This window comes from Rhipicephalus sanguineus, chromosome 1 (assembly GCF_013339695.2).
Source record: "Rhipicephalus sanguineus isolate Rsan-2018 chromosome 1, BIME_Rsan_1.4, whole genome shotgun sequence".
Lineage (NCBI taxonomy): Eukaryota > Metazoa > Arthropoda > Arachnida > Ixodida > Ixodidae > Rhipicephalus > Rhipicephalus sanguineus.
The window spans coordinates 154,311,288-154,383,376 of record NC_051176.1 but is presented as its reverse complement, the minus strand read 5'-3'; the positions used below and the strand labels follow the sequence as shown (position 1 = coordinate 154,383,376).

The 72,089-nt window shown below is 45.4% G+C and overlaps 1 protein-coding gene across 2 annotated transcripts; it reads right to left on the bottom strand.

The window, feature by feature from the left end:
* Nucleotides 1-14,500: 14,500 nt before the first annotated feature.
* On the bottom strand, nt 14,501-71,812 carry LOC119400504 (kynurenine aminotransferase). 2 transcript variants are annotated; one of them, XM_037667574.2, is made up of 13 exons: nt 71,709-71,812; nt 49,780-49,838; nt 45,590-45,734; nt 43,361-43,510; nt 41,615-41,701; nt 38,942-39,061; nt 37,223-37,343; nt 36,884-36,960; nt 25,384-25,473; nt 21,297-21,483; nt 19,535-19,605; nt 15,263-15,346; nt 14,501-14,625 (listed from the first exon to the last, which is right to left on the bottom strand). In XM_037667574.2, exons 2-13 carry the CDS (start codon nt 49,830-49,832, stop codon nt 14,557-14,559), a joined length of 1,254 nt encoding a protein of 417 aa, XP_037523502.1. In that variant the 5' UTR covers nt 49,833-49,838; nt 71,709-71,812; the 3' UTR covers nt 14,501-14,556. The 2 variants fall into 2 exon arrangements, with proteins under 2 accessions (XP_037523502.1, XP_037523495.1); XM_037667567.2 differs by having other exon boundaries at nt 15,263-15,349; nt 71,709-71,811.
* Between the last annotated feature and the right edge of the window lie 277 nt (nt 71,813-72,089).

Below are 72,089 nucleotides of genomic sequence, written 5' to 3'. Positions count from 1 at the left end.
AATATTGTGTCTAACAACGAAAAAACGAGCCCTTAAAGGCCACCTTCTTTCCTTCACTCCTACAGGCTGTAACAATGATGGACTATCGACGATGGAAAGCTTCTGGCACGGTCCTGCAGGCTTGGTGTGAAATTTAAAATCTGTCGTGTTTTATTTTGCTCTATACACGGAATAGCTCGCGTTATAAAGCATTTTACGAGGTAATGCCTGTCACATATTTTATTCCACAGCTGGATCCTCACAGTAGCAACCGTCTTACAAAAGAGCCTGTCCGAAATCTCCATGTTAAACCACCAAGTAACCCTATAGAGGAATGAAGAGCAATGACAAAATTTCCGACACATCGTTGCGCTGTATAATAAAATGATCACGCCCTCTAGATATATCTCAGGAAACATACTAAAGGATTACGAATATTGTAATTTACTGATATGTCATGTCCTACAAGTTGGTTTATGTTTAATGAATTATATCATGGATGCATCATGCACGTAATGACGCGGAAATTTACCAAGATGCACAACGTGATGTTTTTGTAGTCAGTTTGCCATCTGTTATGATAATGGTTTGTGCAGGCATGGCTCATTTTCTAGAGAAGTTCTAAAAACATTTTTCTTGGTTCATTTCCATTGGTTCATCTGACTTTATCATGAAACGACAGCTCCGATGCACCGATAATACTGATAGTGTCTGTATTGGTCAGTTGGACTATAATATAGAAATAATACACTGATATCCGGTGTTGACGCGTGACAGAACAGACACGGAGAACCTCGATGGGGGCCTACGGCCGAAACGTCAAATAAAGCTTCTTTTCACTTGTGCGTCAAACACCCCGTTTTTTCTATTACTCCCGGATCCGGCGGCACCCTGTCCTCGAATATATATATATATATATATATATATATATATATATATATATATATATATATATATATATATATATATATATATATATATATATATATATAATCCCTTCAGTTCCACTAGTATACCACTTAGAAGTCACAGTTATGTCTTCGTTCCCGAGTCTTCGCGCGTCTGGTCCGTCGGCTACATACACTAGTGATAAAAGTTTATATGATGAGCACTGTGCCCATTTAACCACAATCTGTACCTGTAAACACTTCTGTGGGATCACAAGGTTTTGGTATTAGAACTATAACGTTTGTATAGTACAAATTTGGGTTGGGTTATCAACCAATGGGAGCCTTCTTTATTGGTCATAGTAGTTCGTGCAGAATTAATATTGTGTAAAATATATAGGATAATTTATGGTTGGTTTATCGGGTTTAGCGTCCCAAAGCGACTCAGGTTATGAGAGACGCCGTAGCGGAGGGCTTCGGAAATTTCCAGCACCGGGGGTTCTCTTACGTGCACCTAAATCTAAGTACACGGGCCTCAAGCATTTCGCCTCCATCAAAATGCGGCCACCGCAGCCGCGATTCGATCCCGCGACCTTGAGGTCAGGTCAGCAGCCGAGCACCGTAACCACTGTAAGACATATGCAGCTGTTTCACGGAATTTTCTTTTCAGCAGTTACTTAGAAACAACCCAGATTTTCAGGTAAGCACCCTTGAAATAACCAGCAAGATTTGAGATGGAGAGCAGAACGGGAAAGTTTTTCTTTCAGTTGAATATTTTTATTCCGTGCGTATTTTAAAACTTTTTATTAAAAACTCCAGGCCGGCGCGGTACACACAGCCTAGCCGCTTCGTCCTCCCTGGGAAAGTAAAGTGGACGAAAAGATAACTTGCCGCCGGAAGGGAGCGAACCCGCCACGGCATCTTTCCGTCCACTTTACCTTCTTCACATTTATATCCTAATTACTACAAATAACATCCCCTATACTTTCCTTGGTATTATTGTCTGTTGGTTCTCACATTGTGTCTGACACAGGAGAACGAGCCCTTAAAAGTCTTCTTCTTTCCTACAATCACTAACAGTTATTTGTATCGGCCAGGGCACCTACTGTGATATCTGTGGTAACGCAAAGCAGCGGAAAACATATTGCTTAAATATTGTACGTATCGCAGCTAGATTTTTTTTTAGTGCCCAATGAACATGATGTGTTATGCTGCACTATACGTGTCAGATATAAACAGAAGCTGTCATATTGGGATAATCACCTGAATACAAAGACTGATGACTGAAAGGTAAATGTAAAGGTGTATGCTATTCCACTTTTTCCTGCACTGGTTGCACACCACTGTCACACATAATGAGGGAGTTGCTCTGGTTTACGCGGGACTTGCGCTATCTGACGACGTTAGAAAAAACTACGTTCTGTTTGGAGCTGTCTTTACTCAACAGATGGCGCAGCCAGTGCGCTCCGCGAAATGCGTCCCGCCACGTCTTGACGCCATGCTCGACGCAGACTCTGACGCCGCTGACGCCGGTATGCAATACGTTGCGTCATTCACAAATCATCATCGTCGTCACCACCACCATCATCGTGTAGAATGAGTAGAAAATTTTCAGATTACCGCATTCGTTCTCCCCGCACCGCCGACGCCTTTGCCATATTTTGTACACAGTACTACACACCGCTCAAGTGATCCTTCGCATCAGAAAACATCTCAAGCCGCGGGTTCGATCCCGGCCGCGGTGGTCGCATTTCGGAGGTGGAGCGCTAGAGGCCCGTGTCCGGAGTTCTCTGCTACGGCGTCTTTGGTAGCCTGAGTCATTTTGAGACGTTAAACCCCACAAAGCAACCAACCAAAACATTTCAAGTGGAGCGCGGGCAGGCGGGGGGTGCTAGAAGGTATTTCACCTTGTTATGCTTTGCTCGATCAATGTAGCGACTAATCACCGCAATGGTGCGTCCCTTTCTCTACTTTTCTTGAAACCTAAAGAACAGCTAGTTTCCGGGTGATTCAACAGAATTAGGAGCACATAATGTCAGTAGCATAAACAGCTCTTCAGAATACCAATACTCGATACACGGAGTTGAGAACAGCTAAGCTGTGCATCGTAAATTCTTATTATGAGCATCAGGCGTGGACCCAGAAAATTTTTCGGGAGGGGGGGTGGGGGTGCTTGACCCGCCCCCCTTTCATGCATGTTAGTGCGTGTGTCTGTACGTGTGCTTGCATATATATATATATATATATATATATATATATATATATATATATATATATATATATATATATATATATATATATATATATATATATATATATATATATATACAAACAGAATGAACCTTTTTTTATCTTTTTCAGGGGTGGGGGGGGTGGGGAGTTGACCACTATAAACCCATCGCTGGCTACGCCAATGGCAAGCATTAAGGCCGATTGCCTTATTGAAATTGTGCCGTTAGTAAGCCGTACGTGATATGTCAGAGTAAAGGTTAATGCTGGAGAACGTCTAAAACGCCGATATTATGCACAAAAGCGTTTTAGTAATCGAGAAATTAGCGGGCATGTAATACACGATCTGCGCCACCAGTGGGACATTGCTACTTTAGCCCGATGACGTAGAAGGCCATGTACAATTAATCACTGGTACTTTAGCTATCCACGATAAAAAAAAAAAAAAACATTGCAGTGCATTACAAGCCGGAATATAATGCAACTTGTGCTTTCAGTCTGATTCATGGAATACGCAAGTTCTTTACGTTACTCTTGAGAACGCTGGCGTAGCCGGGGAGGGGTGGTGGGTGGGGGATTCAATTTCCGTCCTCCCCATAATTTTTTTTTTCGATTTCGCATGCGTGTATATACAGGCACACATACAAACGCACGCACGGACATATATAAAGCATGGTTCAAAGAAAGAGAAAACTCGTCTCAAAGAGAGAGAGAGAAAGTTACAGGGTCCCTTATGCATGCACATAAGACGGCTCGAAGGCGAACGCCGTCTTCTTTTACCTAACGTGGTTTTCCACTGCCTTCATGATAGGAAGCACTTCACCTGGTTTTGCATTGCTTCCGCGATCGGCCCACCTTTGACCAAGGTACGATGTCATGTGATAACGTGACGTTACGTCAGCGATGTCATGATGACGTCACAATTTTTATGATATGTGACGACATGATGACGTAAAATGGTGACGTCGTCACGTGATGATGATTTTTTGCATCACTCGTCCCCGACGCCGCTGGACGCCGACGCCGACGGCCAATTTTCGCGTTTGGTGAGGCATCTAAGACTTTCGCCTTAGATGTTTATTGTGGGCAAGCGGACTGTGCGTCCAAGGTGGGTGGCCTCCTTATTCCTGGTAGTCGAGGGCCTTCGCCATCTCTCGGGCCCGTTGAACCGGGCTGCGCTGATTCTACAGGTCTGGGTCCTATAGCATGGCCTCCCACTGCTATTCGGTTAGTGAAGCGGTGCTGGGGTTTCGCATGCACCCCCATACCATATGACACAGAGTGTTTGCAGATGTGCGAGTGCTCAGTCGGTGAGATGCGGGGAAGTAGTATACCGTGAAAACAAGTGTTCGTTTGCGATTTCCTGAGGGTGACTGCCTCTTCCCTAGTTAGGCTGGGGTGAGGTGGCGCATAAATTCTCTGCCCAGCCTGTAGTGCTGCCAGATGTCGCTGTACTTTTTGGGTACATCTTCCTTCCTCCTTAGTGCGTCCTGTGGGAAGGTGAACGTCAGGCGGAAGCGTCGGCTGCCTCATTTCTCATCAGGGGTTCGTGATCCGGAGTCCAAACGATGCACGTTCCTGGTAGGTTCTGCTTTGCTGTAGCCATGAGAACTTCCAAGGCTTGCCTGGAAATTCTTCCTTTTTGAAAATTTCGACAAGCTGCTTGAGAATCAGTTATTATTGCTTCCTCAGCACAGGTTGAGATGGCCAGGGCTATGGCTGCTTCTTCTGCTGTATCGATTTCTGTAGTTAAGATGCTAGTTGAGTCTCACAAGAAGTGAAAAATTAGGTCACGATAGAATTTCATTTGCAACAAACAACATATATACTATACTGACGTCAACTTAATTCTCTAAGCCAATGCAATTTTTCAGGCGTCGCTGGTGCATAACTGCGCGTGCAAGTTTCCTAGTTTGGGAAGTGAACATAAATGCGCGTGATTACTTTTCTGGTCGTGTTTCGTACCTGTCATTTCCTATTTTGCTTGGTTTTCTTACTTTTGTTATAACCGAGAACTGTTACCAGCTTGCGATGTCTACTGTTCTCGTTGACTTCGGCAGATGGGCAGTCGAACTGTTTTTAGAACGGTGGGCGGCATATAGGCATGTGAATGAGACGAAATTACAACACATGCAGAAACAAGATTACCAAATAAAGTGCTGGAAAAAGCGGACGCTCTGTTACGTCACAGAGAAATACCCCGTGACGAAAAAGTGGCGAAATTTGAATGAAAAAAGCTTGTCAGGGAAAACGGTATATGCATGGCAAGCCATCTGATGTTAACAATTAAGCTGACCGCTCAGCCTTTGCCTGTGGCGCCTGGTGCTTATTTTCTTCCTGAAGGGACATTGAAGAGAACAACGATCTTTCTCATATTAGTAAATTACAATTTCCCAATACCGAACACACCATTCTCACCGCGGGAAGACACTTGGTAAGCAAGAGCACGCGCAAAAAAAAAAAAAGAAATATATACATATAGGTGGCGACGCCACCTTGAAATTCCCGCACCAGCTCGCCGTGATGTCGTGGATTTTTGTATAGTCTGCTAGGGTGTAGGTAATTGTTTATCGGTAAGAATTGTTTGCTGCGTGGTCAGGGGGACCCAGTGTCATAACACAGTAAGTTTCAGAAAACTCCATTTAGCCAATGTGGCCAAAGTACGCGAGAAGGCGTCGGAGATTCGTGACGTCTCATTCACGTTCACGAACTTCATGCACTGAAGTTTCGCGCGAAATTTAAAAATCAACTTTGATCTTCATTTCCTCTTCTGATAATCATCTGATGATGGCGAAATTAGTGACACTAGAGTTCTGAAAGAATAATTTATTTGTCTAAATTGATGTAATGTTTATCTATAGCGTCTTTTTAAGAAGGCGCCATGCACTCTTTCGCCTTCACACTGCGTGCAAGGAAAAAAAAAAAAAAGCTGCAACTGCTACCCCCGGTATTTCACGCTACAATGAAGGAAAAGGTGGAAATGGCGTTTTTCTCGCACACAGCGTTAAAGAGTCCCGTGGGCCTTTTTTTACTTAAGAAGGAAACCGGTAAGCACCAGTCCTCATGCGCAAATGGTAAGCGGCACGCTCTTGCACGCGTTATGCGCGTTTGATAACTTGCTATTTTTCCTGACATGCTTCTGCCGCCACGCGCCTTCGTTCAGATTTGGTGTCTTCTTCGTACGGGGCATTTCCGTCTGACGTAACAGAGCGGCCGCCTTTTCTTTGCTCCAAAAAGATCTCGGTTCTCCGTCTGTTCTGCGCTCCGAAAAAGACTCCTGAACTGGGACCTCGAAATTCAGTTATGAAATTCTAACCTTGTGTGCGATTTTTTTTTCTCTAAAACGAAAAGAGATCCGATAAAGTGTCACCACCGAGTCCAAAGGTTTTCATATAAACAGCTGCTATATCTGCATAATAAAAGAGGTAATTACATTTGGTTAATTATGCTATGTAAAGTAACTTCAGCAGCGGCGAAGTATATCTCCACCTCGCCGTATAGTTTGTTTGCGAAGATGACAGGTGTCTAGAGGACGTAGCTTTGCTTATAGAATAGCGTAACTTATATATAGCCCCGCCACGGTGGTCTAGTGGTTATGGCGCTCGACTGCTGACCCGAAGGTCGCGGGATCGAATCCCGGCCGCGGCGGCTGCGTTTTCGATGGAGGCGAAAATGTTTGAGGCCCGTGTACTTAGATTTAGGTGCACGTTAAAGAACCCGAGGTGGTCGAAATTTCCGGAGCCCTCCACCACGGAGTCTCTCATAATCATATCGTGGTTTTGGGACGTTAAACCCCAGATATTATTAATTAACATATATATATATATATATATATATATATATATGTTAGACACATATTAATCAGAACTAACAGACAACAGCGCCAAGCAAAGTATGGGGATTGTTATCTGTAGTATTTTGAATATATTTGTGAAGAAAGTAAAGTGGACGAAAACATAACTTGCAGCCGACAGGGACCGTTCGGTCTTCTCATTAATATTGTGTCTAACAAAGATAAACGAGCCCTTAAGAATCATCTCATTTCACCCACACACACACACACACTATATATATATATATATATATATATATATATATATATATATATATATATATATATATCGTATGTTATCGCCGATTTTATGAGATCCCATGCGCGTCACGAAAAGTGCGGCACACTCTGAGTCAGCGGTCTCAAACACTCGGCACGCGGACCTTTCGTTAGCGGCCTGGCTCGCATATCACTGTCTTCGTCCCGTTTTTTTTTTTTTTTTCGTAATAACTGCGTTGATCAGCTACACAGACGGGACTGGACTCAAACATTTTTTTGTGTGTGAGGTACCCCATGCGCTCACCATGCATTGAAACGTAACCTTGGAAAAAAGAAAAAAACTCTATATTTCAGAATCGGCATCCAGATTTCAGTCATTGTCGAGATCAGTATCGATATGTTGCTCGAATCCTGACGTCATGACCCATATATGATATATGAGAAAGGCCTTCTTTGAAATTACGACGTTAGCTGACATTTTGTTTGCGTGCTACACTAACATCAGTTCGTGTGCTACACTAGTATCACCAACTATGACAAACGACATGTCTTGCTCGTGTTTATTCCACGCAAAGTGTCGTATAAAAGTTATCAATGTGTATTTTCGCTGTTCCGGGCTGATATACTGTGAATCACCAATGGCGCATACCCGCATTCAATGGGCCGTGGTATGCGGTAATGCACCACACGTGACTTTGGGGAAACGTTTCATGACGTACGCGACAGGCATATCAGGTTATTCATGTCGTGACCTGGCAGTCATGTTCGTCATACACTCATAACCCCCTATGCCGACTTTGGTATATACCAATTTAAGGAGGCGACCATAAGAGCACCCAGACTTAGGCGGCTAGAGAGACAGACAGGGAGACCGATAGAAACGGTCAGAGTGCCTGTTTGTTCACAAATAGATACTTTGCATTTAGGCGGGTTTTACTACACTGCAATTAAAAGCTACAAATAACGACAGCCCTTGCAGTTTCCTTGACTTCATTATCTGTTAACTTCATATGGCAGTGAGATCTTGCATAGAAGTTGCCATTGAATGCTTCGCATTACAATAATAAACTTTGGATGTCTTAAGGACTTTAAAGCTCAATATGTTAGAATGTGCAAGTTGCGGTGTCCCAACTTATTCAGAAATCATGTATTTCGTGTAAGAGTGTTCCCTTATCGACCATTGCTTTCCCGCCTACACTTCAAGACAACAACTGACCATACGTAACCTCTGTTTTGATGAGAAAAAAAAAATCACAAACAGTAAATTTACTCAGCGCCGTGGAGTGCCTTCATATAGCTCGTGACGATAATCTTTAGATTTACTATACTTCTACCGTTGAGAATACTGTACTGCAAGTTATTATACATGACGCGGTTTACTGTTGACGCATTACGCATTTACTGTGCAGTACCCAAAGGGCACAGTAAATTTCGGGATGTAAGCATTCGGCATGTGTCTTGTTACAACTCCACCCCCCCCCCCCCCGAAAGTAATGACATGAAAACAAAGACACAAGCCACACTCGCTATGAACGACGATGAAAGAGGAAAATCACCAGCTACAACATTATTTTTAAGTATCTGTGCCAGAAATTTTGTTTTAACACCACCGCTTGGCGCTTGTACCATGATTGGCGAGAGCTGCTTTGGGAACGTGCACATGTGTCTGACTGTGCCCAAGCCATATCAAGCGAAAAGCAAAGCGTCGCGTCTGGATATTATAGCGCTCTTCGCAGCTGCTCGCCTCGCTTTCGCTTACGACTACTCTGCACGTCGTCAAGTTGCCACTTGGGTAGGAAAAATTGTGAACACCGTAAAAGTGTCCATATATATGGCGACGTACCACACTGGACTTCTAAAGCCTACAACATGACAGTGACAAAACATTAGAAGTAAATTCCTGCGAGATGTTCAGAACACTAAAGCAATGCATATCCTCTATGCTTTCTGAGAGATGATTTGTCAGTTTCTCACTACGAGCGTGAAAATGCGCCAATCCTGCATCCCTATTCTTCGCAGAGCGTCTAGCTATTTCAGGGCGTAAGTCGGGAAATGCAATATTGCAGCTATGTGAAAACAGAGGCTCACTGCGCATCACATTCCGTAGGCGAGTCACGAATCCAAGCTAGGTCAAAGTGCACGCCATGGTTACTCCTTTATTACGACGACACTCGAGCCTTTGCGATTTCCAAATCGCACCCTGTTACCACGAGCATTGTTCAAACGCTGCTCGAGGCACCATTTCCGGCATCGATTCGAGCGCGCCCGAGCCACTTGTCCTCTTTTGTAGGCTTGTTTTGACCACCGGTCAGGGGGAATGAGACTGCCAGGTCCAACGTTAGCCATTTCTAGCTCAGTCCTTTTCTTTTGTCTGTTTCTTCTAGACTCGGATGCAATCTCATCGCGACTTTACCTATTCGTGATGTTAATGGATCAGAAAGAAGGAGCGAAAGGTAAAGTAGGAGCGGGTGATAGGCGTAAGTGCTGAGGCGTTGTATGCGCTCACAAAGCAGGTCCGACTTCCGTCCCGAGCCGGGAGCTCACATTGCAGAGAGGGCCGCGATCGTGCCGACCACGCAATACATTGGTGGGCGCAGTGGCCGCAGGCGAAGTTCCCAGGACCTTTGACGCTTGCGCTACTTCACGCCACCGCGCAGGGCGGGTTTCGGTGCGAGGGCGAAGGAAGGAAGTTGTGGCGATGGCCCGCCACTTGTTTTCCGAGCGAACCGTCATTAAGGCGAGGTTCAACTCGCCGACGTGCATTAACAAACCCGCCTCACCTTTTCTCTCGTCTACAGCGAGGAATGATCGACTCTCGCCGGTCAGAGGCGCCCACGTCATCGTGGCTTTGGTTGTACAAAGTGGGCGTCGTATACGGTGCCCGCTTTTACCTTCCGCGTGGCCGGATGACGCGCGTAATAAGAGCGGCGTGTAGGAATGGGTATTTTCTTAATGGACCGCTCATATCGGTTTGGTAGCAGGTGGAACCTGACGCCCAGACACCAGAGAAAAGAGAGGACTCACATGTCCGTCCTCGCCGAAACCATTGAATTTCCGGCCGAGCCTTTTGTTTGCTGCCCTCGGATTTCTGCTATTATGTGTAAGAGTGCAGTAAGAGCAGTTTTGCAGGCATGCTGCGACCTTTGCAATAGTCTCATCTTCTTTCCATATTAACCCGATGTATAAATGCGATAAAGTGCAATCCGCGTTATATTATATACCTATATATATATATATATATATATATATATATATATATATATATATGCTGCATTATTAACTATCACGAGTGTTTTTTTATGGTGTTGTGACCAACAAAAACAGCGTATTTGGTCCAAACATAATAATAATTGTTCGGGTTTACCGTCCCAAAACCACGATATGATTATGAGAGACGGGCTCCGGAAATTTCGACCACCTCGGGTTCTTTAACGTGCACTTATATCTAAGTAGCGGGCCTCAAGCATTTTCGCCTCCACCGAAAACGCGACTGCCGCGGCCGGGATTCGATCCCGTGACCTTCGGTTGAGTAGTCGAGTACCTTGACCACTAGGCCACCGTGGCGGGTGTCCGAACATAATATTAATTGATTATATATGCATAAGAACCCAGGAATGAGCCAACACCTAATATAAAGGCGGCTTGCTTGCTCTGGGGTGATAGTCGTATAGGTATACGCTGCCTCTAAAGGGTCATCTTTAAACCTAATAGCTTAAATGGTTCGTTGACAGAGTTATTGTGCCAGTCTGACGAGAAAAAAATTCACTTAAGGATAACCTTTGAAAAGGAGCGTCATGTAGTACGCGTCTTCTAGCGACGTGGTAAAAAATTATGCTCGCGGTTTGTTCGCAGTGTCTTGAAGTATATAAGTAGGTCACTTGAAGACGTCTAACTACACCAAGCATGTAATATTCTTTTTGCAGTCTGAATACAAGCAAGAATGGTATATTTTCATTTTCATTTTTTATTTTATTTACCCTAAAGGCCCGTTGGGCATTACACATTTGGGGGTGGGTGGGGCTAATTTAGTACAATGAACACCAAAGTTTATGATACACAGAAAAAGAATATAGCGGTGCTAATAACACTAGTGTAATCACTCTTGCATAAGGAAGCGTATGTGTAATTGGTCACGAAGGCGAGAATATGCAAAAAACAAAGAAAAATATTTATTTACAGAAAGCACTCGCAGAAGAAGTATATACAATTGACTCACAAATGTGGGAAAAGCAAGCAAAAAAAAAAAAGTATTTCCAGAAAGCAATACAGCGATCCGGACATTATATACTGAAGCGTGATATGATTTCTGTGATGGACTTGAATAACACCGTAATAAAGTTAGAATGTGTCAGAATCTCTGAGAATGTTGTGGATATCCTAATGGTTTGTGCAAGGCAATAGGAATTGTTTTAGCGTTTCTGAAAATATATCAGCATTTACTTCTTCAGCTATTGCTCTCGGCAGTTGATGCCACTCCTGGATTGCAAAATGAAGAAAATAAAAACGAAGTAGATCAGTACGGGCGAACGGCTGACGAACTTTAAAAGAGTGGTCCAAGCGTGGAAACGTTGCATCTGGCGTCGTTATTAATTAGGTAGTATAAAGCGTAGGGTTGTGATTTTAACTTATGAAAGAATATTAAATGAGACGCCTTCCGTCTACTTTGTAGTGTTGCAAGGTCAAGGCTGCCTCTGATTTTAGATGCACTCGAATAGGAAGAGTAATTTGAGATGATGAACCTAGCAGCGTTATTTTGTAAAGATTCTAGCCTCCTGATGAGGTATGCTTGATGAGGACTCCAAATAACTGAACAATATTCAAGTTTGGATGGGACTACTGAGTTGTAGGCAAGAAGTTTTGTATCTATTTGCTTGACGAAGTGTGCGTCGGAGGAAACCAAGAGTCCGATTGGATTTACCCAATAACCGGTCAATATGTGTGTTCAGGGTCAGGTTAGAAGTTAAATAAACACCTAAGTATTTAAATGACTCCACTGGTTCAATTACCTCATTATTTATTGTATATGTGTGCGACACAAAAATATTAAAAGTAGTAAACCACATTAGTTTTGTTTTACTATTCTTAATATTCATCTGCCAGTCATGACACCACTGACCCAGTATCTGCAAGTCCTTGTCTAATTCTTCGCAATCATTATGGTCAGTAACAGCACGATAAATAACGCAATCGTCAACAAATAGATGAATTTTTGGAAGTTGCACCGATGTGAATATCGTGAATGAAAATGAAGAACAATGTTGGCACCAATACTGAACCCTGAGGTACACTGGACATGACAGGATTAAAGTCGGACACAACGTTTTCAATCAAAACCGCTGGACCCCTATCGCTTAAATATTCTTGAACCCACTCAAAGACTTGGTTGTCTATTTGGAGAATTCTCATTTTATATATCAAACGCATGGGGCCCACCCTGTCGGAGGCCTTTTCAAAGTCAATGAAGACTGCATCAGTTTGTGTTAGTTCATGCAAAGTTACTGTGAATTTCAGTAGTTAGTTCGAAAAGCTGTGTCTCACAAGAGCGTCCCCGTTGAAAGCCATGTTAGTTTAAAAATAGAATGTCGTTGTCAGCCATGTCGTTGTCAGCCATGTCTTTCATAATTTGAGAAGAAAAAATGTGTTCAAACAGCTTGCAAGTGATGTCAATCATATTGGACGATAATTTGCCATTTCATTCTTATCACCCCTTTTAACTATCGGCACTACGTGAGCAAGTTTCCAGTCGTCAGAAATTTGGGTCGTATCTAATGATTGTTGGATTGTTGGAAAATGAGTGCAAGTGTAAGTGCTGAGTAAACCTTAGTAAGTTTCAGCAATTTTGTGCTAATACCATCGGGCCAGATAAAAGCACGCAAGCGCTATCGGTAGCAGTGGAGCGACACCCATACGTCGGAATATTTGCATGCTATATATTTTTTTCCGCCACATAGCTTTTCTGAGGCAGCTATATTACCCACGTATTTTTTTTATTGATATGATATATAAAGAGATTCTGGCGCACAATTATGGCGCCGGCTACTCCTTAGCCCTTGAGTGAAACTTGAACATATATCTTAAAGTAAAACATAATATGAGTAATGTATAACGGTTACAAGAAAAACAAACACTTACAGAGTACCCCTCGCATTCGCCTAAGACGACTGGAAGGCGAGATCCGTCTCCATGTTTTTCTTCTAAGTCGATGTATTGATCCTCTCGCCCCCCCCCCCCCTCCGAAAGCTTTCTGTACCTCACAAGATTTTGCACAGCCTCCGTGATCGGCCCGCCTTTGACCAAGTGACGATGTCATGTGATGGCGTCATCATGTGACGTCGCAGTGACGTTATGACGACGTCATATGGTGACGTCATCACGTGATGATGACTTTTGCATCTTTCGTGTTGGCGCCGACGCCGTAGGACGCTGACGCCACCGACGCCGACGCCGATGGTCAATCTTCACGTTTGATGAGGCATCTAAGGCTTTCGTCTTAAAATGTGCAAGTGCAACTTTTAGCAGCGGAGCTGTTTAGGCTGACCGTTAGTTCGTGCAGTGAGAACAGAAAACTGCCATCATCATGAACCGGCACGGGCTCTCTTCGTCCTCTTCTTCATCTTCTGTTTCGCTCCCAGGACACGTGCGCCGACTTCTCCGGCGTGAGATGCAATAACTCTAATGGGCGAGACAACGAGTATGGGTAGAGAGAAAGAAAGAGAAAGATAAATTCATGGCGAAAAAAATTTCTTGGCGAAGCGGGATTCCAACCAGCGTACCCGCGATCCGAAGGCGAGCGTCGTAACCACTGGGATATACAGCCACGCGAGCAGAGCATAGCGTTGCCTTGTATAGTATAGTATAGTGTAGTATAGTATAGTATAGTATAGTATAGTATAGTATAGTATAGTATAGTATAGTACAGCAAGGGGGTTGGAAAGGGCAGTGAGGGTGAGGATGAGAGATATGATGGTGAGGAGGAGGGGAATGAGGAGGCCAGAGAGTAAATATAGCACACAAAGTGAGTAATAGAAAGAAAGAGAGGGAATCATAATAAGAGATGGACAGAAATAGAGAGAGAACGAAGGAGATAGAAAGAAAGAGGAAGCGAGGAATGGAGAGAGACATAGAAAGGCAAGAAAGAGGAAGAAATAGATAAAGAGAGAAAGAAAAAATATTAAAGCAAACAATCAAGAAGGACATAGAAAAACCAGAGAGATAAGAGAAAAAGAAAGAGAATAATGAAGAGAATCAAAGAAGGCGCCCAGCTCCGCACTTCCTTCAGGCTTGGCACCACTAGTGCGAAGCTGCCGTAATTTTTCGAAGAAAAAATCGTAAACGTAACAAGTCAAACAAGTGCTAATACCTTGTTGTTATTGACAGGACAAATTTTGCATTCGCACTCCATGTTGTGCTCTAACATATACTCAGACTTGTCTTCAATCCTTGCAGTATATCAGCAGCTTTTTGAAGATTTGACTTGTCCTTGCATATATGAAATACAAAAGAGAAAAAGCATCGTTAGACATGCACTACGCGCCTATACAGGGTGTTTGCAAGAATGAGTTGGCCAAGCGTGAAGCGAGAGCCTTTATCACGCAGTGAGCTCGGCCGCTTCATACTCATCCGATGGTGACGCTTCAACAGACATGCCTCTCATGAGTGTCTGCTAAGGACGTGGCTTGCTGGCACGTGGTGAAGTTGTCCGAAATTCATTACACTACAAAAATCAGCAGAATCAGCATTCTGCATGTCTAGGATAGCGTATGATCATCCCGGATGACGGGATTCAAGTCTTGTTTTCGGATTAATAGTAGTAATGCTTCGTTATAAACAGCCTAGTTTTCATGACCACTCGTATAATTACATGCTAAAGCATTTTAAAACGTGTACCGCTGTAATCGAATACATTCCAAGGAGACCGATAAGTTATTCAATATTGTCTAAATTCAAGGTACTCAGAAGGAATTTTTCTGGAAACCATGCCTTTGCATGAGCCAAATAAAACAACATGGACAAATTATGTAATGCCGTTATCATAAATTTATCTGTCTTGCCAGCCGTACCACATCTGTTGAAAACGTAAGGCGAATATCGTAAAGAAGTGCGCATTGATACCAACCTTGGCGAAACAAATCCGTATGAAATTCTTAGCAAGAGGCTTGGCACTTTCACTGTAGAAAACGCTACCAGCACTTGTCCTCAGCTTCTGAAATGTACATCCGTTCGTTACACTCACACCTACTTGAACTATACAACGGTGAAATGTGCAAGGATGAACGAGATCAAAGGCATAAAACGCCTATCATATACTTGTTCCGCATCTCTTCTAAACCTTCGTGCGGAAGTTTGAGAGGACATACAGGCGCGAATAAATAAAGAGATGCGCACTTTTCATGGCACTCTGTAAAAGTGCCACGAGTAAATAAATACTGACAACCTATTGCTACTCTACATATTAGGCGCCGACAGCCTCTACTCATGCTGGGTTTGGAGGACACACTATCGATCGCGCTTTATTTCCTTCCTGGAAAGGAAACATTGCCGAAAGGTCCTCGCGATGCAACGATAATTTATTTTACCGGATTGTTCATTGCAGAGGTTGATATCCAATTGTGTCATTCTGTTCCAAGTTTACGGAAGAAACACCTTTATGCTACATTAAGAACACCCTTATCACAATCAGGACTTCGTATTGCTCCATTAAAAAGAGATTTACACGACAACAGCGCGGAAAGCCGTGTAATAGTTTCGAAAACAAAACTAAACAAATAATACGAATTAGGGAACTAAGATGAATCACAATTCCCTCATCGTTCATAATATGATGCGGGAGATATGAGCCGGCTCACCCATTAAAGAAAACTCCACGCTTGAGCATATAAGACGGCACAAAACGTTACGCAGCACTTTTTAATGAACTCGCTGAATTTACTGAACCGCGGCCTGTGTATGACATCAAATGCATTATGAATAACGGCGTTCTGTAAACTTAACGAAAACCAACAGACAATAACGCCAAGAAAAGTTTAGGGGACGTCATTTGCAGTAATTATGATATAAACAGAAAAACATCAAAGCGGACGAAAAGGCAACTTGCCGCCGCTATTGGTCAGTTGCCAGTTCGTAAGTAGATCACGTGCTACGTGACGCCAGCAGGCAAGAAAAAGAGTGTTTGCACTCGCCGTCATGGCTACGAGCGGCGCTGACAAACACTTCCTGGTTTAAATGCACAGACATACCCGAGGAAGTGGATGGGAGGACGACCGCCGCCGTAAATTGGTAGAGCATCGGACACGTTATTTGAAGGTTGCAGGTTCGGTCCTTGCCGGCGTCACGTTGTCTTTTCGTCCACTTCAATTTCTTCCTATTTATATCATAATTACTACGAATAGCGTCCTCTATACTTTCTTTGGCGTGATTGTCTCTCGGTTTTCATTCAGTTTGTGCAGATCAAAACAAAAACGAACCCTTAAAGTTCCCCTTATGGAGTTGTATGAAAAATAACAAGCACATCTTGCTGAAAAAACTGCATTCTGGAAGGTGTCAAATGGGAAAGTGACGTTTCTCGCGGTCATTATAAGGCATGCCATAATGGCAGACTGCGGATTAATTTTGATGACCTTGAGTACCTTAACGCCTTTGTGACGACCTCTAGTAAGTACACGAGCTTTCCTTTTTTTTTCTTTTTTTTACCCCACAGGAAACAAGACATGCTACTAAAGATCCCAGATAGAAATGATAAAATGTGCAAAATTTTATTATCGTTAAAAGATAGAGGGGGGGGGGATTCATAAAGTTCCGTTTCTTTTTATAAATTGTGCGAACTTCCTTTTGTTTGGTTTTTTTTCTTGTGAATATAACATGAACGTACTTACGTACCTGCTATCGTAGTAGAGGATATCTCTGCTTAATAAGCCTGTTTACGTGCGTCTGAGGAAGGTGCATGTTTTCTGTATGCACACATTCTAATGCTTTGTCACTGTATTTCAATAAAACAAAACAAAAAAGCGCGGAAACTAGCTCACCCAGGTTAAGTTGCTGCTGTAGAACTACGGGGTAATACGTAAAATAGGAGCGCCGTAGGTGCATGCACCGACGAATTTTAGGCAATGCCTATCAAATGTCAAAGGAGCGTCAAAGCAATGCCCAAAATTAGTAGTATAGGTTAGTCGTTTGATCATCCAGCGAGCCGCCACTGTAGGGTGGTTACGTGTCACAAACAGTGGGCGAAGGAACCATTGCGTCAGAGTCAGAGATCTGAAACATGGCAGAGTCCGTCCCCCCAACAACACTGCACACATTAACCATTTCGCTACCGTTGCGAGTATAGCCTTCATGAGATTTTGTAACAAAATGACCGATGACGACTATATAGTCGTCACCGACAAAAAGTGGTCGCACACAGAACGAATGAGAGCTATACTCATCACACTTGCGTTTCTTGACGCTAGATGGCCACACTGGTCCATGTTGGGCCATTTGTGTCTCGGCTTTCATTTTATTGCCATCTTTCATTATACTGCGATGCGGTGAAACCACCTTCGAGTTACCTTTTTTTTTTACGCGATTAGTGAAATAAAGGAACCCCGTTGAATTACAAGAATGGTACCGTTTTATTCACAAAAAAAATAGTCTACAAATTGAGCGAAAAATATTTTCGGTAATTAGGCACGTTTTTCTTCCTTTCTTACGGTAGCGAAAGGGTTAACGCACACGCGCTCCCTCCCTGTCTCTCAAGACATAGAAATTTTGTAATGTATGCGGCAGCAAAAAAATATCGCACAACCACATCAGTGAGAACTCATTCGTTGGAATTTCGACATTTCATGCATTTTCAGAGCTTCAAGGGAACGAAGAAACCAACCATGGAGAACGGGTATGTCCAGCGTGTTACCAGTTTTTTCTTTTATTGCGATAGCAATTATATGGACAGTCTCGGCTGGAAAATGTCCGTCCCCGTCGCCGTCATTCACCGTATATGTATAAATATGTATATATATATATATATATATATATATATATATATATATATATATATATATAGAAAAGCCACAAAGAAAAATAATTCAGAAATTCTTTCCGACGCGCGGAATCGAACGGGCGACCTCTCGCTTTGCAGCCCGCCGCGTTAGACGTTAGGCCACGACAGCACCGTCTTTCAGCCTGCTAACGGCGAGCTATTTATATACACCATGTAATTCAGCATGCTTTCTTAGTGGCCACATAGATGGCGCGACGTGCGCGCGTGTGGCGCGCTTTAAAGATCGTCGCCCCGCTCCGGCGAACACCGTTGCTCTTCGCTCTGCAGGGCGTGGTCGCTTTCGTGCGCTTATCTCGAGCAAAGAAGGGGCGGCCGGTGGGGTGCTTCGCTTCGCTCGCTGCAGCGGCCGCGTTTGCGAAAGGAGCGCGCTGTTCAAGCAGAAATAAGTAACAACTGTGACAATTAGTTCGCGCTCGTCTTGTGTGTACCTGTTCGTTCGTTTCGTGCGTCCTGCTTTATGTTTGAGCAGTGCGCTTCAAGTGTCGAGCTGTGACGCATTAGTTCGCGCTCGTCCTGTGCGCGTTCTTTTCGTGCGTCCTTTGGGCTCGAGCGACGCGCTGTCAATTTTGAGCTGCTTTCCGTTCTTCGCGTTACATTACAATTTATTGCTATTGCATTCATTGCTTCGCCGTTGCGGTGAAACTGTGACTTTTTTTTTCTCTCTTCCATTTCCCGTTGTCCTTCAAGCGCTGGAAAACGCATGAAATGTAAAAAATTACACCATTTCCCGCTAAAGGGGACCATGAGGCGATGCGAAGCCGGAGCACTTGCACGATCGCGTTCCGTTGGCGTTCTTTGGGCATGCTACCGACCTCGCGTCGTGGAACGCGAAGAAGAACGCTACGCGCGTCTTGTTAATTCTCACAGGGCGAGCGGGGAACGCAGTCGGCAGGCATGCGAGAGGGGGGCAGCGTAGGAGAGGAGAGAGAGGGGGAGGGGACGCGCATGCGCTGGTGCTCATCGCGGCGTTGCGCAGGAGAGAATTTCGGCATGTCTAGTCCACGTTTCAGAGGAAGAGTGGAAAGGGGAGGGAGAGGGGGGAGTGGAGAGGGGAAAGGGGAGAGGGGAGGGAGAGTGGGGAAGAGGAGAGGGGGAAATGGGAGAGGGGGATGGGAGATGGTGAGTGGAGAGGGTATGCGCATGCGCAGTAAGGGTGGTCACGCCGCACACCACCACCACCGGATTGAACTCCGCCATAAGATACTTCGCATCTAAAACTGCCTACTGCAATGCAAGCTTTTAGTACAATGACAGACTGGTACCAACAATGCCAAATAAGCACACTGCTTCAGTAAACTTACGACATGTCGGTGGTCTTGAAAAAAAAAATCCAGAACATGACCTACACACCTTTTTTGTCCACAACCACTGCGTGAGCTGGTGATGTTCATCTTCATTGGCTTGTAATTCCAGTTTTGATGCTTATAGAAGAAAATGGCACATCATATCAAGACGCTTGAACGCCGTAATCGACAAAGCTACAGAATAAAAGCTTCAAAGGAGTTTTGTAAGATGGGGTTATGTACTAAGAAATCTTATGTCTGATAGGATGTTCCAGACAAATGCTCTATTCTTGCCACATTACAGCCCCCAAAAATAAATAGTTTTCTGCTATTGTCTCCTGTGATATGATGCTGCATTGAGAATATAAATTTTTTTACAGTGCCCGTATGCTCAGTCGTTCTTATTTGGTCTCAGTAAATTGAGAGCGGCACGTTTACGTATTTAGCTTATATGGAAATGCATTTACAATATTTAATTTGGTTCACTGGCGGCGTTAAATGTCCAGAAATACAAGGGGAGTCACAAAGTCACGAATTAAAAGATGCACATTTTTATAGTGCTTCTAGCAGACAAGAATGCCTCGACATGCGCACGTTTAAATGCTGGATGGTCTCCGATTTGGAAAGCAAACCACCCGGCATATTATGGTATTCTCGAAAACAGCTGACACACAGCAGACTAAAAAAAACTGTACTCCTGAATAGATGCAGCCGTGTGATTTTCCTAGGGCAATGGCGTATGCTCAAATCATATTGTCTTGAATTTCTGTCGTAAGGTAAAAAGACGGAAAATCGCATGCGTAGACAATGTGGCTGCTGCGGTATACGCAAGCGTGCTGGGCGCTGCAGTAACCAAAGTTTCACTCCGCTGATGTTGAGGTCAAATATGAGTTGCGTATTCAACTTAAGATTTACCATTTTCCCTCAGTATGGAGGGACCGCATTCACAGTCTTTTCGGCCTTCCATATCGTTCCTCATTACGTGGAAGCCGTCACTAATGCTGTATGAACTATTACTATTGCCTCACACTTGTTATTGAATACGCCAGTACGCGTACTGATCCGCTAAGTTGACAGAGATGTCATTCCTTTCGAGTAGCTGGTTTAAGCCTTGGTGCTGTTTTAAATGGGCACTGACACAAAATTTCGCGGCCGAGATAGCCTGCTGGAACGATTTCCGTGTACGTGCGTGTACCATCTGCAAAATATCGACAGCGAATAAAGCTTGGAAGGTATTTTATATGAATTTTGAAGTTCGCGCGCGCGATCGAGCATTATAGGCCGCACCTGTTGCATTGACACCCTCAGAGGTGACCCGAGGTGACCCCCCTACTTCCCCTACGTAACCGTTGTAGCCGGTACAACAAGTTATGATGACGTCGTAGCCGCCATTTCTGTTTTGACGCGCTCGCCGCTGCGCTGTTGGTGTCTCAAGAAAATTGTCGCCAAGGGACGACGATGAGGAGGACGACGACAACGAGGACGATGATGGCGACGACATCGCGCAGCACGTGCGGCAAGCGTGCGAATGCGAGGAGACGACGCGAACAGCGCGGAAGTGCGTCACACTTCTGTGTGCTGACGTGATCGAGCGCTGCAGCCGCTAGGTGGTGATGGTTGCACCCGGAGGCTTGTCGTTTTTGAAACCGAAACTGACACTGGTCGGTAATGAGGAGCCTGTAATTAATTATCTGTCGCGCGCTGCAGCAAACGATGTGCCGTGTTATGACTAACAGCCCCCCAGCAACACATTGCAGCAAAAAAACGCGAGGCCAAAATTTTTGTGTCAGTACCCCTTTAACACACCGTCTCCGAGCCTTAACTCTCACCTAGATTAGATAAGTCGCAGACAATGAAGTAAGCTCCTTGCGGTATGGTGGCAGCCACGCCAAGGGATTCGAGGAATTCCGAGATGAAATCCCGCTTCTTCTGTAGCGAATCTGACTGGCGGCTCCAGAATCCTTCGGGGTCTCCTATCCGGTCCATCTGCTTCTCAATACCTACAGCCACTGCTTCCTTACCCATGCGCAGTGTAAAATAAAGCGAGAAGTGAAACAAATGAGACCCGCGTATGATCTATTGACATGACGCAGTATAACCACGTGTGTGCGACGAATCCAAGCAAGGCAAACATTTACAGGCTTACCGCTTGGAATGGTCAACTGTGATCGGAGAATAAATGGATGGTGTTGGAAATTGCGCGCGGCGCGTTATGTCTTTTCTATAACGTTTTCATAAAGTATTTGTACGCCCTTATCGAAACGTTGGCAACAGAGACATCTCTTGTTCATTGTGTCTGTAATTCAAACGCGACACAGCTCTAAAGGGGGGGGGGGGGGCATTTTTTTTTCATAATGTATCACGCAACTTAAAACGCGGATAGTGCATTCGTGCCGCTTTCAGCTTCACATTTGTTTCGCAGGTTCAAAAATATTGAAAATTACCCAGTAAAAGTGCCAGCAGAAGAAAGCAGAACATGTATGATACCGCTCTATAAGTGCACCGCTTCGCGGGATGGGCCTAGGAACATGCTAACAGGATACTACAATATGCGTCTTCTCGTACGTTTTATCGTCTCCAGCAATCGGTAATTTCTTTGCAGCACTCACATCTTCGTTGTCAGAACTTAGAGTTTAAATAACTAATCACAAACCTAACTGCAATGTGAAGGGAACTCGAAGCTGTTCAAGCGAAGCACTTCCACTTTTGTTTCCTGCTTCCTTCTATTTCTTGAATGGAAAATATAATTCATCTTTTACTCCACCGTAGGCACTATGCATTCCCAGACGTGTTGTTCAAGTCATGCTTGGCGAAATCAGCCGCAAATTATTATTTTCTAGAAACTACATTGCTGATCCCTCGGGTTTTGTTGGCACTACGTGTAAGGTAAGTTAAGCTTCTGTACACATTCCGCTCAGCCTTTCTGTCACTATGCATGACACGCTACCACTGCGGTCGTCCTTTTGTCGGCTGCATTTTTCATAAGGATAGTCACTGCAAAAGCGATCGTTAACTGGGCCGTATTTCGTGCTTGCTTTCTCCTTAAAGTTGTTTTGAATGTTTTTTAACACGAAAGTGTTTTATGCCGGGGTTCACCATGGCTCCACTCACGTATTTCCGTCACGGATATGACGTTGTAAAATGTAAAGACTAACAGTGGGCAAAGAAAAAAACCAGAACAAAAAGTTCCGTCAGCGGGAATCGAACTTACGACCCCTCGCTCCGCAGCGCGAAACGATTCGGCCATCGACGGCACATTCTTCGCAATGCTAACGGCGAGCTATTTATATACACCATTTGCCGGTGGCTGTACTCGGAGATCTGTGTAACAGCGTGTTTTCGTTATCACTAACGAGATGGCGCGAAGGGCTCGAAGAGCGACTTTAGAAGAGCGCGCTTGAAAGGTCGTCGCCGTTGCGACGAGCGCCCGCGACTACAGGACGTGGTCGCTTGTGCGTGCGCTTATCTCGTGATTGCTGTGGTTTCTGCGTCTCGCGTTGAGAGCACGAAGGTCACTTGGCTCACTGCAGCGGCCGCTTTTGCGAAAGGAGCGCGGTGCTCACGCAGAAATAAGTTACAAATGTGGCAGTTAGTTCGCTCTCATCCTGTGTATGTTCGTTCCGTGCGTCCTTTCTGCTTGAGCAGCGCGTTGCAAGTTTAGAGCTGCTTGCCGTTCTTCGCGTGACGTTACAATTTGTTGCTGTAGCATTCATTCCTTCGCCCTTAGGGCGAAAGAATGCGCAACAAACGCAACACTACGTCTGTGAAGACACGTTTCACTTTCGTGTTATACCGATTCCTATGACAGAGGGATCAGCCATGTTTTTTTATGCAGGGCTTTAAACTTTCAGATTACTAACTTTAGTGCTCATTTCCATGTTGCGGAATTTAAATGTAGTCAAAAGTGGAGCCGTCAAGTGAGAAAAAAATCGCCTGAAATTTTAGGTACGGTCGAATAGCCACGGGTTAAGCACATTGAAATGCACTGGTTTTCATCTTCCGGACTATCATAATTTCTAAGAGGCCAGTATGTTGAGTGTCCCAAATGCTTTCTTAGGCAAATGTAGAACATTCTACACCCTAGGGAGCCCAAAAACCGATATGGCTGGCGGTACTCAACAAAAGCAACAGCGTCGGCGTCAGATGCACAAATTTGGCTTATGTTACGGAGAAACCTACTAGGACCTGTTAATCGCAGAAAAGAGGGAGCGAGCACTGCTTTTTTAGTGCCGTTTTGAGCCTTTGAAGAGCCTCTAAGCCCCGCTGAGGTCGAAATTCAGCTATGGTGTTGCAGTTGTGAAGGAGTCTACAACAAACACGTAGCCGTGAGAATTTTTCAAAATGGTGCCGTAATAGCGGAATTAGACGCGTTTGATGATCAAAATGCGGCCCTCACTTGTTTTGCTCTTTCCTTCTGTACGCTCCGATTGTTGGCTCGTCTCCTCTTGACCGAGTGCTCCTCCTCACCGTACGAGGAGGAACAGCAGCGGGCGCCCATACCCGCGAGCAGACAAACAAGCTCTTGTTGTTGCTGACATGACCAGATGAGCATGGCGATGCCATAACCAACGCTGGGGATGCTGAGAGACCGGGAGAGGAGCATGGGATTGCTTTTTTCTATTTTGTGGCTTGCAGGCGGCTTGTAGCGCTGCGGCGGTTGGCGCTGTTCATCGTGAAGGTATTCTAAACTTGATGCGCGTGTTTACTTGAAATACTGAAAAAAAAAAAACATGGTTCATCCCTCAGTCATAGGAATCGGTATAACACGAAAGTAAAGCGTGTCTTCACAACGTGTCTTCACAGACGTAGTGTAGCGTTTGTTGTGGATTGTTTCGCCCGGAGGGCGAAGGAATGAATGCTATAGCAACAAATTGTAACGTCACGTGAAGAACGGCAAGCAGCTAGAAACTTGCAACGCGCTGCTCAAGCAGAAAGGACTCACGGAACGAACATACACAGAATGAGCGCGAACTAACAACTGTCACAGCTCGACAGTTAAAGCGCGCTGGTCAAATACAAAGGAGGACGCACGAAACGAACGCACAAGTATACACAGGATGAGCGCGAACTGTCACAGTTGTAAATTATTTGTTTGTGAGCAGCGCGCTCCTTTCGCAAAAGCGGCCGCTGCAGTGAGCGAAGTGACATTCGTGCTCTCTGTAACTTCGGCGCAAACTTGCGACAGCGCAAGGCGTACAAGATAAGCTCGCGCGCAGGAGCGACCACGCCCTGTAGAGGCGCACGCTCATCTCAACGCGTGAGGCGACGCGCGCCGTTCGAGCCCTTCGCGCCATCTCGCTAGTGATAACGAAAACACGCTGATGTACCGCGATCTCTGAGTACAGCCACCGGCAAATGGGGTATATAAATAGCACGCCGTTAGTATGTCGAAGAACGTGCCGTCTGTGGCGGAGTCGTTTCGCGCTGGCGATCGAGGGGTCGTGACTCGCAAGTTCTACTCCCGGTGACGGAACGTTTTCTTCTAGTTTTTCCTTTGCCATATGTTAGTCTTTATATTTTAGAACGTCATTATCCGTAACGGAAATGCGTCAGTGAGCCGTGGTGGACCCCGGCATAAAGCACTTTCGTGTTAAAAAAAAAAAAAACTATCGGAGGTGGTTTAGGGGCCGCTCAAGTCGCACAGCAGGCTTATAGAAGTTTTGAATAAATTTATTTCCGTGGTTTTTCCAATCCTTGCTTTTCTCTAACAAAAGGAATATGCGAATTCTGCATGCCCCGCTTCTTTTCTACAAAACTATGGAGTTCTGCTTATAACTGTAGCAGTAGAGCGCTTGGTCTAGATGTTTGGGACTCATTACAAGCAGATGCCATATGATATCACAGTGAAAAGTAGTTCTGTCACAAATACCTGACAGGTATATTAAATATAAGGGAGAAGGTGTAGCTTTACCTCACCTGCATCAGAGTGCTGTTTGTGTAGATGCTTTGCTGGTGCACCAACTTCAGTCCTCTAAGAAGATTCTGAGGCCCATAAGCCCAACCTACCTGTATAAAAGTGGAAAGTTGCATGTCGTTGCACTCACGGCTATGAGGAACTTGTATTTACGCAGAATTTTGCGAAGTGCACTGCAGTCATCACAATCCATGATAACGTACCTAATTTCTTAAGCTCGCACTTAACGCTCGGGTTTAGACCTAGCTGCTCAGAATACATCGGGTCGACCGGATTGGCGTTGAGACACCTGGGACATATTTCTCAACCTCCAGGATACGAGAACCTTCACGCCTCGAGTAAAATGGCGACGTGGTATGACGTACGTTCATTCACAGCTAAACACAATTCCGGCAGAGGTAAAACTATCGCACACTATCATACAAAAGACATGCATTGATCACTGCATTTTGGGCACTTGAAGCGGCCTGAAAAGTTGGCAGTACTCGCGCCGCATGATCTCTATCGGTGATTCATCGATGATTTTGTCATTTCTTTTGGTGTGTAACGCTGTTTGTCAGAGCAGAGTTGGCGAACTTCTGCTTTCCAGATACAGCTACACTTGAGGAAAGGTTAGTGGTGTCGCTAAAGATGAGTACATCACATACGCGACAGGAGATTTGAAACGGCAACCTTCGATTGCGTGGGACAGCTTTCCTAAAGTCATTTTGTTATCTGCTCTGCAAACTACAGGATAGATCAGCGCAAGCTAAAGTATAGAAATATAGGTTTAAAATGAAGCGAAAAGTAGTATTTCGGTCGCTACAAAACAAAGATTTATGTGTCATGCAGCGACTACTAGGTACAATAGGATGAGAAGAGTCCGGCCATATTTTATATAATATATAGTAGACGCACAAGCTGCAATTCTGATGGCTATAACATTGCTGTATTTGAAGTTCCTCTTACTTTTATTGTTGTTCTTTTAGTAACTTTTTAAGAGTAGAAAAGTCAACATTCAAGCCTGGTTAAAAATTATGCAGAGTTAGAGAAGACTAAAACGCAGAAGCAAGACGAAACCTAGTTTTCTAGTGAATAAACTACACTTCATGAAGTTTCTAAAGTCAATTGTATAAAGTTGAACGCTTGCACCATCGTCAAGATACCATCGTGAGTGCACAAGACTTGAAAGGATGGGGACCACCGATATAGCAGAACGCCTGTGACAAGGCGTCACTCCAATAGGGGATATTCATAATGCCTGGTGCTCCGGCAACACTGGGCGCGTCCGCCATTTATCGCTGGGCACAGTCGCGGCATCGTCTGCTAGCGGCCCCATAAGGAGAGGCCACGTAGAGGCTGAGCAGCATTCGTTGGCAGATCTTTCGGACCAAGAAAATGCGGCTCTTTCTTTCGACATCCAGCGCCGAATGGTGAGCGGACCTCAGTGTGCTGCCTCAAATTGACGAAAGCATAATATCGGAGTTTTGCACGCTTAAAAGCCGATCAGGACGGCAGCTGTAAGAGGTGCACCGCTTCGCAAAGGTGAACTGTTGTTCTCTAGTGGCGTGCGCTTCCGATCTGAGGTAGGCGCCCAGAAAAAGTATTCGTTCCAGAGGAGGTGTGACTGTCAAACTTCTAAGATAACTTTATACTGAAATACATCTCCATTGTATTGCCCACTGTGATAATAAACACGCGTCATAAACACGCGTCACATACCGAAACCACGTTGTTTCTGCGCAACCTGTGCAACGCTGTGTTGCTTTCCTCGGCTCATTTCTTTAGCCACAGGTATCTCTACACCCTTTGCAATAGCCAGTTTCATAGTTTTTTCGAAAGAAACAAGGCGTGGACATGTGCTTGAACGTGGCGCCGCAAACTAAAGAAAAATACTGATCACGCGTTTCAACTGTTTACAAAGAGAGTGGCCTGAGTGCGTAATGCTCTTTTGCCGCACACTGGTTGTCTATAATGCGTGGTGGTGGTAATCTATCGCGCGGATTTAGTATAGTATTGTCGTTCTGGTTTTCTTGTACGCTATACATGGGCATTCCTTGACATATCTTTCTTTAAATATTACGCTGTTTGCTTTCGCATCACACGGCGGCGTGTCATTACCATGCGCTATTGCGTCAAGCTAAGAGGAAAGATGAGTGCGATGATGTACCGAACAAACAGCTCAACTACTGTATGGGCTCCGTAATTCTTTGCTCCAACGTGTTCGCAGCGCACGCTGACTGAAGAAAGCAAAAAAAGCTAAAGAGGGAGGGATAAGGGGGTGTAAAGCGAAGGGCAGACGCGGCGTCCAGACTATGTACGCGGCATGCGGACAATGTATACTTCTGCGCACACTGCCTTGCGAAGCTTGCATAGAGATGCTTGTTGGGGCCTTTGCGCTGATCGAGTCTCGTGTGGCGGCACCGATATTAACGCGGACGTGCGCAGCAGCGTCTGTGGTACTGCTTGCATGCGTTTATATATTGTCGCTGATGTTGACCGGGAAGAGGTCCGTCATGCTCTTTCTTCGTGTGCGTTTTATCGGTTGCTGAAATGACTGCAGCGTCTTCTTCGTCCCTGCGCCGGGCCAAGAGCACTCGCGCTGCTTCGGTGTCGTCGCCACAGGCACATACGCGCGGCAATACGCAAATCATCGCTTCTGCGAACACGCTTCCGTTTCTGTTTTATCGCGATAGCAATTATGTGGACACACTCGGTGGATTTTTGCCGTCGTGGTCGCCGTCATGTCCCGGATATGTATATGTATGTATGTATACATAAAAGCCACAACTAAAAGTAATTCAGAAGAAAAAATTCGGCAGATCCCACGTACAGTGGGAGTCGATGTTATGCGAGGCATGCGGCGGGAAGGTGACTGTGGCGTAATTTTTTTACTGAGCGACACATTACGAAATGACGCTAAAGATTTGTGGAAATTTTATACGCACACATACATGTTGAAGAGCCGCACATGTGTTACATAATCAGTTGTTCACGGTTGGGTAACGCTGCCAATGGCAACGTGGGTATTACCAACACCAGAAGCAGTAAGCTGATATGTAGTGCTTATACGTGTCTCGAGAACGCACGCACGTTTCACGAACCCCTGTGCATGTGTGGAAGAAGTTATTGACAGTTCTTGAACAAGGGCATCATCACCGTGATCAGTGAGCACCAGCAGCTGGTCATGACTTGTTATAGGATCCGATCGTGATTGTGGTGACGAGGGGTCCATGTGTAGTGAAGTATGTGGTATAATAATAATATCTGGGGTTTAACGTCCCAAAACCAAGATATGATTATGAGAGACGCCTGAAGTATGTGGTATAGTAGAGCTGTTGGAATTCGTGGATGCCTCGGTCATTTCGTCGACAAATTGTCTGTCGATAGAGCCGGCGACATGTCGGAACCTGAAGCCACCCTTCGTGTTGGTGAGGTATAGGCCGTCGAGGCTCGTAGGCCTGGATAGTGCTACACAGACCAACACCAGTGGACGATGCTTGTCGTATAGACTACCTGGGCGTATGTAGCCTACGTAGCCTAGTCTACAAAGCGGCTGTCAACCAATATGGCATCATCCTCGGTCAGCATGAGGTCATCGCCCAACCTCGTAAGAAATGAAGAGGACACTGCGTCGTTCTGGCGGACTAAGTGCATTTTACGGTGCGATGATGTGAATATCATACGACTCTTTCGTTAATGTATTCAGCCGGGGTCGAGCAATGCTTCAATATAGCTTGTTGAATCATAGGAATACAAACGTAATGTTTATTAGATTGCTATAAAAGCGTAGCCAACATTGTAACCACAGACGCTAATCTGATATGACGCCTGTATCGTAGGAGTACACATCGGAGGAGTATACCATGTAGTGCTGATTGCTTTCTCGTAATATTAAGCAAGCACCACAACCACAACTGACGTTTCACCGATATTACGCCTGCGTAGGCTGTGTTTCTAAACCAGTTTATAGACCTGGCGTGGCTCAGTAGTAGAATACCTGATTGCCACTCAGAAAGCTTGGGTTCGATTCCTGCTGGGATCATAATTTTCATTCTTTCCATTCGTCGAGCCAACGCTACCGATGTTGGTTTTCCTTAACGCTCTCGCACTTAAGTTACCAATGTCTGTTCTTGCCGTTCCTGGGTAGCCGTTCCTGGGATATAAACTGTCAATCGCCTGTGGCGCATACCCGTATACCACGGCCCGTGGTAAACGGGTGTGTGCCACACGTGTCTAGTGGAAAGGGTTTGACTACGTACGCGACAGGATATTCACGTTATTAATGTCATGACCCGACAATCATATTCGTCAAAACCTCTTACCCTCCCATGCCAATTTTCGTGTACACCAAGTTAAGGAGGCAATCATGAGAGCACCCAGACGTAGACAGATAGATAGATAGATAGATAGATAGATAGATAGATAGATAGATAGATAGATAGATGGAAACGCTCAAAGTGCCAAAGGTTCGCTAAGAAATGCTTCGCATTCAAAAAATTCCGAAGCGCGCGACTGAGGATTCAAAGCTACGACCCCTCTTTCGGCAGCGCGCTGCCTTAGACAATTTCGCCATGCCTCATTCGTTCTCCAGGATAGTAACGGCAGAACACAAACGCAGGTGGCGTTAGGTGAAACGCACGGGACGACACACGTGGCGGAATTAAAATTATGCGAGACGCTGGCCATGCTGCCTCGTTGCCCGCGCTGCGTTTCCGTCGTATCGCTGGCGACCCACGCTAGTTTTCCATTTTCGAGTTGTAGCGCTGCGCCACTCATGACCAGTCGACCAGCGAAAAGAAGAGCCTCCCGTGGCTCGTGGTGGCGCCAGCTAGTGGGAACGCTTTGGCTCTTGTAGGCTACACCGTGACCAGAATCCTCAGGCTAAAATTACATCCACGAAAAAAGGAAACGTACGACACAAACGCTAACTGCTTTATTCTTTCATGCGCCACTGCATATATAAGCCCAAAGCAACCTTACCGAATATGCGGACACAACAATAGCTCTAAACCAAAACGTGTAACAATGATTATAGTGTATTAGATACGCCAAGACACTAACTCATATTCAGATGGGCGCAGGGACAAAGAAGTAAAGAAGTAAGAAGGAGAGCGATGTAGTTTTAGCCTCAAGAATATGTACCAACTAGACCCAAATTAAGTTTCACTTTACTGAGCAATTTCTTGCTATTCCAATTTCTAGCTATTCCAATTTCTTGCTATCGCATTCATTGCTTCGCTCTTGAGGCGAAACTGTGACTTTTTTTACGTTCACTGCATCTCCTTTTCAGAAGTGCACTAGGGAACCTTAAGTGTGCCTAAGTGATTGAATCGGGATCAACGGAATAAACTCGTATGGAGTGAAGCTTGGGCGAGTTGGTAAGGATCCATTAAGAAGGTGTTACCAGCGCATAGACGATAAGGAAAAGGGGCACGATAACTAGTGGCAAAGACTGTTCTTTGCCTTAAAGGGACCGACAACCGCTCAAAACACAAATTGAGATAACGGCACTAATAGATGGATTGCCTATTGGAATGTCTAAAACGAACCCTGTTTTTCTCGTTAAACGCAGTTTTGTAGTTAGATCGAATCCCGGCCGCGGCGGCTGCATTTTCGATGGAGGCGAAAATGTTTGAGGCCCGTGTACTTAGATTTAGGTGCACGTTAAAGAACCCCAGGTGGTCGAAATTTCCGGAGCCCTCCACTACGGCGTCTCTCATAATCATATGGTGGTTTTGGGACGTTAAACCCCAGATATTATTATTAGTTTTGTAGTTTTATTTCTTCGCCCGAAATTCGTTTCGGCGCCTCTGTCGGCAAAAAGGTGAACATCCACATGTACCTATCACGTGACCTTTTACAGGTGTATGCTGTTAATTGTCTCTATATTAGCCTTATAATCTTTTCTAACGTAAAACGTGCAGATATGCCTTCGTATGCACTGAGCAGAACAGTGGCTCCGCCTTCGCTTGACGTATGACCCGATGCTCATTAGCGGCAGCATGAACGTTGTTAGCCGAGGGCCTAGCGGAACATGTCGACGTGTTGGAAAAGTACGAAGAGAGCCTCGCGACCTCCGAGATTACCTCCAGCGACGCGTTGCCGGAACCAATCGCGGAGGCCACGAGCACTTAGCTCGCGATGCGGTAAAGGAAGGAAGGAGAAGGAGAGAAAGGAAAGGCAGGGATGTTAACCAGTCTAGAAGGACCGGTATGCTACCCTACACTGGGGGAAGGGATGGGGGAGATATAAAGAGAGAGAGAGAGAGAAGGAGAACACGCACGCACAAAAAGTCGCACACATCTCACAGTCATGCTAACGTCGTTAGTCTATAGCCGCCGGTGCAGGTCGGATGCCTTCAAGAAGTTGAGCACTGCCTTCGTCGCCTTCACCCGCGATGACCTCTCGGGACGACATTCCAAAATGGTTTCTTCCGTCATCGGTCTGGGATCTATGCGAGCAAGAGCGACTGCGAGGGATTTTCTCTGCACATTGTAGTGAGGACAGTCGCAGAAGATGTGCTGTAGCGTCTCCTCGCTACCACAGTTGTCACAAAACGGGTTGTCAGCCATTTGGATTCGAAAGCAGAATGACTTTGTGAAAGCCACTCTTAGCCATAAACAGCAAAGCAGAGTGGCATCATTTCGACGTAGTCCCGTAGGTGTCCGAAGACGCAAATTGTTCGGGCAGTGGCAGTGGTGGTTGTGCAGTCTGCTTGCTGTATTACAAGTGGAGGAAGTCATTTCTTGTGTGGCCATTCGAAGTTGGCTAGCAGCATCGGTCCTTGATAGGGGTATTGTCTCGAGCCGGTCACCTTGAAGAGCTGATCGAGCAGCATTGTCGGCGTGTTCATTGCCTATCAGGCCGCAGTGACTTGGCAGCCACTGAAATGTCACGTGGTGTCCTTTCTCTAACGATGTATGGAGGAGATATCTAACCTCGAAGACCAACTGCTCGTATGGTCCGTGTCGGAGGGCTGATAGCAAAGAATGCAGGGCTGCCTTCGAATCGCAGGATATTGACCATCGTTGAGGCTGTTCGCGATTGACTACACAAAGTGCAGCGCGAAGAGCGGCAAGTTCTGCTGCTGTCGATGTCGTTGGGTGGTCTGTCTTGGAACTGACGCTGATAGCTTTCGCTGGGACGACCACTGCTCCGGACGAACACTGGAGGGTAGTTGACCCATCGGTATAAACATGCACATGATCAGCGTACTTCTCGTGTAAAAGAATCAGAAATAGCTGTTTCAGCACTGGAGATGAGAGCTCAGATTTTTTTCTGAAATCTCAAGTGACGGCGCGCGTTCGGAAAACTTATTAGAACTGCTTTTTATATTCCAAAACGGTCGTAAATGTCAATATGAAGGTGGTTAACCACAGTTTCACCCATAGAGTTTTCTACAATACTTACTAGATGGAACTCTGGCGCTAGTGTCTATGGGAGCTGCAACGCATGGCGCTTCAGCCAGCATGGGAATGATGGGTAGTACACAAATTTGTCTAAACTTCGTTCTTTCGGCTCCGTTTTGCTGCGCGTCGCCTGCATCCGCTTTGTCGCAAAACAAAGTTCAGCAAAAGTCAGCAGTTCCACTTCACCACTTTAACTTTTTTAGGGTCACCAAATCAAACCTGGTCACGAAGTTCACAACGGTCTATTCTTTTATCCGAAACGAACGCCAAAACACAGCAATAAACAAAGCCACAAGTACGTTTGAAGCCGCAAGCACGAAGACTAGGCGAATTTGTGTACTACCCATCATTCCCATGGTAGCTGAACGATCGCAGCGCCAGAGTCCCCTCTAGTTAATTTTAAGAAACTCTATGGTTTCACCCACTCCTGTGAAACCGAAACCTTGAGCATAACGCGAGGAGGGCTATCGGCATCGCTATCGCTTCACAGTGTTGCTGGATGACATCTACGTACAGTTCAGGGTCTTTTCAGATCGAAAAAATATTACTAATAAAGTAACTACGTGTTTTTAGGATTAATCGCTGCAGCTACAAACACTACGAAGGGTGAGCTTTCTATTGAGCCGTAAAACTGGGCCTAGAAAAATCTGTTGACGGTCCCTTCAACTCATCCTGTCCCTTTTCTTTATCGTCTATGCGCTCATTCATTCATTCACAAAACTTTATTAGGAGTCCTGAAGCCCGGTCTCTTCAGACCGAGGCGGGCCGCGTCCACGTCGCCACCGTTAGGCCGAGCCTTATGGCGCCATCGTGAACCCTCTGGACAGCCCGTAGTTGATCTGGATGCGAAGAGCTGGAGATCATCTTCTGCCAGTGAAGCCATTTTTCTTCGGGGTTGGCAAGAGTCGCGGGACAGCCCGCCAGCATGTGTCTGATTTCAATGATGCCATCGCATGCGTCACATTCTTTTCTAATTTCACTTTCGGGGTGAATTTTTTTTTTACAAAATACGGAGTTCGCAGCAAACGTAGCGTGACTGCCTGAGTCCTGTTCAACTTTACGTGTGGCAGTGGGAATTGCCTACGCCCCAAGTAGTAGTATTTAGTGATCTCGTTGTAGGTTAGTAAATTATATTTATGATCCCCAGAATGGTAGTGGGCGTCGGTTCGGTTCTGACCGGCACGGCAAGCGAGTCCTCGTGCCAGGTCATTCGTCACTTCGTTGAGGTTGGCCCGAGCCTCGTCCACTTGTCCCATATGTGCAGGAAACCATGGAATTTCAGTTTCTATAGTTTCTACATTGCCGATAAGTTTAACCGCAGTCCGACCGACATCATCATCACCCTATCTACGCCCACTGCAGGGAAAGGCCTCTCCCATGTTCTGCCAATCAACCCGGTCCTGTGCTTTCTGCTGCCACGTTATACCTACAAACTTCTTAATCTCCTCTACCCACCTAATTTTCTGTCTCCCCCTCACGCGTATGCCATATCCATATTCTTGATTTCAACTATGATATCCTTAACCCCCGTTTGTTCCCTGACCCACTCTGCTCTCTTCCTGTCTCTTAAGGTTACACCTATCATTTTCCTTTCCATCGCTCGCTGCGTCGTCCTCAATTTAAGTTGAACCCTCTTTGTAAGTCTCCAGGTTTCTGCTCCGTAGGTAAGTACCGGTAAGATGCAGCTGTTATATACCTTCCTCTTGAGAGATAGTGGTAGACTACCATTCATGATTTCATAATGCTTGCCGAATGAGCCCCATCCCATCCTTATTCTTCTAGTTATTTCACTCTCATGGTTCGGCTCCGCGGTTACTACCTGTCCTAAGTAGACGCACTCCTTTACAACTTCCAGTGTCTCGCCGCCTATCGCAAAGCGCTGTTCTCTGCCAAGATTGTTCCGCATTACTTTAGTTCTATGCATATTAATTTTCAGACCTACTCTTCTACTTTCCGTATCCAGCTCAGTAACCATGAGCTGTAATTCGTCTCCCGCGTTACTCATCAATGCAATGTCATCAGCGAATCGCAGGTTACTGAGATACTCTCCATTAACTCTTATCCCTAATTCTTCCCAATCGAGGGCCCTGAAAACCTCCTGTAAACACGCAGTGAATAGCATTGGAGAGATCGTGTCTCCCTGCCGTACGCCCTTCTTTATTGGGATTCTGTCGCTTTCTTTATGGAGGACTATAGTGGCTGTGGATCCGCTGTAAATTTCTTCCATTATGTTTATATAGGCTTCGTCGATGCCCTGATTCCGCAGTGCCTGCATGACTGCTGATGTCTGCACCGAATAAAATGCCTTCTCGTAATCTATGAAGGCTATGTATAGGGGTTGGTTGTATTCCGCGCATTTCTCTATCACCTGATATATAGTATGAATATGGTCTATTGTTGAGAAGCCTGTACGAAATCCTGCCTGGTCCTTTGGTTGATTGAACTCTAATGTCGTATTAGTTTTGTTAGCAATTATTTTTGTAAATAGTTTGTAGACAACGGACAGTAAGCTGATGGGCCTGTAATTTTTCAGGTCCTTGACGTCCCTTTTCTTATGGATCAAGATGATGTTGGCATTCTTCCAAGATTCTGGTATCCTCCCCGTCGAGAGACACTTCGTATACAGGGTGGCCAGCCACATAGCCCTTGTCAAAGCTCTTAACTGCCGTTTTGGAATCGCTATAAATGTAAGACCATTTTGGTAATGCCTTCATAATGGAATAAACTCACCACCACGTCCTTCGAACTGCGTTTCGTTGCTGAAGGCGGTAGGTTCTTGGGACATTTACGGCACGCTATATTGCCACGCCCGCTTCTTTTATTTTGATGTGTTCGAGTTTGACCAGCAAGGACGGTTATCAACGCTCGACGCTGGCCGTGAAGCAGTGTTCGAGAAGCTTCACGATTTTAGTAGATCGTTTTGTTAAGATTGCGTGCCGCACGCGAATGTTCCAGCTTTGTCGAGAGATAACGCCGCCACCAGCGATATTGCTGGAAAGTTCCATAGCGCCTGTATAAAAGCCGATGCGCTTGACCGCTTGTCAGTTGATCGACGGTCGACGCTCTGTCCGCCGCTATCAGTGTATTGCTGTAGCTTTCAGTTTCTCGGCCACAAGTTCGGCCTAATAAAGAGTTTCATCTCGACTTGCTGACTGCTGCCTTCGTCGACGTCACGACCACGTGACAATATTGTTAATGACACCCCTGTCAGAACGTATCGAAGGAAAAAAAAGGTGAACCCATAAAAGTTCTCGAACTCCAGGCTTTTGAAGAAACTTAAAAGAGTTCTTCGAGTCTATCGCGCGCAGCCCCTGGTGGTGCTTCATCTCGCAGGTCAGTGCCGAGGAAGAAACGCGTTTTGAGTCATGCATACCTTCTGCTCGAAGGTATGGTGGCATTTTGTAGTTACGTTTCTACACAAAAACATTTATTTCAGTAAACTCTTTGCGGTTCATCCACATGAATTTCAACCCTAAAATTTTGCACGATAATTACTAGGTACGTACACTATATAAAAATGGTTAAATTACGCAGTGCCAGTTGTCGTAGGTCTTTTTTGCAGTTTTCACCTTAACAAAACATTTGTAGGCATTTATTTGTAGGCACACATATATAGGCCCGTTTGAAGAGTAAACATTCAAAAACACGCTGCGTGAATGAGAAGTTTGTGTGGTGCAAACATTTTGAAGTGACTTCCAGCATTCTGCTCATCTGCTCTATGATGCTTCTAGCAGTATCTATCGTCATTGTGTTAGGATGCGTTAGTTCAAAAGAAAGTGAAAGCGTATTTGATAAAAGACCTAGTCGCTTTAACTTTCATACAAAGGAACAACAGGAAGCGTTCTCATTCATGCAGTCAGTAGCAATCGCATGGGAAACCTTGAGCGTGCCACTACGGTTTGCCTGCTAGCTTAACTAATACGTTGTGGCTCCAGATGAGAAAATGTTTACTTTTCATGTACCAAGCTACATCGATCAGTACGTAGTATAGAGTTTGATGTTTTTTTTTTGTTTTCAGCTATAGTGCACGCGTGGCTGCAAGAACTAAGATTCGAAGTCGTCAAGAATACTTTACCGCTCCACAATTGAGTTGAAGTATCCGTGAACTCACCCTCCAGCCAGTAGCACTGAATGCTTTTCCGGCGCTTCCTATAGTTATAGTCCTTTCCCACATATCAGGAAGCGTGTCTAGAAAGTAAATACAATAAACATTTAAATACTACTAATTAATTAGGACATGTAAACAATGTGAGTCAAGTGTTAGTGTAATCAAGTGTACGTCCTTGTGTATAAATGCTATATCAGTGCAAAAATTCGTGTTTTTCCAGAATAATAGGCGAGATTAAGTGCCAATGTAAATTATTGAGCACAAGTAGAGGCACGACTCTGGCTCACGTGTTCGTTAGCGTGCATGCGTCACCATTGAGGTGTGCGTTAACCATATACTCACTCATTCTAATATGTTCGATGCCTTCATAACGTATCCATTCGTAAACTTCGTCCATTACGCAGATAACATTGTGCTGTCTGCACAGCTCCGCAATAAGTTCTAGCTCTTCCTGCGAGAAAACCTGCGCAGTGAAAAATGCAACATTTTGTTAAACTTTGTCCCGAAATCACAAGAAATCGCTAGGATCGGGGAGGAAAGGCAAAAAGGGCGTGCATACCATGATTTATTATATATAGTGATGGCGCTACATTATGATGAGGGGAAGCGCCGCTGAAATCTACATCAGGGTTGACATTGTTATTCTGCAAAATATGCTCAGCAGTGGTTGTTATAAAACTTTTGTGGTCGAATCACGGCATCATGAAAATATCACATCACATCAGAATCCGCCTCATCATAGTCAGATAAAGATTCAAGAGCCAGCTCCTGCGGTAGCCACGCCACCGCCACTTATACGATACTAAACAGATGATATGAATGATATGAAATGATATGAAACAAATGAAATAAACAGATACAAATGATATTCTGCAGCCTATACGTACAAGCACAGCTCCTACAATGTGTTTTCCGTCCTTCGGACTATATTCTTTGTTCTTTGCCTTAGCGTTTGAGATATGTTATCTCATACTTTATTTATGCATTCATTTATTTATTTATTTACTTCCTTACTTATTTATATATATAGGACACCTTACAGGGCCCAATAAGGTATTCAGTGTAGGGTACAGGCACAGTGAAAATATGAGAGAAAAACACAAATAAATATTGGGCAATAAATTAGAAATTATTATACAGGGCGAAAAATCATCACTAATACTTTAAACAGAAAAAGAGAGTCAGGAATGAGAGAGGAAACAGGTTTCCATTCTCATTCCATTTTTTTTAATCTTCAGTCGCTGTTTCTTTCCCCGCATTTCTCGATCTTTAGCCACATCCATATTGTACCAACATATATTAGAGCCAAGAAAAGCACCCGAGAAATTCATTGTGGTTTTACTTGAAATTGGAAATAAAAAGAAAAACGAATGTGAGAAGTTACGAGAACTCAACAGAAAGAGAAGTGTACGGAAGGATAGCCGCCATCGCAGCTCATTCGGGTCAACATCGCATGTTTCGCGAAGAAATTGGAACGTGAGAAAGATGACAAGCGAAGGGCATCCTTCTTTGCCTGTCGTTTTTCTCCTTCTCCGTTCATTCTTTGCGAAGAATGCAATGCCATCTGGTTTACCTCTCTATTCAACTGCATGGCGAGTGAGATGCGGAAGGTGCGCATTCGGCTCCCACCAGAGGCAAGTTTTCTTTTCGGGCGTTTTCGCTTCCTAATAATTTCTTGTTTCTGCGCTTCTATTAAATCCGCAGTCAAACTCAACTACATATCTCTTGTCTCTATTGTCTGTTGGCATCATGCGCCTCATCAGGTTTTCAGCATAACCATTTGCAATTTACGTGCACGTAGTATCAATGGTATTCGTCCGCACTATTTAGAGTAAAATCGATTGAGTTAATTAAAAATGCAAAACAGGTTTCTAAAAGCATCTAAAGAAATTATGTGTCTGCAGTGCGCTTGAAGCGCCCCGAGTGATTTATTAAGACACAGTCTTTTGTATAGAAAGCAATCAAAAATAAAAACATGCCTGTTATTACCTTAGAGTCATGACTCAACATTTACGGTGTCAGTAAGTATGTGCCATATATTAACCATAGACAAGGACTGACCTTCCCGAGAGGATTGTGTGGGTTGTTGACGAGAATCATCTTGGTCCTAAAGTTGAACTTAGAAGCGAGCTCCTTCGGGTCCAGAATCCAGTCAGCGCTGGAAATTACGCCCTGCTTACACTAAAAAAAAAAAATGTCAAGGAAACGCTAAATAAGATTAACGTAACAGATTCCATAGAGAAGCAACTTGGCACATTGTACGACACATATTTCCGAAATCTTATGTCAAGAATTCGATAAACCTGTTGTTTCATGAAACACTCACCGGTGAACCGAGTGGTATCTTGACACATTGTGAATGGTGCAAGAACTGAAACTCCATGTGTCGCTACGTTTCGACGGTGTCGAATGAGAAATTAACGAAGAGATGTTACTTTTCCGCGAACCGAAACGAAATAAGGACAGCACGATTTTTTCACTCCAGAAAGAAATTTAAAGTTAGAAGAAGAACGGCTATCGGTCAAAGTAGATCACATTATAGGGGAGTGCACCACGTGCATTTGTGCCTTAATTCCATGCTACCTCTTGAAAATGCCCTAAACCTCGGCTTCAAGTTCCCTGAAGGGTGTCAGCGCCGTTAGTGCCCTTTGCAACGTGTCGCATTGTGGACCAGGTGTAGTGCACTCGTGAATGTTTAAATTTTTTCATTAAATGGTCCTCGAGGTGTGAAATAACTGAATAGTACAATCGCTGAAATAAGGCAGCACTTCCCTTCTTGACTGGCGGCTTCTGGTCACATGGTATGCAAAATGAAATTCCACAAACGTGAGCCACTGCTTCAGAGAGTACGTTTTACGATGTGCTATTTTGGTAATTTATTGGGACGTAAATAACACGATGAGCACCTTCGCTTCAGTCTCATCATGATTGTCAGATGCGCAGCCAATTCTTGTACAAAATAAATGTCTGCATTATTCCTTTGACTATTCCTGTAGGGTGTGCAAATGAACGTACATCGGTTTACACGATTTCAAGTGTTTTTTTTTAACAGCGGAGCTGTTTAAGCCGACCGTTAGTCCGTGTAGAGCGAGCATAAGTTATCATCATCATGAACCGGCACGCGCTCTCTTCGTCCTCTTCGTCCTCTTCATCTTCTGCTTCGCTCCCAGAACACGTGCGCCGATTTCTCCGGCGCGGAATGCAATTAACTCCGATTGGCGAGAGAAAGAAGTAGACAGATAGAGAGAAATAAATATATATAGAGAGAGAGATGAAGAGAGAGGAAGAGAGAAATTCTTAGAGAAAAAGTTTCCTGGCGAGGCGAGATTCGAACCCGCGTACCCATGATCCGAAGGCAAATGCCTTAATCACTCGCTATCCAGGCACGCTAGCAACGCGTAGCACAGCATAGCCTTATATAGTATAGTATAGCAAGGGGGTGGGAAAGGGAAGAGTGAGTGAGAAGGACAGATTTGAGGGTGAGGAGGAGTGCAAGGAGGAGGGGAGACCGAATACAGAGAGAGAGAGAGAGAGAGAAATAGAAATAGAAAGAAAGGAAAGAAAGAGCGAAAAAGACAGAAGGTGAGAGAACGACTACTGAGAACGACTACAGGACTACTGAGAGAGAGAGAGAGAGAAAAAAATGGACAGAAAGAAAGGGAAGAGGGAAAGAAATAGACAGAAAGAGATAGTAAGAAGGAGATGCAAAAAAAAAGAAGAAGAGAGAGCACGTATAGCCTTGTATAGTATAAAATAGCAAGGGGTGGGAAAGAGAGAGGTGAGAGGGCAAAAGCCTAGCCAAGCCAGGACCAGCTATGTGCCCCCCAGCACTGCTGTGACTCAGCCTTGCGCGATTTAGTGCAAAGCTGCGCTAATTTTTTTACATATCCGGAGCACACGTGAAATAGGACTGCTTCGCCGAACCGAAAGAAAACTGGCTTTGGTTCAACGTTCTAGCTAAGCGCCGTGACACAAGGTCTCCTTATGTATTTTTAAAGAACTCCGGTAGGTCTTTGCCTGGGGATGGTGCTATAGCACTCGTGCCGTAATGACAGCCATTCAAGCCGCATTTCTCACAGCCCTAAGTTGGCGGGTGTTACCAACGGAAACGCAGGCAAAGGACGAGATAAAAATTACTTTTGACTCTTCTCTGACAGTCATGTTAAGTTCCAGGCTTCCTTTTCTACACATGGAGCTAAACGTTAAAACCTGGCGGCCGATTCATGATTCATTGCACATATCACAAAAACCACCAAGTGTCTTTTCTCACTCTCCGTTAAAGTTTAGGACCTTGTAAAAAAAACTTTTCTATTAAGCAGGCGACTAGGTTGGTGCACAAAGCATGATGACCTGACAGAACAACGCTGAAGACAACGCGTCAGGTGTCCTGACAGCAGTACCGTGCATCAAGATTCCTACATTCGCACTAAGAACTGGCATCCAGCCTAAATAGGAGGTATTAATATGAGGCCTTCTATCTAAAACGAATATGTAGATTTACGAATTTGCAAATGTCGTGTTTATATTTTTTGCGATTTGCCGATTATAGGCAGCGCCTGTAAAATAAAACCATTTCTTATCCTAAACCAAAAGTGTGCTTCCTACGGCCACTATAACATCAACCTTTATCCCTTAAAGTGATCAACTGTGATTCGAATAAGTCCACTGGTTTTCTCAGAAAACAATGTGTGCATTTTAACAGAAATATAATGTAATGTCAATGAAGAGTCTTACGGGGCGAAGGGGAACGAAGACTGGCACCCCTCCTGCCAACAATACCTGGGGCCCATAGAGGGGGAAGCAGGGTTCGATGAGGATTACCTGCGTGAGAATGACGAATTACATTGCTGGCGAGTTGGACTAGCTTTGGCAACGTGAAAAGCATCGACTCTTTATCGTATTCATATAAAAAAATATGAGGAAAGCGAAATTTGGCAATCGATTGAAACATGTCAAAAATATGCCTTCGAGCATCGATTTCAATCAGGACGTTTTTACGAGTACTGAAACGTTAAGAGACGGAAGTACGCGAGTAAAACAAATGCTTTAGAGGGTATCTCTACTAGCAACTTTAGAAATGAAAGCCTTGTGTGCGAATGAAACCAATGCTGCAACTAACTGATGTAGCGTCTTGTACCTTTACAGTGTCCTTGCTACCTATTTGAGAGAACTGATAACGTATACCTAACTTTAGTGCTACTCTCAATACGAAAGGCGTAAATACATTTCAGAATATCACTCGCAGTTCCTTGCGGCGAACAGTTTCATAAGCAGCATTTCGCTCATTTGTATAATAATGCGCGCTAAAAAAGAAAGCTCACTCGGACAGGCGCTTGAGTGCCACAGCAGTGCTACATTCCACAAGTTTGAATGAGGGGCACGGGGAGAACAAATTATTTAGGTCTTAGATTCGGCCGAAGCCTTTCACCGTCCAACCACATTGAACGCGCAAACAAGAAAGCATCATTAATGAACGCGCAAACAAGAAAGCATCATTTAAAAACTAAGGTGCTTGCGCCACGGTTTACACAAGAACCCATGAGATGTTAGGATTCTTCTATACAAAAAATTAGTTAGAATCGTTTTTTAATGGTCAACCGTGGTTTGTTACCCATACAAGCAGTACAAAATAAGTTCAATCGAATCTATGCATAAAAATGCTCTATCATTTCATGTCATAATCATGCAGTTGCAGTTCTACGACAAAGTCACTGCAATTCCCTAAACTCCAGCCACTTTTGCAGCGTTATCAAAATGAATCACTGAAGTTTCTGCACTTCAAAATTATCTTTGTACCTGGCTTTTTAACTGAAGTCGCATCTGGTTCACTAAAGAAATTTGTACTCCTGTTTTTCATGCTTTGAAACTGATGCTACTTTGTTTGTTTGTTTTTGCGCTAACACGTTGAACTAGAGATATTTTTCCACGTGCAATACAGCTCTGGAATACATTTATCCGATACTGACCGTCCGATGCCCTTCAAGGGGTTCCTACTGGCCGTCGTCGATTACTTTGCGAATCTGTAATTTGCTTTACTTGTACTTTTTTCTATCGTTTATGTGTGTTCACTTACCGATATTTACGGCTTCAACTTACTTGCCTGCGACAACCTTTTTTATGCCTATTTACTTTCCCACTACTGCTGTAGCCGTGTACCACAGGGCTGCAGTATGTGCAAATAAATAAATTATCTATGTGCACCCGCATAATGTTTAAACGTGCATGGGTTGCCGCGTGCTTCGGCGGTAATTCGCGCACTATGTACTCAGCCCAGATATTAAGTCTCTTTAATGTGAGTATAAAAATACAGTCCCGCATGAAACCGCAATTCGGTCGTGGTGACAGGCTGTGTACCAATACGCAACGGAAGTATAATGGTGGGGGGTGGGGCGAGGGGCGAGGGGCGACGGTTGCAGGAGGCAAAAATAAAAACCAACTTCAACAACGATCGCCCAGTGGCACCAATAATTTCACACCAACCTCTTCCCCGGGATTGACAAGACCAAAGAATGTTGTGTAGAGTGCTTCCGTAGCACCGACTGTCACGAGCACCTCCTCTTCTGGGTCAATGTTTCGGCCGATTAAGCGGGAGTACATCTGGGACAGGGCATTGGCTAGCCGCGGATGACCCTGCAAGCAGCGAAACAAGCAAAGTAAAATCAAGGTGAGTGAGGACGGACTGCAGTAAGAACGCACACGGAAGTACCCAAACATGAAACCCGAACTGCTGCGTAAACTGCCCCATACAAGCACACCATATCAACCCTCGGTCACCTTTTTAATTCTTAACTGACGTGCATGAATCCTTGAGTATTTTATTGTTGCCAGTAATGACAGAGATATTAATAATATCTGGGGTTTAACGTTTCAAAACCACGATATGATTATGAGAGACGCCGTAGTGGAGGGCTCCGGAAATTTCGACCACCTGGGGTTCTTTAACGTGCACCTAAATATAAGTACACGGGCGAGAGATGTCGGTTAATGCTTCTGGCTATACTCTACTATTCTGTACTAGAAAAGAGAACAGAATATGGACGCAAGATGATTACGACAATAACAGGGTTACGTCATTGTAACATCTACCGCAAGGAAACAGCCTTATTAAAGGCCTCAGTCCTGTGCCGCGCAAAAATGTAGCATGCCCTGGCAATTGTCATTTCACGATGCATTTGCTTTATCCAAGTGCGCTAACAATGCCAACCGAGAAAGGCCTCACACTGAGGTTCCCAACGGGCAGTCACTCTTGGGCGAATGGATGCAATATACACAGCCTCCCAATATACAGCGTATTTTTCTTTTAACCATACATTAGATTATTCTCATAAAGAAGTGATGAGTGCAGCGAAAGTGTTGCCGTTTCTGTAAACGAGTTTTTGGGCGAGGCGCACATACTTTGCAGCTAATCACGTGAGTTTCGGCAGAGTAAGAAATATTGTTATGGCAAATTCGGAGGCGATGACATTTTATTACGCTACAATTTTTCACATCTTGTAGGTGTACATAATGCGTCGTATTCAAAATCTAACTTCAGCGCTAAATCGATGTGATGGGGGGAGGGGGGAGAGGGCTCTATTCGGCGCTCCCGTTGCTAAATTTCCGACGTTGGTATGCATGCAAGATAGAAACACCGATTGAGGGAAAGCGCAGTGAAGTTCCAAACTGAAAGTAACACCCAGCCGGCGCAAAGGTGCTGATACGCCGCGTTTTCCTTGGCAAGCAGCGGCACGAATTGTTGGTGCCAGTATTTTCCGCGATATGCCAGCATTCAAATTTGGACACACAATTGGTCACAGCACGTTCAGTTGCATGATTCGGTGATGACTCTCAAAGCAGGGGCAATTTTCAAGAAAAAAAAAAGTTAAGGGTGCCATAAAATAAGATTGCCCCCCAAATCTCTTATAAATTCCTGCCTCGGGGTACTATAAAGAGTTAAAATAAATTCTGTCACATGTATTATTAACACTTAATACTACTACTACTACTACTACTACTACTACTACTACTACTACTACTACTACTACTACTACTACTAATAATAATAATAATAATAATAATAATAATAATAATAATAATAATAATAATAATAATAATAATATGCGAGGTTTGTGGAATCAGTCATCTCTGTTGTAAATGAGATCTGCGGCAATCCGTAACGTGGCGGATAAGGGTTATGACAGGGGTAATTAACAACCACCCGTTCTTAGCACGAAGACTCAAGGAAATCCATACAGATATCTCAGAAAAGAATAATTCGTCTTGGTCCGGGTCTCGAACCCTGCACCTTACCGGAGTGGTCGCTTTGTTCTTTCTTTACTGTGGTATTCGTAGTCGCATGAATGTTTAAACGCAGTAGGCTATATATTGTCTTACATTTAATCTGCCTTATAAATAACATAGACGACGTTGGGCTGTGTTAGTATTTTGCTGAATCAGCTACAGATTATTACTGCATCCCGGGATCATAAATTAACTCACGATCCAGTATTCGCGCTACCATCAGTCTCGACCCCAGAATCCCTATCCCTCCGTGTTCTCTTAGTTGATTGTGTTATAGAGCTTGCTCTTCAGAAAAAAATCGCAACAAATCCTTTGAAAACTCGGTGAAGAACAGTTGTATCATTTTTTGGTCTTGCTTAGGACCAAGCCTCAAAGCGAATATCATGCTTCAAATCCAATGTCCACAATGTCAACAAAGTGGCTACTTACGGATCCTCGAGTGTACTGATGTAATGCTTTGCAGGAGATGGCGGCCTGCAGTGCATCCTGTAGGAAATCTGGCGGCGGGCAGTCAGGAAACCCGAGACTTAGGTCGACAACGTCGCCTTCTTCGCCCGGAGAAAGACATTTCACCCTGGTAACGCGATATGAAAGAAAATACGGCTTTACACGCCGCCTCCCGCACTTACATAAGCGTTGTTTTTCTCTTACCGTTATTCTTAGGGCAATGGCAAAGGTTCATACTATGAACAAACTACATCGCGCAAGGGAAAGCGGAATAGTATAGGAATTTCGAAATAAATATATAGGAAATGAAGTGCTTCTCTGTTTTCATGCAGAAAAAGAGAGAGAGGGAGACATATATTAATTATCTTGGTTGTACCCCAACTTTTGTTTCTCTGAAATAGACTTTAGCCGATCATGAAAAAACCTTAATGAGGTTGCATTGCCCTCAAAATAAAATTTACTTTTACGGGGATGGTGTAGGCTGTACTGTATTTTCTTGCCTTCAAGGCCACGCTTTATTGCGTGATGCCAAAATACAAGATGACGTCCTGTCGCCATAGCTCTTCTTTATAAAACATATTATGGGCGCTTCATTGTCCATCCGGATTTGAATCGACCACCATCAGTTAGTTTATGGAGATTACGTTTATGGAGAATATGGTTGCATTGTCGCTGCTGGTGGTATTATGCATGCAGCCAATCAGAAATTACTCCGTCCGGGCGCTGTCGTCCACAGCACAAAGTGTGCGCGAACCCGTTGTTTGGTTTACACTCGCGTAAATATAAAATCGAGATGCGGAAGTTACGCATTCTGTTCGGCGTTCGCGGCACGACATTGCCTTGTACAGACGTATGAGGGGTGCCCTGCTCAACTCTTGCAAGAATTTCTTTGCCTCAGCATTAAAGGACCGATAATATTATACGAATTTCACCAGGTCGCTCAATTCAGCCTTGGACACACTGTGAGGGTACTCACTCTGCTCTTCAAAAGGGGCTAAATTTGTTCAAAAAAATTTGTAGCACTTCGTTTCCTTTTGTGATTGTTTTCAGCTCCCTTAATGTCTTCTCCTTCATTATTATTTTTTTTACTGCGTGAGCTCCTATGGGTGCAAACCTTGCAGCTACCCATCCAATACAAAGGACCACTCCACTGCTCAACACCACCACCATCATAAGCAGCAGTATCAAGAGCATCCTCTTAACCGACAACAGTTATGGACAACACATCCACGCAATTGAAATACAAGTCGACACTGCTATAAGCGCACTTTGCCAACTTTTTACTAGTAATAAGAGTTCAGACGAAAGGCTTCGACTTTTATTTGCAAGAGGGATTAGTGTGTCCTCGAGTTCGATGGGCTACCTCGAGCCATTTTTATCGCTGACGCCCATCATAGGCTAATTTCAGTTTTACGAACGGTTGAAACAGATGAACGAACGTGGTGCATTTTCGCACTACATGACAAATAATTCCTTAACCCCCCCCCCCCCCCCCACACACACACACAATGAATTCACAAATTGTTTAACGAGCATGAAACATTGTTACCAAGCTTTGAGTTGCGGAAAGTCAATTTTAGTTGCTACTTGCGGTGGGTGCTGACATATATAGCTAAACGATAACATATCGGCCCGAGAACAAGAGCTAAGAGAGACTTCTTATTGATAGCTGCACAGACCCTGGCACTTTACCCGATTTACTATCATAGCGTCAGCATATCAACATTTATACAGACACTGGCATTCGATCATCACACCAGATTTTGCGTTACATCAAAGTTCCAATTCTGTGAGCGTTGCACTGCATAGAATAAAAAGAGCTTAGAATAACAGAGAGCTGAGACATTTGGTACGTATTCATGTTAAAAGACTGGGAGCGCAAACACAAAAACAAGAGAGAAGTCAAGACACCACAAACGCCGTAAAAGAAGAGGATGTGCAAGAAATAGACTCGCCACTTTCGCATCACTCCAACTAGACAAAAGTTAGTGTTGCATGAAACGCTGTAAGAACACACAACACAGAACCAAGCTCAGTGAGCCACGTTATAATATTTCATTTCATTTCAGGCCATGACCCTATATCCAGAAACATTGCAGCGGATGCAGCTGCGAATCGGGCGCACAATAACGGCAACCATTCGTATTTCCTGTCACTCGTGATGAAGCCCGCCTGCTCTTTTTACCGATATCATGTACTCTCAGCAAAAATGTAGGTGTAATCAGCAGTGTGCGACGTCTGGGTTATTCATTACATAACAATGTATAAGCCTCTCGTTTCTGTGTAGCCTGATCGACGAGAGAAGACGTGGAACATGACAGAACGTGATCCGGCTTAGTAGAGCACTTAACGCGGCATTATCCACACACACATGCACGCACGCACGCACACACGCACACGCACACGCGCGCGCGCACACACACACACACACACACACACACACACACGCACACGCGCGCGCGCGCGCGCACACACACACACACACACACACACACACACACACACACACACACACACACACACACACACACACACACACACACACACACACACACACACACACACACACACACACACAAAAGATACTTAGCCAATAGTCAGGATTTCATGTTTTGGGATAAACCGCCGCTAAATTATTACCCTGCTCCGTTTTTTATCGAAAGGGCATGTTCTACGTGGTCGGTGATGCATCGGCCGGTGTGACCGATATAAACTTTGCCTCACGCACCAGTTGTATCGTGCACTCTGTCATGCAGGGATTCCACTGCACCAGGCAATGGACCTCTTGGCAGCCTCTTTCGAAGCAAATGTACGGCGCGATGCTAGGTAGTGATCAACTATTTCGGAAATACCTACTTCAGGTCAGCGCGATAGGCATTGCGACGATAAGGCTCTTCGATGAAAACTGCCCCATTTCCATCATCATCGACGATTTGCCGGAACTCCGCGGATGTCCGGCAGTGGCGGTGTACCTTCTACAACCACGAGCTTCCGGAACGTAGGACCTTCATGATAGACTTACAAGTAGTTAGCGCAGTGTAACGCAGTATCAGCTGGCATGTTGATGCAAGCCGCTCTACAGAAGGTTGGAAAGGCCTTAGCCGACGTAGCAGTGTTTTGCTCCTATGCAAAGCTGAGAATCATCAGTCGAAAGGAGCGCTCTTCCATCAGTGACAGCAACCTGTTAAAATATCTTAGCAGAACTTGTTGCGGAGCTAGCTGGTACATAACTTCAAGAAAAACCAGGACGCCTAAGCACCCCGCTCTTTTCTTGTGCTTCCTTCTGCTGGTGGTTGTGCTTAGGCGTCTAGGTTTTTCCGGAAGCTAGCAAAGCATGCTTGCGTCTATTACTACAAGTTTTAAGGTTATAATACGCACAAACGTAGTGTTTTGTATTCAAGTATTTATGTTTGTGTGTATATGCGTCTGCGCGTTCAAATCTTCCAGACAACTGAAATACGCTTCGTTTGTTCTGATGTTTTCATGTTCAGATGTCATTTCATTTTGAAGTATTGTGAATGATGTAAAATTAAACCCCGAATTTTGGAGAATTGGGGATTTACGAGAAATAAACTCCATGAAACGCCGAATTTCTGCCAAAAATAAAATAAACTCCGAAAAACGCCCTTCGAATTTCAAGAGAATAAACAAAACACGGAGCCCTACCAACAGCCATAGCTGGCTTCAGAGAAAAGCCTTTGTCGCCTTAAGCATTTTTTAGACGACACCATTTACAAATTCCCATTACATTTGTCTTGCAAAACACATGCATGATGCGACTAAGCTTGGTATGCTGACACGTAGCTTTGTCTAACCTTATGCTTGTGTACTTAATTGTTTACTTATGCTTGTGTACTAATTACTTATATAGTTGTCCAGTAAAACAAGTTGTCTTAGGAGAGATACAAAAGGTAAGTATTTGCGCTTGCATATTCATCTGTATGCATGTTTACCTTTTCTGGACTTCTGGGCTCACGTACAGACTTTTATGGTGCTATATTGAATTAGTATATATATATATATATATATATATATATATAGTGTGAGTGTGTGGCAAGGTCTGCGACATTTGACAAGTTTTTGGCAACGTTTTTCTTTGATTCGACGGCGACACTTTAGGACCGCAACCTCCTCGATTAGGTGGTGTGAAAAAAACTTATTGTATACCTTACCAAGCATCATTGTCCTCTGGCTCTTCTCGTTCCGCCTTTTCGTTAATAGACATTCTCTCCTATAATAAAAAAGCAGGGAGAATAGCGAAAATTTATTGAGAGCATGCGCGTGTTCCATAATATGTCGCTTGAGTAGAACGAGCACGTTAGGTACGTTGCAACACAAGCCACAAAACACTTCTTCAGTTCATATATACAGCACAGGCTTTGCAAAACATGCATAATATTCGCGTAGTCTGTGTTGCAGAAGTCTGCGTTGCAATCTGTTTTGCAGAACATGCAGCACAGAGTCTGAAGAACATGCACGAAGAATTAATCTTTTTTTGCTGTGCTAAGGGCGCAGCGACGCCGAGCTTGTGCAACGCCAAAGCGGGCTTGACAAGCCCGAAATGGGGCACGACAAGCCGAACGGTTTGTCGGATTCGGATTGACGTGGCAGCCTTTTAATGCATTGACAGTCAGCCTTCGAATCGTTTTCGGGACAGTGTAAGAGACACTCGGGATTTAAAATTATTGCGAAGGGAAGGAAAGGAAAAGTCAGGTATGCGCTCTTAAAGAAAATTAAGTAAGCACTTAGCGAACGCATGTATTTACTAGCTTCGAGCGTATTTTACTACCTTCGCGACATCCCTTTACTAAACAGCAGCTAGTAAAGCTAGTAAATTTTGCCGTTACTAACCAGAAACGCTTTCCTAGTGTTTTTAACTAGGTAACTACTAAGCCATGTATGTTGTGTTATGACTGGCAGTCGGTGGCGAAGCGCTGACCATGAGAATCGGCGGGCGAGGCGTTCTCACACTGCTAGAACACCTGCATCCTTCCTGGAAACGGAATTCCCGAGACGGCAAGCGATCGACAACGGGCAGAATCTCGACCTCAAAGTCGGGGACGGCAAAGCCAGAGACACCAGGGCCACCTGGGCTTGACTTGGTATGCTGCCGAAACGACATGACCTGTATCTTTGGACAGGAGTCGCCGCAGACCCTTTTCTGCCTTCGGGGAAGAATCGGAGGAGCAAGCACGTTCTGCCTTCGGGGAAGAATCGGAGGGGCAAACACGTTCTGCCCTTCGGGGAAAAGAAGAGTACGAGGAACGAGCCCGAGGAACCTGTCGCCTTTGCTTCCCCCACAAGCGTGCCGTTGACCACCTGACCCTTGCTGCTTCAAGAGTGCAACGACCCCTCAGCGACAGTGAAATGGACTGTGCCATGGTGGGTGGGGTCGTGTGTGTGATTGGTGGTCATCAAGAAGGAGGAGCCAAACTGAGGGGTTAAAACGACGGTGCTGAGTGAGAAATGGGGCTCTGAGCCCTTGGTAACAGGCTCATCCAATTCGATCGTCGATGAACTCTGACCTTGTCACGATGTAAATTGAGTGTACAAAAAGTGCCAGTAAACTTGTTATTGTTTTCCCATCTTGCTAGCATCAGTTCCTCAACCCGGAGACTCGACTACGCTAGCAAACGGAGTCCGGGCACGATGCTGCCCTATCGTAGCAACGGCATGGTTGCCGAGAAGGGATGGATCCAAATACCCAGGCACGACAGTTGTCAGATGCTTCGTTGATGCCGTTGTATATTATGCCGTAACTGTGACAGCCTTGTGCGAAACTTAGACAAACTTTAATTCTCTTGATTATATCGGAATAACAGTTTCGGACTGTGTGATGGAACACATATATTCAAATAGGGCACAAGAAAAGGGGCAGAAACACCAATTATTCTTGTAAAGTGTTCGGCGGCTGGACGGTACAGTGTGCTGTCCCAAAGCAGGAACACAAGTAGCCTTCAAGGTGATGTTAGAGTAGATATCGGATACGTAGAACTCTTGATATTCGGTGTGTGTGTGTTCTCGTTAGTAGTCCGTTCATGCTTATAGGTATGTGGCTGTGATGTCTAATTACAGTAGTAATTACTTGACGTAATTAACGCTTATTAGTTAGAATAAGAGGACAATGTCGTGCCCTTCCCTGCCTTTTTTAATTTCATCTTATATGTGCTTTTGTATTAGAATCAACTTTATATGGCAATGAACACGCACCTAAAAACAAAATAGGCAAAAACCTCTAGTTGCAGTAATTGCAGTTCACTAGTTTTAGTACGGCTAATGAATTGCTAGTGCGGTAAAACTTAGTAACGGATTAACAATTCGAGTAGGTACTATTCACTTACTAACCAGGTAGCGAATTTCATTAACCTGCATATTACTACCTTTACTTACTAAGAGGTTAGTGCTTCTTGTGACAAGTAAACGGTTAGTATTTAGTTAGTGAATATGCCGACCTTTCCTTTTCGAAAAGTGTGCTTGATTGTGGCCCAACAAAAAGTCCTACTTAGAAATGAAAAGTGGCAACAAAAGTGTCGTAATGTGGTGAGCGTCGGTGGTTCATTCCCAAGTTCTGTCAGGTAGTTCCTAAGCAAAACGAAAAAAGAAAAGGCTTAGAGTCGATACCTCCAGGCGTCATAGCACAGCCACAGCATCCACTCTTCTGTTTTGTAGCAGATTTGCCACGCCGTTGTGCGGCTGCCTCGAAAAATGGGTCCCGGACTCCATCCTCTGTCAGACTGGGAAATCTAGCAATACGCGAAAAAAAAAAAAAAAAAGCGCTGTCGCCTCGAGAACGGCAAACAGCGTTTGGCGCGTTTCCATGCCGCTGACGTTCAGCTGTTGAGTGTACCTCCTTAACCACAACGACAAACACGAACAAATTCAGGAAGCAATGTGCTTGAAACGCAAGCGATGTGGCACTGCGAGTCGCAAACCCGAACATGCAACACTTATGCGCACGAGAGGCAAGTGAAACAGCGAGTACAAACAAATGTGCCACCGACTGCCCGGAGACTCACTTGCTGACCAATTGGAAGTCGTAGGCCCTCGCTCAACCAGGAGACAGTATCTGCACTAGATGAGCCCATTTGACATCACGACGAGCTATGGGGGCACCGGAGAGGATCGGAGAGGAGCACGGAATTGCTTTTTTTTTTAATTTTGTGGCGCTCTGGCTGCGCGTATAGCGCTGCCCCGCTCGGCATGGGTGACCTTTACGGCATTCCGAACACGATGCACAACATTTTCAACCTGTATGAGCGGCCACGTCGGCAGCCTGCCGAGGCATCTGGGCAGAAAGGAAAGAATACAGGAAAAAGAGGAAAGGCAGGGATGTTAACCAGTTTAGAATACGGTATGCTACCCTGCACAGGAGAAAAGGATGGGGGAGATTAAAAAAAGAGAGAGAGAGAGAAAGAGAGGGGGAGCGCACACACAACGTCACAACAGGTACCACCAAAAGGCATCCGATAATCTTTTCCATCACTTTGTTCGCACACTTCGCCACTGTGATCGGGCGATACGATCATATTTCCAACTGCGACTGTTGGGCTTCAAAGCTAGTCTTCCAGCTTCTGGGAAGCGTGCCATCTCAGCAGGACTCATGATACAGAACTGGTAGAATACTTCCCGACAATTCACCAAGATGACACAGTGTTCTCTAACAAATGTCGCTGGGTCCTGCAGATGATAGATGTCTGCACAAAGTAGTGCCGCTGTGAGTTCACAGAAGGAAAATGGCAGATGTATGCAGGGCTCACGAGTGGTCGTGGAGAGCTGATGGAAGGTAGTAAATTATTGTAACCTATGAGTTGGCTGGATAAACTGGCGCAGAGCTCTTTTGAGTGCCACCACATAAATGTCTCGTCGCTGTTGAAACAGCGCCAGAGCCTCAAATGGTGACCGCTTCTAGGGCGCCGTCAGGAGACGACGCACTGTCCTCCAAAAGTTCAAAGACGGTTTACGAGAGCCTAGAAACTCATAACAAGCAGTCCAGTGCTGTGACTACAGAAAAGAATGCTCATTTTTTCTACAGTGAGCAAAAAATCCAGCAGATCCACCTACGTATCTGCGAATGTCATATAATAGGCATCGCTGTTCCTCTTACTGTGTTTGATTAGGTGAAGTCAATGACGCACGAACTTCGTAAAACGCAACCTGAATGGCACAAACAGTCAGTGAGGACACCTGCACTGTTACGATGAAATGTACAACGGACGTGAAAATCCCCAGCCCAGCGTAGAGCGGCAGCAGGTGCACCATCATGCAAACAGCACTTCCGGCAAACAACGCATAAGGCACGGCGCGTTAGCATTTAGTGCACGGATCACATGTGCATTTCTAAAATTCCTGCTGCATAGGTCGCCCAATGGCACTGCTGCAGGACTCAGCAAGTTGTAAATATGTAATGTATAATGAGCGAGGTCTACGCGTGCACGGCCTTTAAAAACTGAACACAAATGAAATCGTGAATTTCACTGCGAAAGTTATGCATTGAGTGAGTCGAAACCATATGTAATAAAATGGCCAAAAAGGTCGAAAGTGGAACGCTACAGTTGGTTGACAAATACGCATTTTATATATATATATATATATATATATATATATATATATATATATATATATATATGAAAGAAGATGACTCTTAGGGGCTCATTTTTGTTTTTTAAAACCCAATATTAATGAGAACTAACAGAGAATAATGCCAGGTAAAGTATAGGGGATGTTATTTGTAGTAAGTAGGATATAAATGTGAAGAAAGTAAAGTGGACGAAAAGATAACTTGCCGCCGGCAGGGACCCAACCTGCGACCTTCGAATGACGCGTCCGATGCTCTACCACTGAGCTACGGCGGCGGTCATCCTCCCGTCCAGTTTATGGGGTATATATGTGAATTTAAACCTGGGAGCGTTAGTCAGCGCCGATCGCAGCCATGGCGGCGAGTGTGGAACACTTTTTTTCTGCCTGTTGGCGTCACTTAGCACGTGCTCTTTTTACGAGCTGGCAGCTGACCAATAATCCCTCGCATACTACCTGAAGGCATCAAGTCTGCCAGAATGAGACCCTCGCTATGAATGAAGGAAAGAAGATATAATAAATATTTGGCGGCCGAAATTCAGTGGAACTATCGTGGTGCGAAGCATTACGGTGCTATGATGCTGAACCTGTTGGCACTGCTTAGTTTTGCTATACCGCATATATGGTATGCGTCATTGTCTATTTCGCACTGCTAAGCTCCAGGTTGCGGGTTCGATTTCACGCCATGGCAGCCGCATTTCAATGGCGCCTAAACGCAATACCATTCGTGCACTGAGAGTTAGGTGCACGTTAAAGAACCCCGGGTGGATAAAATTAATCCGGAGTCCGCCACTACGACGTGCCTCATAACCCATTACAATTGAATAATGCAATTCACTCTCGTTTCCTATATTATTTTTTACTGAAGCCACAGGAAATATATTCTACAGATTCTTAATCATCTGTATTTAACTATTGTTTAATGCGCATATTTCTTTTGTATTCCGGGCTACTTATCCGGATTAATTTGATTTAAGCTACATGTTTTTTTCTTCATCTGTTATTCATCATGCGATCTGTATACTGCTTATGTGACATTTAATTTGATATGAACATGTGTGATGTATTTTGTACTGTCATTTGTACCGCCGATGCTGAGTGCCAACAGGAGCGGGAGCCCTTTGTCAGGCCTTTGTAGCCTTTTGCTCCTGCTCCTTGTTTCTTTAATGGAAGCAAATAAACTTCAAACTTCAAACTTCAAACCATATCGTCGTTTTGGCACATAAAACACTGACAGTTATCTTAAGGCGAAAACCTTAGATGCCTCCTCAAACGCGAGAAGTGACCGGCGTCCCGCGTCGGCGTCTGCCGTTGGCTTCCACAGAGAGTGATGCAAAAAAAAAAAATGATCACGCGATGACGTCATCATGACGTTACCGTGACGTCACGTGACGTAACGTCACATGAGGATGTCATCAAACCACATCGTAGCTTGGTCAAAGGTGGGCCGCCGATCGCGGAGGTAATGCAAAACCAGGTGAGGTGCCTCCGATCCTGGGGGCAGTAGCAAACCACGTTAAAGGGACAATAAAGGCAAATATTAAGTCGACGTTGATTGTTGAAATAGCGGTCCAGAAACCTCGTAGCGCTACTTTTGTGCCAAGGAAGTGCTTATTTTGAAATAAAATCACGTTTTAGTGTTACGCCTCGCGTTAGCGCACTTCAAGTCACCCGCCTGAAAGCGGTCTTTCCCACGTCTAGAGTGACCTAGGTCACTCTACCCACGTCACTGTTGCCGTGCCCAACGTTGCCCGCCTTTACTGCGCGGCGGCGTGCACTGGCGGCGTGCACCATTCGGGCATCTGGCAACATGCATGCGGCATTTTGTCGAACTTTCTGTCAGAGCAACTTTCACGAGCGCACAATACCCGCGCGGCAGTACGCGATACCGAAACTACCACTGAGACGCGACCGCGTGAGCGAAGCAGGGCGCCGGGCGGAGCGCAGTTCGGCGAAAACGAAACCTTTGAACCACGCGAGCCGTTCCCCATTGCAAAGCCAAAGAGGTTCTTTTTTCCATGAATCAAACGGAAACGAACAAGCAACATTTTATTACGTCGCTTGATGCACGGAAGGTTCTTTTTTTATTGCAGCTAGTTTGATTACGAGTGAGTAAATGTAGTCGGACTCTCTCACGTCATCGGGATCATTTCCGAAATGTCCTGCTCGTGGCGCTCATCGTGCGATACATTTCGCTTAATTTCTCGGTAAGTATGACACTGCTGTTGATAATATTGCCGTTTTAGACGTTGTCATACATTGAGCTTTCACTCTGACATAAATTGTTATTTGCCTTTAGTGTCCCTTTAAGCTGCAGAAAACTTTCGGAGGGTGGCGGGCAGTATTGACTGACAACGAAAAGATGGCTTTTGCTTTCCAGTCGTCTTACGAGAGTGCATAAGAGACCGTGTGAGTTTTTAATATCATGGTCTCCAGCCTGTTGAGTGGTGCAGACGATCGCGTTCGTGAAGGTGGTTAGGCGAAACTTTTATTGCGATAGGAATTATATGGACAGTCTCGGCTGGTTTTTGTCCGTCCCCGTCGCCGCCGCCGTCATGCACTATATATATATATATATATATATATATATATATATATATATATATATATATATATATATAAAGCCCCATAGAAAAATAAAGAAAAATGCTTCCGAAGCGCGGAATCGAACCAGGGACCTCGCGCTCCTCAGCGCGTGACGGTAACCACTACGCCGCGAAAAACGCAGATCCTCCAGGTAGCTAACGGCGAGCGTTATATACACACCCTTTACCGCTGGCCGGACTCAGAGACGGCAGGCGCTTATAAGCGTTTCTTCATTACCAGCGAGATGGCGCGATGTGCGCGCCGGGCGTAGAGTCACTGGAAAATCAGAGTACCGCTAAGGTAGGCAACATTGAGCGGCGGCGGCCATTTCCCTTCCAGACCGTCCGGCGCGTTGCTAGCGTGTGTTGAGAAGTGACCGATCTTTTCGCCTCCGTGCCGTGTTACGCTCGGCGGAACGGCATTATGTGTGTGTGTTTATTCAAGAGGATATTGGAAGTGATTTCGAGTCATGGACAGTTATGGATCGACTGCGCGGTTAGCGGTGTAACTATCGAAACGTGCGGCGAATGCTGCCATGTGCTCGCGAACTCGCTTCATGGCTTCATCGGTCTCTTTTCGTGTCACGTCCGGGTGTGTTCGCTAGGTCCGGAGCTGAAAACATAGTTGCATTTGCGCAGTGACATTGTGCGAGATGCCATTTACTTCGACATTTGGTGAATCTTGACTGTTTGCGCTAGCTTTGCAGTCGGTGTTCAGGTTCACTGCACTCGAGAACGTTATCGAACAACATCGAGAACATTCAACATTGGGTCCTTCGACTGATCGCTGACGCATACCTCGCTTGCGCACCATGCATGCTGTTCAACTGGTTGTTATGTGTAATAGAAGTTTTGTGTGTACGGTAATTGGAAGTTGTGCGCGACGTATTTACGTCTTGATTCGGAACGCCAGCAGCCAAACGCATGGGCTAATCGGCGTGCGGTAGGTAAGGTGCGTCTTATCTTGCGATACGTAGAAAATAGGCCATCAAAAATGCTTGACATCACTATTTAATTGTTTCATTTACTATTTCTTTTCTCCTTCCAGTAAACAAAGGTATACCAGTAAACAGTTATTACTTTAATAAATCTTCAATTTCACTCTCGTGCCTAACACGCTTATAACTCGAATAGCGTACGTAATCTGTTCAACAGATCGAGATATAAACAGCCGAGCAAATAGAAAGGTATGTATTGTTTTCAATATCGCTGACCATAGCGAACCGAAAAGGTGAAGTATCCTGTCGGATGAGATCTTTTCCATGAAAGTTTGTGTAGTTCATTGTAGGAAGGTGTGTTCTTCGAGGGGGGCGAATTCATTCCGACTAACTATACGCAGCCACGTAGAACGGCGCTCTTTGACATTAATTTTTCTCACACGGCATGCAAAAATTAACGAGATTCTCAGAGTAGCTCACAAGTAACGTTCGATTGCCGATTACTGGTGAGCTACTCTCTGGAATCTGCATGCAGTGGCGTAGCCAGGGGGTGGCACACCGGGGCCCGTGCCCCCCCTACCCCGCCCCATTTTTTTGCCCCGTGGCATACATAGCACGAAATGCCACTCGACCACATCTGCCTGCCAGGCCCCCACTTCACATCAAGGAGGTGACCCCCCTCCCCCCCGAAAAAAGTTTCTTACGCCCCTGTCTGCAAGGCGCGTTTAAAAATGCGACGAAGTACTTCTAGGGACCGTGGTACTACGAAATGTCCGGCCACGCCTTGCATTGAACGCGCCTGCACCCAAAGCGCTTAGAAGGAATATGGCGGCGAGAGGCCACGTGATGCGAGTAAGCCAATCGCGTTGGCGGCGGCGCGCGGAAAACAGATGCGATACTCTGAAATTTTTCCAGTGACTCTAGCCGGGCGTTGGGCGCTGGGCGCGCTTTGAAGGTCGTCGCCCCGCTCCTGCGAACGCCGATGCTCTGCGCCCTACAGGGCGTGGTCGCCTTCGTGCGCTTATCTCAAGGAAAGAAGGGGGGCGGGCGGGGGGTTGTATGTCTTGTGCTTTCCCCTCGATGTCCGCGCTGAAGTCACAGAGCGTACGAAGCTCACTTCGCTCGCTGCAGCAGCCGCGTTTGCGAAAGGAGTGCGCTGTTCAAACAGAAATAAGTAACAACTGCGACATTTAGTTCGCGCTCGTCCTGTGTGTACCTGTGCGTTCGTTTCGTGCGTCCTGCTTTAAGTTTCAGCAGTGCGCTTCAAGTATCGAGCTGTGACGCATGAGAGTTCGCGCTCGTCCTGTGTGCGTTCTTTTCGTGCGTCCTTTGGGCTCGAGCGACGCGCTGGCAATTTCGAGCTGCTTTCCGTTCTTCGCGTTACATTCCAATTTGTTGCTATCGCATTCATTGCTTCGCCGTTGCGGCGAAACTTTACTTAAGCGTTGATGTAGTCATGCATTGGCTGAACTCCAATACGTCACACTAAATTTTCCAGTTGTGAGTAGGAACAGGCGCAGCTGTGGAGAGTTGGCGAGTGGCACCTTATTATACGTAACTCTCCGCTGCCCCTTTCCTATCAGGGCAACAGCTGCGCGCCTGTGCGCGCCTGCTGCACAATTTGCATATGAAGGTGGCCGAGCGTCGCACATTGCTGCCGGTAATGTGGGCTTCATTTCCAGATAAACAAGGACCTCCAAGTTATCTGATGGTGACGCCACTCACTTTAAAGGCACCTCACCAGGCTCCATCGCAAACCTATTTTATTCAGTGGAAGTTCTAAGGCGCGTTTTGGGAGCGTTTTGCAGAAAGAGCTTCTGAAATCGTTTCATTATTGCGGGACTCGCATGATATTCAGCTGTCCCATTTCCACGCCGCCAGGAGGTGAGCCTTATTGTCAAAGAAGACTGCCTTCCTTTGCGTCGGAAAGAGTCCTTAAAGAGAGAAGGAGAGAGAGAGAGAGAGAAGCAAGGAAAGACAGGGAGGTTAACCAGACGCACGTCTGGTTTGCTACCCTGCATCCCGGGAAGAGATAAAGGGGCGAAAAGAGAGAACGAAGAAAAGAGAGAGAGGGGGGCAGAATCACAAGTAGACTTCGGGGAGCACATCCAGTCTTCAGGCGGTCGCACAGATCTGTTGATCTTGGGTATTTCAGAAGCGCTTTCGTTGCCTTCTTCCCCCTCGACCCACATGTCTATGGTCCTAGAATCTTGTTTACAGAAAATTCTCTCGAGTCCAGCTGATCCAAAAGCGTCCGGAGCGGGCATTGCTGGGTGTCAAGGAGAGCGCAGCTGCACAGGACGTCTTCAATTGTCTCTGCGGTTCCGCAGGAGCCCTCAAACGGCGTTAGTTTCCTACCTTCTTCCGTGAACCGAAGTCGACGATCCGCGTAACGGTCACGTGACGAGTACTGCCTTTTAGCGTCTTTTTGCGTACTAATTTGCTTCGAAGCGCATCTACAAAGCTGCCTTTGTGCAGTGCGCGCTTCGCACTGCACGATTAAATGAGGTTACACGTCATGGTCGGTGACGTTGAAGGCAGTGCGCGTTGCACAGGGCATTCGTACGTGTGACTCTCGCTAACAAGCGCGAGCTTTTGTGTGGAATTTTGTGTGTAAACAAGCGCGAACTTTTGTGTGGAATTTTGACCAACCTCGTGCCAAGTAGCTGTTTCGTACTTTACAGGCACAACGACATCAGAGTGATCTACCCGTCACACTTCCCGTCACACTGCCATCACACATTTAAGGTGGCCAAAACTTGTGACGGGCACCTTAAGTGCTTAGCTATTATGTTATAAAAATTCAAGATAAACTCCAAAATAGTTGACTGATTCCCATTTCTAACAAAACCAGGAATAATGTTCATAATTTAATTTCGTGTATTATCATAATTATAAATACTGAGTATGCTGATACTCTTTTGGACATAATTAGTGAGGATATGAGATTGTAATAATATTTTTCCGGATCGGTAACTGCAAAATATGCGTTTTACAGTGACAGAAAGACCTGCGAATGACCTTACATGAGGGAGCATGTCCTTGCTGAGAGCTTTTCATATAATGCGTCGCATTAAAACAAGGAATGAGGCGGCAGCAGCAGCAGATTCTGTTTGGCTAATTATTTCGAACAATGCTAAGCAGGTGCGACGCCTTTCAGGAGCTGTAACTTAAAGGACCCCTGGAACACTTTTTCAGCATGGTCAGAAAACGTTGCCGATCGGTAGTCGAGGCTCCTGAGAACACGCGAGACAAACATAGCGCAGCACGAGGCCTGGAATTTACAATTAATTCTCAAAGTCAGCTAAGAATCGCTCGCTCTTCCCTGGACAGATAATGCCATAAGCCAACTGACAGCGCCATAAACCCAAAGTGCACGGCCCAAAGTCCACGGCTGAGAATGGACCAAAGTCCAGTCTCACACTCTCTCAGCAATCACGTGACGGCACAGCGGTGCATAGCGACAGTTCCGCCGCCACAGCTGTGGCCTCTCCCCCATACACTACCTCAGCAATCACGTGATGGCGCGCGCGGCAACGCTCCTTCGTCAGACGTCTCGTTGCAGCAGTCGAGTTAGTAGGATGGCTACCAAGCGGCCCGGTGATGATTCCATGGCAAGCGGCTCGGAGAAGCGCCCCAAGAATGTGGATTCCCCCTATACGATGGCATAGTCAGTCGAATGGGCACAGGCTCTCGCCGAACACACTTTAGAATTTACAGAGCGTCCTTCAATTATTTGTGTATATGGCTGGCATTCCGGGAAAATTGATTCATGGGGCCTCATTTTTCAGACCACCTATACTGCTGTAAGCGACCTTAAACCTTTATTGGAAGTGAAGAGGAGAATCGAAAGCGCACTGTACTCATGGACATTAGAAATCGGATATCCATCGAATTGCTTGTGTCATTTAATAGCATTAGGTACTGATGACTACTGAGGAATATTGACTTATAGGACTTCCATAATGATACCGGGGATTTTAAGTGCCAAAAGCACGATATGATTATAAGGCACGCCGTAGTAGAGGGCTCCGGAAATTTCGTGCTGGGACTTCGTCATCACACCAGAAATGATTGCGAAAGCGACTAAAATTTATGCCATAATCACAGCAACTGTGATTTCGAGCACATTCGTGGCGTACTCATTTTTGTTGTCGCCACTAGGCGTGACTTCAGGTCCTTTTAAGAAAGGTCACGCAATACGCGTGAAGAATGCGTCCTTTTTGCAACAGCGCAAGAAACTTCGTTATTCTGCGCAACATGATTGCTAAGGTCAAAAATTTATGCTTGAATCTGAAAAAATTCAGATTACGTTTAACGTTTCAATCTGTGGTTATTTACATCTCTGCCGGAAGGCTTTTGCCTTTTGTCATGTGAATAAACACGTCGCAGTTGTTTTCACAAACGTGTGACTACATTTGGCTACTTTTACTATCCTTGGCTCAAGTTGGCTACATGATGGCAAGTTTTTCAAATTTTTAACTCGACAACGTTAAAGTGCTTGTTTCGCAGAAATTCCGGCGCCGGTGCCGTTGGTTGTGAGCGAAAAATCATCTTGTCCGTGACAGAAAAATCGAGAAAGAAGCAAATAAAATAAATAAAAATTCGACAGATCCCACGCTTTGTGGGAATCGGTGTCATGCGAAGCAGTGAGCGAGTAGATGTCTACGCTGCATTTTTTTTTGGCTTTGATCCAAGCGTTACGAGGTGGATTGACGTGCTTTTGTCAGCGTAGTAGTTGTGTCCACATCGTGGCTTGGCCAGGCACGTCGACTCACTGGCGTTTAAAGGGTAGCTAATGGCCTGACGTAACGTCAGCACTCACTTTAGAAAAATACAGACGTCAGCATTATCGAAACGAAGTGCACTTTACGGTGCGATGATATCCGACTGCTACGCAGAATGCTTGGGTTGGATTCCTGCCGGGATCCTGATTTTTATTCTTTGCATTCATCGGGTCAACGCTATCGATGTCAGTTTTTCTTTGCGCTCTTGCTGTTCTCGTCGTTCCTGGGAAGATACAAACTGCCAATCACATGTGGCGCATACCCGCTTACCGTGGCCTATGGCATACGGGTATGTGCCACACGTGTCTGGAAGAAAGGGTTTAACGACGTACGCTACAGGATTTACACGTTATTCATGTCATGACTAGACATTCATATTTGCCAGACCCTCTTACCTTCCCATGCGAATTTTGGTCTACACCAAGCTAAGGAGGCGATCATGAGAGCACCCAGACGTAGGCGGCTAGATATATAGATCGATAGATAGATACGTAGATAGAAACGCTCAAAGTACCTGGGGTTTGCTAAGAAATGCTCATTAAATAAAAATTTTCGGTTCGAGTGAGAATCGTACCCAGACTGTCTGCGTTGCAAGCACGTGTTCCATATACCACAGAGCGACGCTATTGCTTGAAACTGCTTCGAAAAAAAAAAAAAACACTGTATGAATGTCATGTTGCGGAAGGAGTCTCCTTCATTCGCGTAATATTCCGTGGCAGAAGCGTAGAATCGCGCCAGGCGTCAAAACATATGGATTGCGAAATGAATGCGTGTTTTAAAGGCCCACCCATTACATAGCGCTCAGACAAATTTAATCATCATCAGCTTCAAAAGCATCAACGCAGTGAACAGCTACGTAAGTTCGCGTGTTGCCTTACGGACGCGTAGTGGGCATTTCACTTATTTGCAAAATGAAGAATTGTGGCGCAGTGGGCACTTAACAACTGTAGTTGCAGTAGGCATTCTAGGCTAGTTTGAAACGGCCTATGTTACGCGCACAGTCGTCCGTTTCCTTACGGCATGGTTGAGGCATACACCGAGAAGCGAAACCAGGCTAACAATTAAGAAGACAATGCGCACGGGGCCCGATTATGCTATCGCGTTCTATTCTTGAAGGCCAAGCTCAAGCGTCCTCCAAGTTTCTTGCTATATTTTGTCTTTGCGACGTGGCAACTGTGCTCCCACGCTGAACCGTTCCCCACAGTGTAGGGTAGCAAGCCGGACACGCGTCTGGTTGACCTCCCTGCCTTTCCTTCCTTTCTTTCCTCCTACTCCTACATGAATCCAAGTAAAAGAGCATTTTTGCATTTTAGTTATCTAGAAATGCCGGTGATGCGGGTGCTCAGCAAGGCCTTGCGTGCTTTCTTGAAAAAATCGTTTTGTTCGGGCAAGAGAAGCGAAACAAGCGATTATGTTCACCTGATATCACTTAACTGGCACACGATGAACAACTGCTAGTTCCAAAACAATGATCGAGCACTTGAATTTTTAGCTAATTGTATCAGCACTGAAACACGGTCTTCGCACTAAACAGATGGCACAGCTTTGATTTCCACATTGTTTAACCTATTACTCACTTTCAATAACTTTCTTCAACATATCGTTCTGGTTTTTCACTGCTTTATGAAGAACCTAAAAGTTCAGTTTACCAGGATCTAACACTTTAAAGAAGGTCATTGAGTAATTTCATGCTGTAATCCATTCTTGAAACTTTGCGTTCAGCGTGCACCGACATCTGTACCCGATTTCTGAAGCTTTACTGTAACGTCCACAACAGGTTCGTCGACAAGCTGACTTATGCGTTGCTCTAAATTTGATCAAAGTTCTGCGATTTTCTTTGCCACATCTGCATTTGTAGGCATCGTGAAGAACAGAAACAGTAAACTATGCCTTCCACAGAGCAGGCACTAGACAAGAAGCCGAAACGGCAGCAGCTGCGCACAGAATTTGCACGGAAAGCTACTGAACAAATGTGTGAAATTAACCAACCTGCACAAATTAGCGAGAATGCTCGTGCCTGTATCCTGAACCGCTGCCGCTGTGAAGCTGAAGCCCAGTCAGCGACCGTTGTAAAAGTGAAGCGAGGTACGAGGGATCCACGAAGGAGCAGGCCGACGGCGAGCAGGCTCGAAAGGCGAGCGCCGCAATTGTGATGCCCTATCTGGCTGATACACGGACAGTGTCGCGTCCAAACACGTAGCACGTAGATAGGTCGCTGACACGCGTATAGGCAACCGACTTCCGTACTTGTGCGTCAGCCCAGCAGGGATCACGCATGCTCCGAGTTCTGCCTCCAAAATTAAAAACACCAGTCAATATTAAGCGACCTCTAGAGCAGCATTTATTGTGATCGCGCAGCTTAATAAGTACACTTTTGCTGTTTCCACCAGTCAATACTGGACTTGTTCAAAATGGTGTGATGGCAGGGTGATGGTTTATGGCAATGGCAGAATTTCTTCGCAATCTCAAATACTTTACAAAATGACTACAATGTTTCGAATCCAACTTAATAGCTAATGATAATGTCTGGGATTTTAGGCGCGAAAACAACGATAAGATATGAGGCTCGCCGTCGTAGGGTACTCAGGATTAATTTTGACATCTGGGGTTTTTTAACATCCACCTAAACCTAATTACACGGGTGTTCTTGTATTGTGCCCCCATCGAAATGCAACTGGCGTGGCCAGGAGTCGAACCTGCGTCTTCGAGCTAATGAATCCAACTTAAAACCCACATGTGATGAAGTATCGTCAACGCCATAAAATATCGTAGTCGCCTTTCATTAAGCTGTTCGTTCCTTGTACACGCTCCATGGCACGTCGTCGGTCTTTGAGACAGTGCTTATTATCGCTGGTAAACTTGATCACGCTTCTATACGTTCCTTTTGCGTCTCCTTGGCCATATATATATGCGCTCTTTTTGCACGCTAAAGGTTAATTCTGGGGTCAAAAAGATAAGCGTGTTGTGCCGCTGCAAAGTGAGGTAATTTGGTAGATTGTAATGGAGGCATGAGTTTTGCTACCTTCTGAGATTTCACTGCTGTAGCCCCTTTAGTATGGCAGCAACTCCCGCCCCGGCAATCTAGGAGTAGGCACACCTTTCCGCCCTTTAATCGAACGTTCAAACACTAACTCTGAATTGCTTCAGCGAGCATGATTCTCCTTGAATTCCTAATGAATGAGTTCGCGTCGCATGACGCTCAATGGAGGTCTTCATCGAGTAGAGGGCGACCGAATGCCATCGCAAGCGGCTCGCCTACCAGACGTGCCGCTAAGTCAGGGTGACGAAATACCTCAGATATTTTGGCGGACAGAGATCTCAAGGGCTGCGGGGCATATCCGACTGTTTAAGGCATGTGAAGAATATCCTAAGATGCAGGTTGCGCCCCTGCTTTATGAATGCCCATTTGATATCAGAGTCATCTGCGCGTGGTCTGAAACAAACTTGGCCGCATTTCCTTCGAGCTGGCAGTTACCACGGCACCCGTGAGCTACGACACGCGCGCTTTATTAAGATTAATTAACCAGACTCCAGTGGCATCAAAATCGCGGCGGCGTTGTTTCGCACGAAGTAAGATCACATCGTGGATAACGCTAAGGCGTGCAGCTCGAAAGATACGCTGCAGTGAACACGTTTGGCTTGCCAACGCGGAAAAGACCCGTTGTCCTAACGACAGGCTGAAAGCCCGGCCTCCTTCGGCGATTATGATGTGCATGGGATGCCTTCCTTAAGTGAGTTACCTCATTTGTCATTGCAAGTGGCAACTGACCTGCGGGCGCAATACGGAGGAAGGAAGAACTACAACGTAAATCACAAGAATGGGACCCACGTTTATCAGATGCTGCGAACAGCGGCCTCGCGGCGTACTCGCTCGCTTCAGAAACACCCATCCACTTACGGGGCAAACTCACTGCTTCATCGCAATCCTGTAATTTTGTTAGCGTGAATGGCATTAAATTGAAAGCATTCATTGCTCGAGTCTTTCAAATGCGCCATTTCAGCTTACGGCTTCAGTATACGAGAGAAAACTTTCATAAGTGTCATAAGTTGTGAAGCGTACCTGAATAAGCCAGCCATGTAACATTTACCTATTTATTTCATTCATGGTGACTTTTTTTTATGGGTGCTTTGATTCAGATTTGTTATGATTCAGACTTTGTAATTCACCCTGTTCCGCAATTAAATAAACTAAGCGTTCGGTTCATCTCCGTGTTTTACGTTGCTCCGAAGAAAGGACGAAAATGGGAGACAATAGAACGAACAAAGAAGTACCGTGTACACTCCCTCTAGAATACCGAGTGCGGGGGAGATGTGATTAACGTCGCACCCTACCTCTGCGCACACGTACAAAGAAAAGTAGGCCTTTGCTTTCAGACGAAAACACCCTGCCTTGAGTAAAAACAAACGTCCACACGGCGCGCGTCCTTCCTTTCATTTTGTTGAGCCTGAAACAATGGCGCTTTCTGCCCTTTCACGGAATCGGAGCAGAAACAAGCTTTCGTTTTGAGACCATATATCTAGTCTTTTAACTTTTTGCTTGTGACGTTACGTGGGCCGAAAACGTACAGTTCTGCGCAATCATACCTGGAGAATTTCTACGCAAGTAAAGATGTACGCGTAAGACTAACGAAAAAGTGAAACAGAACACGTCTCGGTGTCCCGGAACTTTGTCGCTTTCAATAACGTTCTATTACGCGATAATTTTAGCGTCGTCCCCTCCGGTGCAACGTATAAATCAACGCCACGTGCCAGGCGAAACGCCACTGAAAGAAAATCTACAGTTCAATGGCTCAATATCGGTGCCGCTTTTGCGCCGTTTCGAGGCGTACAGCAATTTTCTGTAATTGCGACGAATACAACGGAAGAGCGCTGGAAGGAGGGCACGAGACAGTATACGTAGTCTTTTTGTCTGAAGCCATCTGAGCCTTGTCTGCGTTCGTGTTTACGAGACCAGCTAGAGTGTGATCTACGTCTTTCTCATCATTTACCTGCATATGTCTAGATTACGGTGCACTTAAAGTATATATAGTGAAGAGCACACTGCGTATACATAAACACGGCGTCAAACTGTCACTGTGGCCTACGAGCGTCACCTGATAATTACGATCATAGGTCGTAGACGCTTATAAACGCAATGAAAGTGCCAGACGGCGAATAGCAAAGCACAAATTAAAATAAAGGAATGCAGACATAAATTAGTACAGGGGGGGGGGGAACCATTTAACGAAAGCGGAAGGTGTAGGCTTTCAATTTCTCTGTACTGCTCAGCTCGATCGTATATGCTGGAGCGGAATTTCACCGACTTACTTGTCCAAAAAAGGAGGCACCAACGCGTTATCTACGTAATTGAAAGTTGGTCATAAATGTTTGCGTGAATGACCTTTCGTGTGCACTCGCTTGTACTGTCACATGGAGGAGAGAAACAAAAACAGGAGGCCTTCTGAGTGCTTGCTGACCGTCAGAGCTCACAGATTCAAAACAGAATATGCATCTAAACCACCGATGCCCCCTTGGTGTTTTATTCGACCCACAGTTCAACTCAGTGTACCAGGGATCCGGAAAAAATCTGAGCTGTCGTCACCTGTGCTGAAACAACTGTCTCTGCTTCTTTTGCACGAGAAGTATGCGGACAGTGTACATATACATACAGATGGTTCCACAAACACCCAGTGTTCGTCCGGTGCGGTGGTTGTCCCAGCAAGAGCTATTACCATCAGCTTTAGGACTGACCACTCCACGACGTCGACAGCTGCGGAACTAGCTGCTCTGCGCGCTGCACTTTGTTTGGTCAATCGGGAACCACCTCAACATTGGTCCATCTTCAGCGACTCAAAGGCAGCCCTACAATCTGTGCTATCTGCTCTACGTCGCGGGCCATACGAACAGCTCGTATTTGAAATTCGATGTCTTCTCCATACTTCACATGAGAAAAGGCACCACGTGACGTTTCAGTGGCTGCCAAGTCACTGCGGCGTCATAGGGAACGAACACGCCGATAATGCCGCTCGGGCAGCTCATGAAAGCACACAGGAAGATACCATCCCACTTTCAAGGTCTGACGCTGCCAGCAGTCTTCGAGGGCTTGCACATGAGATAACGCTCGCTCTATGGTGCCTACCAAGCAGCCGAACCAACCGGACCAATCGTCAACGCCACCTGTCCTCTTTGATGCATCTCTGTATGCCAACTGGACTCCGCCGAAGAGAAGCCACACTGCTTTATCGCTTATGGCTAGGCGTGGCATTTACGAAGTCCTATTCCTTTCGGATTGGAATGGCCGACAACGCTCTTTGCGATGCCTGTCGTTGCGAGGAGACGCTACACCACGTCCTGTGCGACTGTCCGGCATATAATGTTCAGAGACAGTCACTGGCGTCCGTTCTAGCGCGCCTTCACAGTGGACAGATGTCTGTTGCAACAGTTCTTGCATGCCGTCAACAGAAGACATCACAGCTGAAGGCGACGAAAGCACTGCTGAGGTTTTAAGAGAGACGAACTTGGACAAGCGGCTGTGACAGAAATGTCGCGTACCACGCAAGAGTGAACGACTGATTCTGTGAGTGCAGTGTCATGCGCTATCTTTCTATCTTTCTCTCTCTCTTTCCTCTCCATCTTTAATCTCCCCCACCCTGTCCCCATGTGTAGGGTAGCACACCGGTTGTCCTATACTGGTTAACCTCCCTGCCTTGCCTTCTCTATTATTTCTTCTCTTCTCTCTTCCTTAAGAGCACACATCACACTTAGAACGCAGCTTGTCTCTTGAACGGAATGTGCTGCGAGAAAAGGCCAAACCGAAGACTATCATTTATGAGAGGCCAAGTGCAGTCAGGCCATCACGGGCATCGTTTATAAAGAGACATCGATGTCTACCAGCGCTCCTTTGCGAAAAACAGCACGGGGCTTCCGCCACGCTCTGTCCAACTCAGCCGGGATTACTGAGGCCCCTCCTAATCTTTTCTTTTGACGTGATTGACAACTTATGCAGTTTTTCATGGGACGCGGTTTCGCATGCTGATACGCTGCTGCAGCGCCACTTCCACCACTGGCGGCTGCCGGGTATCCCAACTAGAAATAATTCACAAACAAAATATTTCTTTCATGACGTCACTGGTGAGGTCGCAAATAGAGAGAAAGGGCGCGAACCGAGAGGAGGAGGGTTTCGCGGAAGCTCTCCTTTCCCACTTCGCATGCAAGCGGAATGGGTTCGTGCTCTCTTGCAGGCCCGCTGGCCGCTCGGGCGACGCAGCCATTCGTTAAATTTAGTTGACAATTTTTTAAATTTTGTCCATGTGTTATTAAGAGGACAAACTAAAGCTGAACGATTTCTCAACAAGACAAAACTCGATCAACACAAGTAAAATTTAAATATTTTTTCGTTAATCACACTTTTCGTATACTTTTAAAGCCAATAGACATACACGTAGCGCGAAAGTGTCAATCTGCAAAAGCAGCTATAATTCACAACTGAAATATGCACATAATGAGCAAACATTGAACCCAGAATATCCGAACCAATGCGAAAATTATTAACAATCACGAGCAGGCCACGTCGTGCTTGACTCAGTCACGTCTGTTATGACGGCGCACATATTTTTCTTGCAGAACTTGAGTACCAAACAAGAAAGAAGTTCAGGGGAAGATGGAGGCGTAAAGCGATGAGAAATCGTTGAACATGGAATGCCGCTGGAGACAATGCTTTGGCAAGTTGACTTGTCTTCGTCAGGGCATCAGCATTGCCTTGACAAAAGAAATTCCACTTGTCAAAACGTTGGCTCCAGCGACATTCCCTGTTATACAAAGCATCGGTGAGTTCATTACACGTATTTCAGCGACAGTATTAGAAGCAAAGGCCCACAAAGTTTCAAACTGGCTACATGCATTTCCATGAACAGCAAGGAGCCTATAACTGCTTCACATCATTTGCACTCAAGGCAAAAATAAAGGATGAACCAACTGCGTAGGTGAACCAACCCGCATTCAAGCCTTTCATTAAACGTATTTTGCCGGCAGCAGGTAGGCTGTCGTCATGTCGAATTAGTCTAGCGACACTGCGCTTATGACAGTCCAGTCAGGCTTTCAGAGAATTGGGTTTACTCATGTGCTCATGCAAAATGAATACCTGCTATAATAATGGACCCAAATACTTGCGCTCATCCGTTGTCACTAGGAAACCTGGAAAACCTTCGCGGAACTGGAAATCCCTAGGTTAACACACCACAGAGCCGCACAAAACCAGTGATGCCCCGATTTAGCCATCTTCGTCTAATAGTTGACCTGCTCGACGTGGCGCACTGCGGCTTCCGTTCACTGCACGCCACATCTAAGTCTTACCTTTCCCGTATTCATACTTGGCACGCCGACCGAGCGAGATAACCGAGTGCGATCCAACTTGTGATATCGCTGAGCGAGTGGCAAGGGTGGGCGGAGGCAAGCGCTACGAACACAAGTCGTCCAGTTCCCGCGTTTCGCCCGGTTAAAAATTAACGAAATAAGAAATAAAAAAGGCAAATAAACAAAACAAGAATTCTTCACATTTAAATGAAACTTCTTCATCTGTAAAAACTCGTGAAATACAATAAACCCGAACATCCACATCAACCTCACTTCGTTCAACCAGATCTGATGGGATGCCCGGCAACCGCTACGGGCGCGCATGTGCCTTGAAACCGAAACTGGCGCTCAGTTTCCGGGGCCTGATTTTGCTTCTAGTGGCCTCCAACGTCAACGCGCAAGTTCAGTAGTGCATAAACTGAATGCGGACTTCTCGACGCACACACTGTTAATAATCGGGTTAATAAATGAAAGAAATTACTTTTCAGCACTGTGTGCTTAAGGCGCACATATACGTGCGTCTTCGCACTCGCTTATAAGTTCTTGTGACGGCGTCACCGGTAAAACCCGCCATTTACCCGTAACAACCCTCATACCGCGGCGTCGCGCTTTTGTTGGCCTCCTGCCTTCGAACTTCTTCCTAGATAATCGTATACCAGCGCCTGTCTAAATGGTTATCTATAGGTAGTATCTGTCGCACGCCCAAAGTTTCACTAACACTGCACGCGCCATAAGCGAGCTGCCACTTGAAACGTGGGAGGCGTGGTTTGTCGGCTCCGAATCTAAGTTTGCTTTCTTTTTTTCTCCCTTATACTCCACCTAACCTGGTCCTCGCGGGTACGCACAGTGAATACATCTACCCATCCTCTGATGCCCATGCGCTTACCGCTTCCTGCGTCGTATAATTTACGGACTCTCGCCAGCAGAGGCGTCCACACACACGGGTACGAGCCACCTGTAGGCGCTCTAAACGCTCGTGAAGTTAACCGCGGCCTGTCAGCTGTTGGAAGTGACGGAGACCCGCACACGCATGAACGAGGGCGCTCGTTGTAGTTTCGACTACGCTGTCGAGAGCGATGACATCGCTAAATAGCCCGGTGCCGTCCTGTCAACGCAAGGGAGTGTTCTGTTATCCCCCGCTTTCACTTCCTTTCCCTTTCTCTCCTGCTTTTCTTTTTTTTTTTTCTACTGTAGCGTGGGTATTCAGCGGGCGTGTTGGCTTCGTCAAATAACGGTGAACGACGCGAGTCACCGTTATCGGCAAAGA

Excerpts from the sequence above, each read along its gene's own strand:
- LOC119400504 (XM_037667567.2), bottom strand. The coding sequence starts at position 49,832 with ATGTCTATTAACGAAAAGGCGGAACGAGAAGAGCCAGAGGACAATGAT. Across the intron at positions 36,961-37,222 it reads CATCGAACATATTAGAATGA|ACACGCTTCCTGATATGTGG; the intron begins GTGAGTATATGG and ends TTTACTTTCTAG. Across the intron at positions 15,350-19,534 it reads AGTGGTTGTGGACAAAAAAG|AAGCTGAGGACAAGTGCTGG; the intron begins GTGTGTAGGTCA and ends TGTACATTTCAG.